At 35.1% G+C, this 70,634-nt stretch overlaps 7 protein-coding genes and 3 pseudogenes across 14 annotated transcripts; 6 read left to right on the top strand and 4 right to left on the bottom strand.

The window, feature by feature from the left end:
* Positions 1-3,178: 3,178 nt before the first annotated feature.
* Positions 3,179-6,495, bottom strand: LOC130748462 (putative disease resistance protein RGA4). Its single transcript, XM_057601681.1, has 2 exons — positions 6,319-6,495; positions 3,179-6,056 (listed from the first exon to the last, which is right to left on the bottom strand). The coding sequence occupies exon 2, from the start codon at positions 6,053-6,055 to the stop codon at positions 3,464-3,466; it is 2,592 nt and encodes an 863-aa protein (XP_057457664.1). The 5' UTR covers position 6,056; positions 6,319-6,495; the 3' UTR covers positions 3,179-3,463.
* A 3,177-nt stretch (positions 6,496-9,672) lies between these two features.
* LOC130749629 (two-component response regulator ARR9-like) lies at positions 9,673-11,632 on the bottom strand. Its single transcript, XM_057603002.1, has 5 exons — positions 11,169-11,632; positions 10,903-11,009; positions 10,706-10,783; positions 10,148-10,218; positions 9,673-10,009 (listed from the first exon to the last, which is right to left on the bottom strand). The coding sequence occupies exons 1-5, from the start codon at positions 11,269-11,271 to the stop codon at positions 9,844-9,846; spliced, it is 525 nt and encodes a 174-aa protein (XP_057458985.1). The 5' UTR covers positions 11,272-11,632; the 3' UTR covers positions 9,673-9,843.
* A 4,376-nt stretch (positions 11,633-16,008) lies between these two features.
* On the top strand, positions 16,009-20,949 carry LOC130748093 (uncharacterized). 4 transcript variants are annotated; one of them, XM_057601193.1, is made up of 9 exons: positions 16,009-16,228; positions 18,745-18,806; positions 18,922-19,005; positions 19,079-19,159; positions 19,674-19,813; positions 19,950-20,043; positions 20,133-20,199; positions 20,578-20,640; positions 20,722-20,949. In XM_057601193.1, the coding sequence occupies exons 2-9, from the start codon at positions 18,745-18,747 to the stop codon at positions 20,797-20,799; spliced, it is 669 nt and encodes a 222-aa protein (XP_057457176.1). In that variant the 5' UTR covers positions 16,009-16,228; the 3' UTR covers positions 20,800-20,949. The 4 variants fall into 4 exon arrangements, with proteins under 4 accessions (XP_057457176.1, XP_057457178.1, XP_057457177.1 ...); XM_057601195.1 differs by having other exon boundaries at positions 16,010-16,228; positions 16,765-18,806; XM_057601194.1 differs by having other exon boundaries at positions 16,010-16,228; positions 16,608-18,806.
* Positions 20,950-21,968: 1,019 nt separating this feature from the next.
* LOC130748376 (uncharacterized) lies at positions 21,969-26,128 on the bottom strand (annotated as a pseudogene).
* A 1,556-nt stretch (positions 26,129-27,684) lies between these two features.
* Positions 27,685-31,020, top strand: LOC130748685 (chromatin assembly factor 1 subunit FAS2-like). 4 transcript variants are annotated; one of them, XR_009022760.1, is made up of 6 exons: positions 27,688-28,925; positions 29,204-29,230; positions 29,607-29,710; positions 29,838-30,040; positions 30,127-30,223; positions 30,605-31,020. XR_009022760.1 is itself a non-coding variant. In XM_057601926.1 (5 exons), the coding sequence occupies exons 3-5, from the start codon at positions 29,626-29,628 to the stop codon at positions 30,674-30,676; spliced, it is 360 nt and encodes a 119-aa protein (XP_057457909.1). In that variant the 5' UTR covers positions 27,685-28,925; positions 29,204-29,379; positions 29,607-29,625; the 3' UTR covers positions 30,677-31,020. The 4 variants fall into 4 exon arrangements, 3 of the variants coding, with proteins under 3 accessions (XP_057457909.1, XP_057457908.1, XP_057457910.1); XM_057601926.1 differs by lacking the exon at positions 30,127-30,223 and having other exon boundaries at positions 27,685-28,925; positions 29,204-29,379; XM_057601925.1 differs by lacking the exon at positions 30,127-30,223 and having other exon boundaries at positions 27,689-28,925.
* Positions 31,021-39,720: 8,700 nt separating this feature from the next.
* LOC130746191 (uncharacterized) lies at positions 39,721-46,710 on the top strand. The gene is made up of 8 exons (XM_057598741.1): positions 39,721-39,985; positions 40,136-40,420; positions 42,182-42,238; positions 42,327-42,536; positions 43,227-43,345; positions 43,433-43,530; positions 45,931-46,055; positions 46,139-46,710. Exons 1-8 carry the CDS (start codon positions 39,782-39,784, stop codon positions 46,298-46,300), a joined length of 1,260 nt encoding a protein of 419 aa, XP_057454724.1. The 5' UTR covers positions 39,721-39,781; the 3' UTR covers positions 46,301-46,710.
* Positions 40,521-40,636, top strand: LOC130709711 (5S ribosomal RNA; annotated as a pseudogene).
* Positions 46,711-51,599: 4,889 nt separating the features above from the next.
* LOC130745367 (pentatricopeptide repeat-containing protein At1g12300, mitochondrial-like) lies at positions 51,600-57,528 on the top strand (annotated as a pseudogene).
* A 3,474-nt stretch (positions 57,529-61,002) lies between these two features.
* Positions 61,003-64,365, top strand: LOC130745368 (pentatricopeptide repeat-containing protein At1g62930, chloroplastic-like). Of its 2 annotated transcripts, none has more exons than XM_057597562.1 (2): positions 61,003-62,712; positions 64,177-64,365. In XM_057597562.1, the coding sequence occupies exon 1, from the start codon at positions 61,045-61,047 to the stop codon at positions 62,704-62,706; it is 1,662 nt and encodes a 553-aa protein (XP_057453545.1). In that variant the 5' UTR covers positions 61,003-61,044; the 3' UTR covers positions 62,707-62,712; positions 64,177-64,365. The 2 variants fall into 2 exon arrangements, with proteins under 2 accessions (XP_057453545.1, XP_057453546.1); XM_057597563.1 differs by lacking the exon at positions 64,177-64,365 and having other exon boundaries at positions 61,003-62,269; positions 62,358-62,625.
* Positions 64,366-67,715: 3,350 nt separating this feature from the next.
* LOC130743639 (uncharacterized) lies at positions 67,716-68,582 on the bottom strand. Its single transcript, XM_057595874.1, has one exon. It carries the CDS (start codon positions 68,580-68,582, stop codon positions 67,716-67,718), a length of 867 nt encoding a protein of 288 aa, XP_057451857.1.
* Positions 68,583-70,634: the final 2,052 nt, after the last annotated feature.

Genomic DNA, 70,634 nt, shown 5'->3' with positions numbered 1-70,634 from the left:
TTGACAGAAAAATGCATTATTATTAATGCAATATTATTTTTTTATTTTTTATATCTTATAATGAAAATGTTTTTTAGTGTATGTTTATTTTTTAAACTATAATAATTCTATGTAATGTAAAAAATATTGTATATAAACCCGTGCAATGCACGGGTATAATATCTAGTATATATGTAAAGGAGACGTGAACTTTTTTGCATTGATTACCACCTTTGTATTAAATACATTAGATAATAAAATATAAAACTAAAAAATAAGTACATTTACTTTATTATTCATTATATTAATTAATAACCGTTAAACCTTTCAATTTCCAAATTAAAAAAAAAATTCAATTTCCCATATTTTAAAATAATTTTATAATTTTTAATAGTGATTAAATTTTAACTATTAATTATAACTTGAAGACAAATTTTGAATAATAATAATTTAAATTGACTAACTTTACATTAATAAAAATATATAGTAAAATAAATTTTACATTTATAACTAATTGTAAAAAATTTCAAACTCTTATATATTAAAACTAAAATTAAAATTTTAATTTTAATTATAATCATAAGTTGATGAATTTTAAAAATTAACCAACAAAACTTATTACTACATTTTACGTATAAATAAAAAATTAAGTGCTAAAGTTAGATACAAAAATAACACGAATTAATATCTTTTAAATAAAAATAAACATGTTAAATATTGAAATTAGTTAATGGTTGAATGCTTTTTGTAAATATATATTTTGGAATTTACTTTTTTTTCGAAAGAGAAATATATATATATATATATATATATATATATATATATATATATAATATTAGAGTGTTGAGAAATATCTCCTCTCAATATGGGTACAATAACATAGGAATTTACTTTTAAAATCTGAAATGATTATGCATGTTGTTTAAATTGACTATAATGTAGTTGTGTTATTTTAAAAAATAATTTTAAATTAATTTGTGATTTTACTTAATATTGATAGTAATAAATTTTTTTTGAACGAAAATTATTGATGAATATTTTATGTTATTAACTATATTACTCCCTCCGTTCCTATATAACTGACATTTTAAGGTTGTTGCACAAGTATTAAGAAATAACAATTAATGTTCTTGTTTTATTAAAATTACAATCTAGCTTCCTATTATACCCTTTATCTCTCTTATTAATTCTAACTTTTTAAATTTCCTACCACCAATAAATGAAGGATACAATTGATAAAGTATAATTAATGCTCTCTTGAACTTTGTAAAGTGGCAGATAATTAGGAACAAAATTCAGCTAGAAATAGTGTCAGTTATTTAGGAACGGAGGGAGTATTAACTTTTTTTTTGAAGAATAAAAAATTATTGAATTAAGAGAGCCAAAGTACACAATCATAGTGCCAATTGGTTAAAGGATGAACCTGGGCACTATGTCTAAATAGAAACCATCCCTACATGTAAAGGGGTTCCTAAAACCAGCTACTGAGTGCAGAATACAAGTAAGGAACTAGGAGTACTAAACTTTACACCCTGAGCAATTTTTTAAAATTCCCTATTCTCTTCTAGCTGAACCCAAATAGGATCATGACCCTCACAGGTCACAGCCCAAGTTTGCCAACTATTTGCCAACTATTAATTATTAATTGTCAACTTTTCATTTTCTTATACAAAAGAAAAAATTATTACGTAGTACTTAAAAATAGTTAGAATATTAACTATCAATCATAAATTGAGAGAAAAAAAAATTAAGAAACATATTTATATGTAGACAATATTAATAATTTTAATTAAATAGTAGTAAATTTAAAATTCATTAATAAACAATCTAGAAAAATAGTTTCAAAATTAAATGAATGTCTCTGGAAGATATTTACTATATATATACTGCATGTGTGTATATTATTTGAAAAACATAGTAGTAAAAATATTTTCTCAAGTTTTCTTATGTTATTAATAATATTTTCTTTTTTAATTTTTTATATTTCAGTAATATCGTTTATTTACATAAAGAGAATTCGAATACTAAGGTATCCCCATAGCCGAAAGTCGTGAGATTAATCTCTCGCCCCAAAAAAAAAGAGAATTCGAATACAAGTAATTTAATGCATCAAAAAAACTGTAATACTATCTATTTCGATGTCTAAACACAATAATTTTTTCTGTTATATTTATATTTAAGAAATATTTTAATATTTATTATTTATATAATTACACTATAGTAATTTTCATATAATATTAAAAAATATCATAAATAAACTCGTGCTAACGCATGGGTATAATATCTAGTGTATATATATATATATAGAGAGAGTCAACCATAGTAATGAGTTTGTAGAGGTTGGAATAAGGTGAAGGGTTAGTATTGGAAAGGAGAAGTGAGAGTTGAATGGAATGATTGGGAATGCAGTAGAGACCCCCAAAGAGTCTATATTCTATACTTCTGTTTTCCATTTTCATCTCAGTTTTCTTCAATAATTCTGGGTGCTGCTGCTACCTAAACAGACAGGAGTGTGAGAGTACTTTCTGTTGTACAGATCTTTACTCAAGTGTGATATCCGCCCCCAGAAAAACATTAATACTGTCTATTCTAATTAGTCATTCTTAATGTATTAAATTTCCACAGCGTTACCAATTTTTTCTGGTTCTAACCCTGGTGCTACTTAAATAGAGAGGAGCATGAGAGTAGTTTCTGCTGTACAGATCTTAATTTGTTTCTGATACCTTCGCAAAATCAGTAAGACAGCCATATACTTGAGGGATTTGCATTAGTAGATCAAATTTCTGTATGTTGTAAATTGGAAAAGAATAGGCCTTAAAGTTAGAAGATGGAGCAACACATAGTAGATTGCACTGAAGTGATATCTCAAAGAAACATAGAAATGTTCTGCGTGAAGAAAAAAGATAAGACAGATTCTACATAACGAAGCAACAAATCTAAAGGGAAAAGACAGCTAGTTTTTGAAGCAACAAAACAATCAATTCAAGTCAGCAAATGATATGCATGATCCGAATAAATAAGGCCATGGAATCCATCTATCAAAACAGATGTATGTAATCCCAATATCAAAACCATAATGTGATTAAAATGGCGAAAAATTAATATGAAAAAGATTTAAATCGCGAAGAGAAGCTTACCTCAATCACAAGCAATATGAACCACTAACCCATAGTAACAAAATATTCATTGACACAATAAGAAATAAAGAGACTTTGCTGCCTTCTTTTCATTCATCCCAACATGAGTCATACACAGAATGGGAAAGCACAGACCAAGACTGAATGAGGCAAGAGAAGAAAGAAAACTGTATAAAGCTATCTAAGTGCAAAAGAAATCACATGAATACGGGTGGATTTTTAAGCCTTCAGGGAAGCTGAGTGAAGAGACTATGGAGGCCGGATGACACACAAGGGATCAAATACATGGAGATTAGATCAAGAAAGCAGATTCAGAAACTCCTCCACAACCAGGGAAAGATCTTGAATCAAGTAAAATACTTCATAGCGGACGGTGACATGGGAGAGATCACAACTTTTGGGATGCAAGCAATTTTAGGCCAGTCTTCACCATATGGTCTTGCACATCTTTTCTCTAACAGTGAGCAGTTATATATGCATAATTTCTTTAAAGACATGAGGTTATGCATTCCATCAGGTAGCAATTTCAAACCACCGCAATTACGGATTTCAAGACTCGCGAGCGATGAGAGATTCCCTATCCAGTCTGGTAACCTTTTCCCACAAAATCCATCTATTACTAGTTTTTTAAGCGAGTGATGTGGCTGCAATCCTTGTAAGATCATCTCATCTTCCAACCAGTTGTTGTTTACTTCTGGTTTTGATATTTCCGACCCACTGTCTAAATCAAGAACCTCCCGAAATAATGGACTTGGTCTAACCTCCACATCATACCACCACCGCAGCTCCAATTCTTGTAGATGTTTCTTCTCAAGAAGAACCTTGGCACACTCAACCTCCCCAGCATTATAGCGCAGGGAATCCAACCATTTGATTTCTAATCTCCCTCTAAGGTTGTTTAGTCCACTCAAGTCATTTACACTGCTGCATCTTGTGCTTCTGCGGTCCAACACAAAATGTGTTAGTGTTTGAAGATTGGTCAACTGTCCCAACCCGCGCGGCATACATTTCAATCCCTCACAACCATTCAACTCAAGATGCCTGAGACTTTTATTGATATCTTCTGGTAATTCTGTGAGATCAGGACATTCAGAAAGTTTTAGAGTTTGCAGGTGATGTAGACTAGTAATGACCCATGGAAGAATTTGAAGCGCTCTATTCCTTGAAAGATCGACATATCTCAAATGCTTCAACTCTTTAAAAATTTTTGGAATTGCGAAAACACCTGGTCCGCTAAGTGTTAACACTCGCAAGCACTTTAGGCCTAGAAGAGAATCAAAATACAACTGATCCAAACAATTTCTAGCATGAATTTGTTGACTTAGCACGAGATATGTCCTTAACTTGTAGGAAGAGGATGTTGTCTGTGAAAAATGCAACACGGTATGAGAAGACAAATAACGTATTCTGTTTCCTATGTTTGCTTCTTTTCCACCAACCACAGCATATTCTTTTCCAACCACTAATTGTGCTAGATCATGCATTAGGTCATGCATTTTGCAAGTACTTACATCACCCCAATCCTCCATAGTGACATCTTGGAAGAATGACATTGACAGCAGATTCATGAAGTACACATGACCAACCTCTTCTACACATCTAATGTCATTTCCTGGTTGAATGAATCCCTCAGCTACCCATAACTGAATGAGTGTTTTCTTCTCAAACTCGAAGCCTTTAGGAAACAATGAACAATAAGCAAAACAGTTTTTCATAAATGAGGGAAGATGGTCATAACTCAGTTTAAGGATTGCAAAGATTTTGTCCTTGTGCTGCTCTATCCTTGAAAACTCAACATCCCTGAAATATAGCCAATCACTGCTGCCTAAATTTCGAGAATACAAGAGGCTACCAATAGTTCTTATTGCAAGAGGAATGCCAGCACATTTTTTAACAATGTCCCTTCCTATGGCCAACAACTCCAAATCATTTGGTTCTTTTCCCTCACTGAATGCCACTCGAGAGAATAGCTTCCAAGATCTTTGTGAATCCAAACCTTTTAAGAAAAGGGGTGGATGTGTGCCCATTATTTTCGCTACTGTCTGACTCCGTGTCGTTACAATTATCATGCTTCCCTTTGCACCTTCCATGAGCAAGCTCTTCAATTTAAGCCACAGTTCACGATCCTCGTTCCACACATCGTCCAACACAAGAAAATATTTCTTCCTTTGAATTTTGTTTCTGAGGTCTTGCTGCACTTGCTCAATCTCACTATTCTCACCCTGCCCAATCATCTTCTGAGCTATTTTCCTAATGTCAAATTCATCTGAGACATACACCCACATCTTTTGCTCAAAATAGTCTTGGAAAGCATTGTCATTATAAACAAGTTGAGCAAGTGTTGTCTTACCTAATCCTCCAATCCCAACAATTGGAATCACAGAAACATCATCTGTCACACTGTTGTGTAGTAAATAGCTTGTAAGGAGTGTCTTTTCATCCTCTCTCCCAATGACTTCATCCTTACTCACAAAAGAGTAAGTTTGTCTTTGTTCCCTATATGCAGTTGGAGTCTCCACAGGGTGGTCACTCAATTGCAGTGCCTGTTTATTATTAGCAATATCATGAAGCCTCTTCTGAATTGCTTTCATGTTATGGCCTAATTTAAGACCATGGGCAATTTGGTTTGATTTTGAGAAGAAGATTTGTAGCTTTCTCACAAACTTATTTCCAATCATCACTTGCCTCTTCAAATCTTCTGTAGACAGATCATCAAGTAAGTCATCTGCATCATAGAGTACATCTTTCAGCTCCTCCAGCCAATTACTAGTTTGATGGTTAGTGGTGGCCTTGGCCTCGGCGTCACGGAGCACAGCTTTTATTGCAGAGACTGTGTTCTTCATTCTTTGTAGATCATCTTTGAGATTCCAAATGATTCCAAACTCTTTGATAGCTGAAGAGCTCAGTTTTTCCAAGATAAGACAAGCAATGGCTTCCATCCTTTGGCAAATGAAATTCAATACAAGCATAAGTAAAACCATACCTTTAATTCAGAAAAAGAAACAAACAAAAAAAAAAAAAACTAGAAGAAGATGATCCACCTCCAATAAAAAGCTAACTAGGCTACAATCATAGTCTATATCATAATTCATGAAGATATAAGGTCCCTTGCTATATCATAATTCATGAAGATCAGAAGTGCTTTCTTCAAAGGAAATACACCTTACTGATTCAATAACACAGAGAAAGAGAGAGAGCTAACCTGGTTTCGAAATAGGAGTCAAGATGCAGATTCAACAGTTGAACTCTGAGTTGGGAACGGAAATTATATGGTCATTGGTCAGGGAACACTTTAGGGAGACTCAACACAACTTGGTTTTTTTTAACGCAAAATCTTTATTGAATAAAGAGTCGAGATACAAATCCCCTCGACTTGTTAACTTATTTATGACATTTTGTAAAATCAAACATAAGTAAGGAAACATAGAAACTAAAAAAGATTTTTCTTACATAGAATGAGAAGGAACCGGACATTTACTTGAGATGAAATCTAATATGAGAAGATGTTTCTTGAGCCCAACATTTTAGTTCAAGAACAAAATGGAACATTTTTGAAAACTTTAACACACCCTAAAATAACATCTAATTTATAAAAGCTTAATTGCACTTTTGATCCATAATTTAATGATTTCTTAATTTTAGTCCCCTTGTTTTTTGATTAAGTAGTTAAATAGTTATGGTCCTATTGTTAACATTCCATCCAAACTTTAACGGATTTTCGCTCACCTGTCCTACATGTGCTAATGTGACAATTAAATGTGATGATTAAAATGACACGTATTATTATTTTTTTATTAAATTGAAAATCAAGTTAATCAAATTTTAATCTATGGAAATAATTTTAAACCTTGCTGTTATGTCCCCGAATGATAACTTAAGTGGTAAGAGCTATGAGACATATGGGTTGGGTGAGGGAGGTCTGAGAATCAATCTCTGGATGGTGTAATTTATATTTCCGATATACAAAAAATAAACCTTGTTGTTATGGCTGCCAACGACGGCTGCAGCATAGGTGCAAACGGTAAAAAGACAGGTTTAAAATTATCTCGACAGGGTTAATTAAATTATCTTGATTTTTAGTTTAATTACAATGCATGCCATATTAATCATCACAGTTAATTGTCATATCAGTACATGTAGTGCCTGTTTGTATTGGCGTCCTTGAGAAGTAGACACAGTGACACACATTTTTGTGAGAATCTTGTCTTTGATTAATTAGAATCTTACCTCAATTACATTTGTTATATTTACCCTTGTTATTATTTTTTTGAAAAAAAGCTTAAATATGTTGGAGGTCCCTCTAAAATAAGGGTTCTTTGGTTAATGCACCTACAAAATTTTTTGGGTGGAATAACCCTTTAATGTGAAAATAATAAATAGTGATAAGCCCCTGTAGTGAGGTTCCATTTAATTTTTTATTATTCTGCAAACGACGCTTACGTGGATTATATTTTGTGAAAATTATTAGGGTGGCACGTAAGTAAATTAGGGTTGAAAAAAATAAAAAAACCCAAAGTAAAAAACCAAGTAAAATCCCCAAACGTACTTGGGTTTTTTACTTTGAGTTTTTATTTTTATTTTTATTTTTCAACCCTCATTTACTTACGTGGCACCCTCTTTAATTGAATAATTTTCACAAAATATAATCTATGTCAGCGTTGTTTAAAGAATCATCAGCAATTAAATGAAACTTCATGATAGGGGCTTATCACTATATATTATTTTCACATTAGGGGCTTCTTTCACCCAAAAAATTTGTAGGGGCCTTAACCAAAGGACCCCTATTTTAGAGGACCTCCAAACCTTGAAAAAATCAGCATATTATCTGTTTGCCTGTTGGTGTAGTTTGTCTTTTATACTATGGATAAACATAACAGCCTCAAGCCATAAAGGGAATCGGTTCTCAAGTTTAACCTTACTTAAGGGACTGATGCTAGGTGGGCTGGTTGAATTCTCTAATTTATTGACAGGTATTAGAGGTGATGGAAGAAGGGGAGATGGATAAAGAGTGGTGGAAAATGCCAGGGGAAGAAGAGAGAGTTAGGTACAACTTTAGACTAATTGTCACTGTCACTATGATCGGATCCACAATTACTTTCTGTTTAATATATCTGAATTTTTTTTGTTTCCTGTCAAATATGAACCAAGTAAATTTTAAGATCATTTCATTCATCTTTTCAATTTGTAAATTGGCTTAGTGTAAATAATTAATGTACTTTTTATATTCATCTTTTGGTAAAAAAATGTTTCAAATTGAAGTAATGAAGTGAACCTTCCTATATTGATTGGTTGGACAAAATTTCTCTCCTCTTGTCTCCATACTAGTTTACATTTTCTTTTGTTTCTATGTGATATAATTTGATGAGGTTAATACTGGCCTTCATTTTTGTAGCCATACAAGTAGTTTCCGTTTAAGAGCGTCAATAAATAACATCGGTCTTATAGGCCGACTCTAAAACAAATAAATTAGCGTCGCCCTATACAACCGAGGATAAAGAAATATTTTAGTATCAACTTTCTTATCATAATAAAGTAAGTAGTATCGGCCTAGCGCTATTAATGATGCTAAATTTAGAGTCAGCATTTTGGCTAACTCTAAAAGTTAGCTTCGACCCTTTTAGAGTTGGCCAAGACACCAATGCTAAGCTAATGCTAAATTGGCTACAAGCAAGAATGCCAAAAATGGGTCCAAAAACTATCAAACCTCCTCTCCCAGCAAAATCAACCATGGTGGTCGTGGCCAAAATTGAAATCCAAAAGCATCCTTGAAAAGAAGTAGAAGAGAAGAGCTTACCAAGAAGTGAAGGTGAGAATGATACCGCTGAAGTGGGTATAAAAAGGGAGGAAGGCAAAAACCACTCCTTGAGAGCGAGAGCCAGAAGGATTGTGAAAGGAAAGAAGAGAAAGAAATAGAAGCTCACTCGTCGTGAAATTCAAAGGGATGTAAGGAAGGGTAAATTAGACTTTTGTACAACATGTTTCATCATTGTATAACTCCTCAATAAATGCGCACGTGAGGAAATTCCAACAAAAAATGACCACCTGTTTATCTTTTTCTAAATGATCACGTCATGAATAGACGTGACCCATCTATTCTCTTATAGAGTCTCGAAGAGTCATAAGGATTCAAGGTTATAATCTAAATTTGGATGAGCGGGTTAATAATCTCTATTGCGATCTAAACATTGTAGCTCAGCTTGAATGACCTAAAAAAAAGAAACGAATTTAGACTATATAGTCGAAGAACCTTCGTATCTTGGATACGCCATAATATTATCATGCCTAGTATAGCGAGATGTAGACGATGTAGACAATAATGAGGATCAGGATTAATATTTCTATGATACATGTTTAAATTTAATAAACCGAGATGTAGACGAAGAGGGAAACTTTGTTCTGTTAAATTTTCTTGTTTTCTGATGGGATTTCAATTGAAACCTTTGCTTAAGATTAAGACTAAATAGAAGAACCTTCATATCACAGGTTCTTGGCTTTCTTTTAAGAAAGAAAAAACTTTGATGCATATATGAATGTCAAGCATATGACACAAGAGAAAGAGAAAAAAATTAGCTAAAAATAATAACCAATTTATCAGACAAAAATTGTTCTGTTAAGTAATATCAGGGACCTATCCTGCAAATTCCTTTGGTAAGAATTAGCCTTCATCTAGGAAAATGTCATAGGTACTATCTATGTGTCATCACATCAATTTTAACGGGAATCACTTTTAGATGCTACATTTTTTGCCTTCTTCTGTAACCATTTTTTTGTTGTTAGTGAATTCATCAGCCTCATCTTTTACTTTTGATTTCAGCAAATGGGGCCTGAGTTTGTTCACATCTGCCTGTTGAACTGGCTTCAGAAAGAATTCTTCAGCTCCTTCTTCTAAGCATCTGATCCAAAAGAAAAATTAAGTCTCTTGTCAGATTTTAAGTTCTGTATGTGATAAAGACTTCACATATTTGTGAATTTGAAACTTAGAATTATTTTCTTGATAATATGTGTGGGTGATTAGAAGCAGTTTCTCTCACCTGTTGATCCTTGATGGGACATTCTCTGAGGACATAATCACAACTGGTATATCCTTAAGAGATTTAGATTCCTGCAAATCAAATCAACAAACTTGTTACTCTTCTAGCACCAAAACAAGAGAAAACACCAGCAATTGAATGTTATGATGCTAATAAAAAAATTGTTTGAAAATGTTATGATGCCCATCATAGTTTGAATTTGATACATTCAAATTTCATAATTAAGAAGATAATTTAGAAGAAAGAAAGACTCCAACTACAACGGCTAGCTAGCTTTTGTGATATGGTTCTCCCAAAGTTCTAATCAGAATTAGAAATGCTTAATCACATCACATTTATTACAGAGATCACATTTCAAATTTTTAAATGAACAGCAAAAATAATTCAAATTCAAATTCAAAATTTCGAATATAGTTAATTGGCTACCGCCTGTGATGAATTCAAATTTTGAAATGAGCTGAAAGTGGAATATTTTTTATGGAATACAAACTAGATCAATCACATAAATAAGTGACATAAGCCATTTTATTAGTCTTAAAAAATATCCTAGAGTTTTACCTTGATCTTTCTCAACAGATCATAGCCTGTCATTCCTGGCATACAGTAATCAGTTATGATCAGGTTCACTTCTGCATCCTGCAAGAACAGGTAAAGGGAACTATTAGATCATAGATCACTCCAAACTTTTCCACTAAAAAAGGTTTGTAGTTAAACCATAAGTATTTGAAATTAGTAATTTAGCAAGAGAATTGAACCTGTTGAGTTTCTGGAGCAATAGAAACTGGAGGCTCGTGTTTCTTCTGCTCATCTTCAAGCAAGCCAAGAAACTTCAAAGCCCTGCTACCAGAATCAACTGCAGTAACTGTAATTGCAAAATACACCAACAAAAATTAGATATCTAATTGAGTAAAAGGCCAAAAAAATTTCAATGAATCATCTGATTTTTGCAATCATATTGTAGTATAGCAATCTAAATCCAGATTTTGTAAGGGGAAATAATCACAAAATTAATAAAAATTACCATGAAAAGAAGAGGTTTTGAGGAGCCTCTCAATCAACATTCTGTCAATAAGACTATCATCAACAGCCAAAACATGAAACTGTGTCTCTGCAGCCATACCCATAACTTGGACAACAATTATGCAAGTGAAAGCCAAAGCAGAAGAAGAGTGACCAGAAGAGAAGGAAGAAAGTAAAAGAGAAATTAAGGGGTAAAAGAAGGATGAGGTGAGTGATGAATGAGGATGTCACATTTTAAAAGGCAGAACATCATGGTCAGGAAGATACAAAAAATCCTCTAAGAAAATCTGACAGTTTGGAAAGCAAGATCTCACAGATTTCATCCAGAATCTGCCAGATCTTCTAGGAGTTGATTTTTGAATTGAAAAACAAGCAAAGAAGGTGCTGTACCAAACTCAATTCTGACTTGTTCATCATTATTCTATTTGACCTTTTGCATTATGATTAAAGACATACTATTGGGGGTGTGCTACACTGTTTCCCTTCACTCTCCAATAGTCTTGTTTACTATAATATGGGATCTCCATTCCATTTTGAATGCGAATTAAAATTATTTGCGGTTTTTGCTGCCTTTACCGTCAATAAATCATGATAAACTCTTTAATGTAATAAATTATTTACTATAAGATTAATTCTAGCCGTTGATTATAAAAAAAGAAAAGTCTATAACTCAGCAAAATAAAGCAGAGGATCCAAATTATTTTCAAGCACGTGCATGACATGCTTAACACTTTGGCCCGCCTATTAGTACAACTCACAAGTCAGCACAAACTGTATAATGTAGTGTTTGTCTTTTGTCTAATTTTAAGAGCCAACATTTTACATTTGACCAAAACCATATAGAATTTTCAAAGGTCTCAAATCAATTCTGTTGCTCTTTCTTTGAACTTAAAAGCATTCCACCCTCTTAGTAATTGTTTGCTATTTGCTGAATATCATGATTTGATTTTGCTTCTCATATTTTAAACATTTTTTTGAATTGCTACGTGAGCATAGTTAGGATAATTGGAATATGAAACATTTAAACAAAAATGATACAGTATCAAGACTTTGATTTTACAAAAGAATCCTTTCAAATCAGGCAGTCTTGATCTTTGGACATGCATCAGCATGATATACTGTTCTGTCATTAATTAGTATATAATTGACTTTCCAACACCTCATCTTCTATTTCATTTTGTTGTGCTCAGGGGTCAGTACGTGTTTCAATTTTTAAAAGATAAATCTGGTACATGATTATATGAGTGATTAAACAATTGCAAATATTTCACATTCGGATTTCCATGCAAATTCCTGGTAGCATAGAATAGAAAATATATATCTTTTCCTTAGAACATAATGTTTCTTTAATTTTTTGCCAGGGTAAACATATCAGGTATATTGTACGACAAGTCCTCCCATGATGGGGGTCGGGTCAGGAACTCATTCATATTTCTGATAATGAGAAATTAAAAAGTCAATATATAGATTGTTTCTCATTTAAATTCTAATTAATTCAAAATAAATTTATTCTATTTTTCAAATTAAATTCTAACCTAATTTATTTTAATTATATTAGCATTTTTTAATTGTTTCACTTAATTGTTTTTACGGGATTGATTCACATAATTATATTCTAATTTAATTGTAACCAAAAAATTATTATTATTTAATTATTTCTAAATATATTTATTTTTAAAGTTAAATTATAAATTATTTATGATTTAAATTATAATTTTAAAACAAAATTATAATTAAATTTTATAAATTTATTTTAATTTCCAAATAATTTTCATTTTGTTGATTCTTTCTTATTATATTTACACTAAATTATAATTATAATTTAAATTAAATTGATTATTCTAAATTATATCTATGAATTATGTTAATTTCTAAATTTACAAATTAAATTATTTAATTTAGTTTCATTGATTTAATTTTGGAATAAGTTAATAGTTTTAATTTTCTTTCCGATGTTAAAAAATTTAATAGTGTTAATTTAATTTGAAAATACTTTTAGTCTATTTTTTTGTGTGTAAGACATGTGTCCTCCTTTAGAGACAATCATGTTCGAGCTAGGAACATCCACATCATATATGATGGGGTTAACTCTCCCAGCCGGGTTTTTCCATTCACAAGACTCGAACCCAAACTCTTGCTTAAGGGGAATCAAGTAATGACCACTTGAACCATCATTCTTACGCTTAATTGGGACGTTTGATACACCAAATTCTTAGAGAAGCTAATGGCCTTGCGGATTGCCTTGCCAATTTGGGTGCTCGTTTGTAGTGTGACATTACTAGTCTTGATGTTCCCCCAAATGTTGTTGTGCCTTTTTGTTTGGGGATATTTTAGCTATTGTTCTTTAATCGTTTGTTAGATTTCTCATTCACCAAAAAAAATCCAAATAAAAAAATTTCCCTCAAAAAAGTATCATATGTCTCACGCACATTAAAGGGAAATATTTTCCTTTCAACTAACAATAATAATCAATTCAAAAAATCAATTAAATAAGAATATTTAATCAAGATAAATCACACATAATAATATATAGATAATATTAGGATAACGTCAAATTACTTAAATGCCCTTAATCACATTTCTAGGGTCTTACAATTTATTAGCGAGGGTGGCATGGTTCACCCATCCCTTGGGCTTGATGCAGTACAAGGCAACTTCCTCACTTGGCTCGGGGATTGTTGTGAGAATAAGGATGCTAAGAGCTTGGCTTGTCTTTTTCAAGCGATGTGGGCCATTTGGAAGGCTTGGAACACCAATCTGTTTGAAATCAGTTACTTGAGCCTGAAATAATTATGATTTCTCCTATGCAATGGTTGAAGGAATCGGCATGGAAATCCCCCATGGAAGGTCAAATAAAGATTAATATATACGCTGGTTGGACAGGTCTGAGCTCTACTGGCTTTAGCTTCATTGCAAGGGCACATGTTGCTTCTATGGTGGTGGCTGCTACGCACCTTGAAAGCTCTCGAATGGATCCAACAGTGGCGGAAGCTATGGCGCTTAGATGGAGCCTTGCCATGATCAATGAGTAAGGGATGGACAATGCGGTGTTGGTCAGATTCGTTGGCCGTGGCAGGGCATTAGAATCAAAATCTTGTAATCCCGCTATTATGCCTATCATCCATGATTGTTGTCATCTAGCTGCTTCCTTTACCGAGCATACATTACTCATTTCTTATTTATGTTGGAAAGTTACAGTGGGGAAAGGTGAACAATTTGCTTCTCGTATCGACGAATGTGAAGAGATGTCAACCAGCAACCGCAAATATCGTCAACCGAATTAAGGGGAATGAGGGACCAAGGTTCTATAAAGTGGATTCTTCTGCCTTTTAATATAACACTCAGTATTTGAATTTCTCTATATTTTATATTCCAGGTTTTCCCTATAGTGATGCTTAACTTTGACATTCAAAGTTTGCATTTCTATTAGACCCACTTGGGCATCCAAGTTTGCCTCACAATGTTACATGTCTCTTATAACTTTTTGCTCTACATTGTCACAATAGAACCAATCTATGAGTTCTTCAAGTTTCCAAGAGCGTCCCACTCAGAGGGCATTTGAGACATTCCTATGTCCCACCAAGTTCTAAGGTGTTATAATGTAATTGAGCCCTAAGCCCTAATAGTTGGAGCAATCATTTGCCTTGACTCATCTCGAAGCAATCTTTGGGTCTAAATTATCTTATCTTATAATTTGATTACCTTTGAGTATTTTTTTGAGTCATTCTTTAGTTTTAGAGTTTACTCTTCCTTTTGGGTTACTTCGTAACAATCTTATTCCTTGAAATTCATTCATCTTTCCATATTTTGCATTGTTTTGTTTTAACTTATCGGATTTTAAAACTTGAAATGCAAATCTATATTAAAAATATCAGGTTCTAAAATCTAGAAGGCAAATTAGTGTTTACATTTCTAGGATCAATAAATAAGAACTGAAAATCTTTATGTCTACGTTTTCAGGTTTCCGAATGGATTGAAGCTTGTCTTCCAAAAATCGCAAAATCCAAAACACATATAACACGTTTTATAATCTCATGTTTTAAGATCTCGGAGCACGTCATTTTGTATTTTGAAAATTACACCTCTCGAGACGTAAAACAATGAAATACATTTTGAGTTTTAGATCTCGTAAACAAATGAAATAAGTTACGATGCGGGCTTTATGTCGCGGAACATTAAGTGAGGACATTTTAGTATTTTACTACAAATTGGGTGATGATGGAGAATTAGGTTTGGTACCCCATCTATTGAGTTTCGCACCCCACTTTATTTAATATGGTATTTAAAGTTCCGTATTTAATACGAATAATACAGAACTTAAAAAACCGTACTGTATTTAAGCATATGTGGTACATTTTCAACCATTCATTGCATAAAAAAAATACGGATAAATTCCGTATTGAATACGGAAATTTAATTCCCGTATTGAATAAAGTGGGGTGCCAAACCCAATAGGTGGGGTGGCAAACCCAATTCCCGTGATGATGGTGTTAAATTGAACCGGGTGGTTTAGGCCAATCTCTCCTCTCACTTGGCCTGTTCCGTGCCGCTGGTGTGTCATCACTCACCAGAATCGCCGGTGTCGCCTCTCCGTTCCGCCGCCAGTCTCTCAACTCTGACGGTGAGTCTCCTCCATCGTTTCGCTCCCTCGATATTTCCCTCTCAAAACTTCAAAGCTCTCATAATCATCACTGTTTCTATGAATTGTTATCAACAGGGGCGGACCCACATTAGACTGAGGGGGTTCAGTTGAACCCCCTGAAAGAAAAAAAATTCTACTGACCCCCTTGTACAATTATTTTTTTGAACCCCTGAAAATTTTAATTTGCACCCAGACCCTCTCTCTCACACTAACTACTCAGCTCTAACCCTCTAGGTCAAGCACGCACACACGCACCAGTGCACCACCGGCCACCATCACGGCACCAGTCAGCACCACGCTACTGCTCCACACAATATACCAGCCGCGCCTCTACCTAAATCTAACTCTCTCAATCAAAACTCTGTCTTTTTGTCTCTAACTTTTCATCGGGTTTCCCCATTCACCAGCTCGATCCATAGGTTCGTTCTCCTGGTCCTCTTTGTTACTCTATTTCTCAATTCTCTCTGTTTTTCAGCTTTTGATTTGAGTACATAGCTATGGAATTCTGCGATTCGCATTCCGCTTTCTGGGTAATCGATTTTTGCTGTTTTAGAATTGGGATTTTGGGGTGTGTGTTTGGATTGGGCTTGTTTGTTGGGGAATCTTGGAGAGGGATTTGCAGTGGGCGGTGGCTCCTGTGTTGATGAGGATTTTATGGTTTATTTTGTATTCGTGAGAAAGTTGAAATTTTTCATGGGATTGAATAATGAATATTATATGCGTATTGTATGCATTGAGGGAATAGTGAAGGTTCATGGGATTGAATAATGAATATTATAGAAATGCTTCTGTTTTTAGGGAAGAAGCTGTGAATCCAGTGGAAATTTTTGAACTGGTAAAGGTGAAGGCTTGGACCTGGTTACGTGCAAAAAATAGTAGCTTTATTCATTCTTTTGCTGAATGGCTTAATGAACCTATGGAATGCATTGATGATACTTAAAGTATTTGGTTGAAGGTATGGATGAAGGTCCTGAGTGTGGATTAAAGCTAAAAAGTAAAAAGGGTGCATGTGTATACTCTGTGTTCGAATGGCTGCAGAATTTGAAGGAGAGCATAACTCAGATTTGATGTGGGTTCACATACTGCAGTTATTTGGCAGGTTGTAGAGAGGATCAAAGTGTTGGCTGCAGGGTGTGTTTTATTGTCATGATGCCATTGAATTTTATATGGCTGGTTAGGTTGTGATATTAATTATAGTGCACGAAGTGGTGGTATGCACGGTAGGGACTTGCTATTGTGTCTGCATAAGTATTAAGGTGGTTTTCTTGCAAGGTGCTGTTTAGGCAATAAGTTTTGTTTGTGGTGGAATTAAATTCAGCTATGAATTGACACCAATTTATGACGATTACACTCAAATGGAGATGGCTACTGCTACTTATACTATAATGGAAGGAGCACCGAAGAGGGGAGCTGATTTAGTGCAGGTCTTTTACTGCACATTGTTTTAATTTGTGAGGCAGGTTCTTCCTTTGGATATATTCTGGCTGAAGGCATTTGGGCAGTGGAGTGTTGGAGGAGGCTAATTCTCTTATCTGCTTTTATTCCTTCTTGGTGGTTACCTTAGATTTTAGAAATTGGTACTTTTTCCTTTACTAGGTTTTCCCGGGGGTTTTTCCTAGTAAGGTTTTAATGAGGTTTTTTTCTAAAGTCTTTCCTTGAAGAAGATGGTGGGATATCATTAGTATATGGTTCATGTATTGCTGTATTTTTTGTCGCACTTATCTTATTTCCTTCATTTCCTTACTTGTATTTTGTTCTCTTGGCTTCTTCCGTTCTTGTTATTACCTGGTTCAATTTAAGGTAAGTCTATAAACTGTTTGGTATACCGATGTGTTCATTTGAAAAATTTGAACCCCCTGACCCTGGGGTCCTGGATCCGCCACTGGTTATCAATTGTCTCAGTAAATGTCTATGTCAATCTGTTATAGCTTTCCACATGATTTCGTTTTTGGAACATTTAGGATTTTGAAAGGAATTGACTAATTTGTTAGTATTAGTGTTAAGGATTAACTAAAACCTAGAATGGCTAAATTGCTTTAAACCAGAATGATTAGTTTAGTTTATATTAACCAAGTTGCATTAATCTCTGGTTTCACTAATCATTTGAAGTTCTTCACTCCTTACTGTTACCAATGTCTTTTATTTAGCTTTCTTGTTCTACCTTGCAATGTTATCAAATACGGTGCTATAGCGTAGTGCTCTGAGGGCTCATCGCTATTTGCTATTTGCTGCTCTGAGGGATTGACCTAGCGGATTTTTGCCTTTCTGCTATTTTCCGCTATTAATAATGCTGCTACCTTGTGCTTGAATTGAGTCATCGACGTTAATTTCCCGTATTGTTGTTAAATGGAATTTTGGTTATGGGGTTTTCATGGCCACACTAATTATCTGCTTAACGGGCATTTCCATGAAATGAGCTTAAACACTTTCCCAAGAAAATTTGGTTTGGTATAAAGTTTGATTTTCAATTAGATTGATAATTTGATTCACCAGGCTGTGGCTATGCTTTTAGTTGTAATTTCAGCTTTTGTTTCTTATAGTATTTTGTTACATTTTGATGGATATGTAGGTTGGAATTTTGTTCTCCTGAAAGAAAATTATGATTTGCTGCATAGAATTGTTTTGTCAATTGTAAATGCCTCAATTTCATTCTCATAACTAGATAGCTGCAAAAAAACACCTTATTGGAAGAGAAGACGTTCTATGAAATTTTGGTCTATGTTATGTGCCAATTTGTAATTTTCTACCTCTAGTTTTCTATCATTTGTGGCTGAAGTTATTTATAACATTTATCGCACATGCATGTTGGCCCTGTGTGTTTTATGTAGGCTGGGCTAACCTCTATAACCCATGATTTATCAATTTTGACCCTTATTGTCTCCAGTGCTACACATAAGCTGTTCATGCACCTTTTTCTTCCAATTCCTCTGTATAGATGCCTCGTTACAAAGATGAGTCCCCTGCGGTTTGCGTCTACACGGTCTGTGATGAATCCAGGTCAGCTCCTTCTATTACCCATCAAATTGATGATTTCATCAGTTTTATATATTGCTTGGTTTTCATATCAGTGTTTGGAACCTTATTGAATTGTGTTTTTTTTTGGAGTGTACAGATATTTGATTGTGCGGAATGTTCCAGCATTAGGTTGCGGAGATGATTTGAGGCAATTGTTTTCATCCTATGGAGAGATTGAGGAGTAAGTCTATTTAATGACTTTGCAGAGTGCGCCTTTATTCTCCTTGTTTTTCTCAAATAGCTTCATTCTTTAGGTGTCACCCAATGGATGCAGAGGATTGTGAGCCCTTCACCGATGTCTATTGGATTAAATTCCGCCTTTTCAACAATGCCAGGTCTTCCCTTGCTTCTACATGAAGTAGTTATATTATGAATTTGGGTGTAGGGTTTATTATGTTTGAACAGCCTAAGGATGCTTAACAAAATGATTTATTTCTTATAGATTTTATATGAAGTTATTCTTTATTTTGTTACAATTATAAAGCACCTGTAATTCTTTTTTATTCAAAAGTTACATAAAGTAGCTTCTAAAAATAATGAGAAATCTAGTTTTTCTTTAGATTCTGGTTTCCTTTTTAAGAAAGTCAAAACAAACACACTCAATTTTTAAGTGAATTTTTCATGAAGAAGCCTATAACAAAAGTTATCAGGATTGTGAAATCAGTTAGCAGTTAGTTATTATTATTAGAATTAGTATGGTTTTCTGTTAGTTTTAGTCGTGAACTATATATATGCATCACAAGTAATAGAATGAAAATATGTTTCTTCCTTTTCACTCTCCATCTTAACATGGTATCAGAAGTGAGTTGATATTCTTCTCTGCATGCTCTTTCCACCTATAATTTTCAGGTTTGCAAAAAGAAAACTGGATGATTTTGTTTTCCTTGGGAACCGACTGCAGGTTTCATATGCTCCCCATTTTGAGAGTCTCTCAGACACAAAGGATAAATTAGAGGGAAGAAGAAGGGAGGTTTTAGCACGTTTGAACCGTAAGTTAAAGCTTATTTTTAAACATTGGCAGTTAGGCATGCTATATAAGACTAACTATTAATGCTTGATAAGTGAATTATGGTAATGGCATTTTATCAACTTATTTAATGTATTCCCTAAACCCCATGCTATTAGCTAGAAGACCTCAAGTGACTGCAGCCTCAGGATCTAGGCCTTCGATTACCTCAAAGACCACTTCCCTATCAGAAAATTTAGATCATACTGAAAGGTAATTTTATTTTTCCAAATGCACAACAGTTCCTTGCTTCCACCTGAAGCTAAGGCATTGCGGATAAATGATTCTTTTCTTGACCATAGGGATCTAGCATTTGAAGGAAGGTCGCACAACGGTAATCTTCAAAAAAGAACAGTTTCTTCTAATGAGGTTAGTCACTTCCTCGAATTGGTGGAGATATTTTGGGTGGGAATGAACAAAATTCTTCCTTGCAATAAATGTTGCTAGAATATGTCTTAAGACGTCCTGAATTTAATTTAGACGAGAACCAATTGGAAGAAACATGTATTCACTAGTATTATCTAAATGTTCAACTATTTTCATATCTATGATGGTAATTCTTGTTTCACAGTTGTAATGTTTGTTGCAATCTGTTAGGACATGGATTGGTGGATTTGATATAGAAATTTCCCATGTTATTAGACATATTTATTTTTTTATTTATCTGGAATGTTATGTGGAAAGAAAAAGTGTTATTTGATTTTTCATCTATTACCTCAGTCTCATACTAACATGTCCTATAAACAGGATTATTTTGCTTCCCATTCCATGAATCAAACAGTAAAGGTTGTCCGCGATAAGCTCGATAAGGTGATTATTCTATTTCAGAATATCTTTTGAAATATTTTATGAGTGTGTTGAACTTTGAATCAATTTCTCCTTCCCATCTAGATTCAATCCAGTGGAGAGCATCTACAGGATGGACCTGTATCAAAGAAATCAAGAGTTGATAATAGGAGGAGGATTTAATATATGTGAAGTTAGAGTTGTATACAATTATGATCTTTTTTTCAGTCTCAATTTGTTGTAAATTGATAAGATGTGTTTTTATAGGACTCAAATCAAGTACGTGGAATAGCTGATTCACCATATCTTCAATGAAAATTCTGATTTTTATTATTTTCAGGGCTTAGGGAAATATCATAACTGATGATCATATTATGATGGTTGTGTTAAATATTTTAGTAGTTTACGTACCACACAAGTTATGCAAGTGCATATATACATAAATATGCAAGTGCATATATACATAAATATTTGTAAATACAAAATTTCAAGTGATTGATGCTTTTTCCTCTGTTTTAACTTATTGGCTGCTATTTTCGTTAATAAGTACAATGATAAGAGAAAGTCTCTTTTATATTTTTCTGCAAGTTTTATGGAAGATTTAACTTTATTCAGTTTTCCCTCGATTGAGGGGAGAAAATGATTGTTAGTGTTAGTGTAAGTTGTTCAACAATTTCAGAATATGAAATCACGTAGAGGACAACTATTACTTGTATAATTTCTTATGTATAAATATATTAAAGTGGTTTATAATTATATTAAAGTGGTTTATAATTATATTTTTATTGATGTGTTCATTTGAAAAATTTGAACCCCTAACCTCGGGTCCTGGATCCGCCACTGAAGTTGATTGCAATGTGTTAAAAATATGGCAAAACTATGGACGGTGGATTAGAGCATGTTTTGTGAATGTGACACATGTGTTTGCATATTGGAAAAGAGAATTTGGAATTCTTTAGATTAAGGAGATAGATATAAAAAGGGGTCTCAACACAACTTCAGATTTCAGAAAGTGAGTGAAGCTTCCTAGAGTCTTTGTTTGCTCTGTTCTTATACTCCTGTATTAGAGTGTTGTGAGGAGTAGTTCAAATAAATAACTTTGGGTGTACTGGGGTTGTGGGTGAATGAGAATATTTGTTTGTTGTAACAATTTTCACATAGTGTTATTCTCTGGTTGTCGGTTTAGATAACGTCTGTGGTTTTTCTGTAGATTTAGAGTTTCCACGTTATTTCCTTGTGTTGTGATTGTGTTCTTATTTTTCTTCAGTACCACTGTTTCCCAACAGTGGTATCAGAGCTTCAATTCGAGGAGATATCACAATTTTGTAATATTGTACAGATACTGAAGAAGGGTGACCTATCCAGATACTATGTCTTACTCAAGTGGAATGAAGTTTGACATAGAGAAGTTTGATGGAAAAATCAACTTTGGCCTGTGAAAAGTACAAGTAAAGGATGTGTTGATACAATCAGGATTACACAAGGCGCTGAAAGGAAACACTTCAAACATGGAGGCGTACGAGTGAGAGGAATTGGATTTGAGAGCTGCAAGTGCAATTCGTCTGTGTTTGGCAAAGAATTTTCTTGCAAATATGCTGAATCTGACATCAGCCAAGGGACTCTGGGAGAAGCTTGAAGGGTTGTATCAGATAAAGTGTATCTCAAATCGGTTGTTGCTGAAGGAGCAATTCCACAATCTGCGCATGGATGAAGGTACCAAAATCTCTTATCATCTCTGTACTTTGAATAATATTATCTCCGAGCTGGAATCTATTGAAGTAAAAGTTTATGATGAAGATAAAGCGTTAAGGCTCATATTGTCGCTTCCATCTTCTATGTACATCTGAAACCTGTTTTGATGTATGGGAATGCAACTTTGAGTTTTGAAGAAGTTTCAAGTAAAATTATTTTTGAAGAAAAGAGAATGAAAAACAATGAAACTTCCTCATCAAACTCGGTGTGGCGAACTATAAGTGGGGCTAATGTGAAGAAGATCCATGCAAAGAATCTAGCATACTGGAAGTGTGGAAAGTCTGGGCATGTGAAGAGAAATTGTCTAGGTGGAGCAGTATCTGAAAAGACTCTGGTAAGTACTAGCAATGTCTCCCTTGTTTTTGGAGAAGATGGTGATCTCATCTAGAAGATAAAGTTTATCCTTATGGTATTTCCGCTATACCATGAAAAATGACAAGTTATTGCTAGCGGATTCAGAACAGCACACGAGCATTGGTTGACATTGATGCAAGGTGTGTGGTGAGGTGTGTCGATGGCTGAAGAACCTGAAAGCCAACACGAGAGTTCTACACTATAGAAAGAATCAAGAAGTGGTGTACCCTCTCCACGTTTGTATTGAATGTTGATCCTTTATGTGAGTCTTTCACCTCTATATCAGTAGTTCTTAATCATGTATCAGTAGTTCTTAATCATGGACAATTGAAGTCAAAAAATTAGGAAAGGTGTCGTGACATGTAGATAAGTAGATTTCAGTCATCCTATAAAAGGAATGAAAATGTCATAAAATAAAATATGTATAACAAATGATGTTTTGTATATTGATTATTGACATTTGACAGTATTATAATAATAATAATAATAATAATAAAAAAAAAAAAAACTCTGAAGCGGAGGACATTGGGATCCAGATCTTCTTGGAGAATTCCCTGAGGAGGGAACGTGGGGAGGCTACTAGCAATACATTTGGTTGCATCAAAGTAAGATTGGTTCACTATATACCCTCTTCCTTCTTGCACATCATTGTTCACTTTCTCTAGAGTTGTTCCTAACAAATGATTACCCTCCTTGGTTAATGCCTCAAATTTCTCTGTCTTCATCCTCCAGCTACCATTTCTTAAATTGAAGCTGTAAAGAGGAAAGAACCGTTGGCCATATAAAGCCAAAAACTCTATGCAGCTCAAAATGTACTCAAAATCCTCTTCACTCATGTAATATGGAAAACTAACTCGGGTCCATCCAGGTTTTACTCCAATATAGCCCTGCACAAATGTAATAAACAACTTTAGTTGTCAAGGAAAATGCTCTGGCACTGAATTTCACTAACATAGAACTGTTTGGATGCAGACAAAAAAGCACTTAGTGTTTTTCTAGTAAATAATATTTGATAAGTGATATTTAGTCAGTATCCAACAAACAGGGTCATAATAACGTGTAAAAATGATGGTGGAGGAATTTTGACCTCTTGAACTGAAGATCTTATAGCAAGTGTTTGAGACTTGTTGATGTTCAGCAAATCATGGCCATAAGGTCCAGCACAAGCACAACCACCTCCAGCTTGGATGCCAAAGATGTCATTGAGTAGTGCTGCCACAAAAGGACCATGAAGTGGCTTGCCTCTTTGGTTCCCCATTTCTTGCCACAACTTAAGTTCATGGCTATCTCCATCACACTCATTGGTGGTAGAGTAGATGAGGAAAGATAATATAGCTTGTCTCTTGGCTTTTAAGTTTCCCAGAACCTTAATGTTGGGGTTGGTGGCAAGCCTCTGAAGTGCCTTGTTAATGTAAAGTTGTTCCCTCTTTTCAATCTCTTCATAGCCTATGTACCCTTTCACCCAGAATGCCAAAGCTGCTCTCACTGTTTGGATTATTGGAGGTGTGCCCCCATTTTCCCTATCCTCAATATTCTCCAAGTATAGTGTATCCTGTATAAATGACACAGAGTTAACTGATTAATATGTGCAAGCATGCACCTTCTAGATTTTTTAAAATGTACCTATATACTATATACTTCTCTGCATTTTCATAATTTCCAACAAGAGAATAGCAATTTAATACCTTTTCATTGAAGCTGTAGACATAAGTGACAGTTCCACCGCCACAAGTGGATGGAGTAGGTGAAGATCTTAACTGATATAAGGCTTTGTTCATGACTCATGAGGAGCACTCGAGGAGAGTCAGGACCACCAAGAAACTTATGTGGACTCAGGAGCGCAGTATCATAGCCATCTCTCTGCCCTGACCTCATGTCAATCTCCACATATATATGGACCACTACACAAACAAAGAAAAACCATCACCATGTTTTCAAATTTCATGCACCTTATGAAACTTCTTTACATTAACAGCCAATCATATAATGCCACATTTACTGATGTGGCGATCAATAATTAGATGTCTGTGTAAGGAAATTCTACCACGCTAAATTCATTTCACAACACATAAACTCATACACATGTCAACAATTCTAACCATGTACCTTGCTGCAAAATCAAAGCATGAAAACCCTTTGTACTGGTGAAGAAGCCTAGCAATAGCTCTTGTATCTGAGTATATTCCAGTGACATTGCTGCAAGCAGAGAAAGATCCCAAGAAAGGTCGATTCGAATGCTTAAAGGCTTCAAGTTGCAACTTCAGAGCTTCCAAATCCAGCAACCCCTGGTCATCTAGGCCAATCTCTATCACCGCGGCAAGGCTTTGCCGCCACGAAAGGAGGTTGGAATGGTGTTCATGGGGTCCAACAAAAACCACCCATCTCTCTTCTTTGTTGAGGCTCTTCAAAAGCCTCTCCCTCGTGATTGATGGCACAGCTATTCCCATCACTTCTTGCAGCCTCTTGATGGCTGCAGTTGTGCCTGAACCACAGAAGATGATTGCGTCATTTTCTCCACCACCTAAGCATTTCTTAATGTACTCAGTTGCTTCATGTAGCATTTTTGTTGTTCTGCTTCCCACATAACTGTCACAAGTGTGAGTGTTACCTACACAGGTAATAACAAGGGTCAAAGCTATGCTCTGACCTTTGAATTTTGTAGTGTCTTGTCTTCTATAATTTGCTTGACCAATCTAGAAGATTTTCAAGGAATCAAAAACTACCAAGTTGTGAAGTTGCAAATTGTCGATAAAATTTTGTTATGTCAATTAAAAAAACATAAGTGAGTCAGCTGAAAACTGATATAATAGCTTTTAATTGACGTGTCAAAATTTTACTTGTGAGATAAAAAATGAGACAACATTTGTGAAAAAGAAAATTCAATCTATCTTGGAAAATGCCAGGTAATAGTCATCAGAGCACATAATATAGATCATTATAAGGTGTGATGTCAAGTAAAGTACCATAGAAAGGAAGAAGATGGTCGATGATGAAATTTTCATTGTAGTGAAGGCTACGGCCAAAAGCAGTGTGATCAGCATAGAGAAGTTTTCTTCTTCCAAATGGAGAATCAAACTCTGCATGGTGACCTATGATCTGGGACCTCAACCATGAAAGCTTTTCCTCCACAGATTCATTACAGGGCAGACCCATTTCCACGAGCTTCTTGAAGGATTCAGGGAGGTAACAAAAGTCATTAGATGTCTCTGATATGCTTGTTTTTGTTTCAACTCCAACCTCATTGCTTGTCTTGTTCTGGTTCTGAGCTATGCATGGCTCAACTAATAACACTGTTTTCTCTGCGAATAAGGGATGTTCCACCTCCATCAACAAGAATTGAATATAGTGATGTATGATTTTGTTTATGTAACGGAATGAGAAAATAGATGACATTTTTAAGACAAGGGTGAAAATTTTGGTCATTTATAAATTGATGAAGAGTTGATATATATTTTTCCAGTGGGATGTATATTATGTGCCGGACAAAACCAGTTGGTACTATTTTATTGAGCATACATCCAATTCAGGTTGCTCTCTATGGTGGTGTGCCAAACGTTGTTTTTGAACTTCTATGCTTCCCTTTAAATCTCAACATGGTATATTCTATAATTCTACACTTAAATTTGTGCACTTTCCGTGTATTTGATTTTGGGTTCAAGTTTCTTATTAACAAAAACTTGTGTGCATATAAGAAACTACGCGCTCTTTCATCCTACCCAATTCACCCACAAGTTTGATGAGGTTGGCATCTGGGTGGACCCACAGAAACTTGAGGTAATGTCGGTTGATTAAAGGACTGAGGAAAAGTCTATCTTACTTTAGTCTCATTATATTAACCATGCTGGCAGCATCTTTTTCTATTTTTCTTTTTTCAATTTGGATTCATGTATATAGGAAGAATAGCCTGCATTCAGAGATACAGAAATAATATCATATCATTCATTTATCTCTCATTTTTACCTAATCTCACAAAATGGAGGTGGAATTGATATATCAACTAAACATTATTCATAATAGAAACAAACATTTTTTTGTCAAATATTTGTAAGATTAAGGCATAAGTCCAGTCAAACAACACATATTGATATAACAAAGTCATAGGACTCAAACTTGGAAAATAACACTTCCACACAACACACAAAGAAACACTACGGCTATGTTTGGTTGGGTGAAAAAAAAGGGAAGGAAAGAAAACACGGAAACCGATGCATGAATTTAGACTAATTCATGCATCGGTTTCCGTGTTTTCTTTCCTCCCATTTTCTTTCCACCCAACCAAACATAGCCTACAGTTCAAGCTAGCATACTATAAGCCAACAACATGATGTGGCAAGAACCTAGCAACATGGTAGAGAGAAAATAGATAAACCACCAAAAGCACACACCTATGAAATTAAAATACATCGGTAAGTTGAGTGCTTCAAAACCTCATATTGCAAGCATACGAGAAACAAAAACGTAACATAACTCGCATGCTTGCTACCTTGGGCCGCTCAGAAGAAAGCCCTAAGCCCAAACAAAACCACCAATAAAAACACAGAAGCGCGAAAATTTCCTTCCCCCACTCTTAACTCTTTGCATTCTTCTCTATGTACACTCTAGGGCTGAGCATGATTATTTGACCCGACTTAACCGAGTCCAAAACAGCATGAACGGGCGGGGCGGATCGGATGTATCAGATCGGGTTAAGCTGCTATGGTTCCAAATGGGTAAAAACGGTCAGATTCGGGTTGAATATTTAAAAATCGTCAAAACTCGAACCGACTTGAGGTATCAATTATTTTATTTACCCATGATGTGCCAGCTTTATTATGACTGTCACACTAGGCTGTGACTATGATCATTGATCAGTGTGATACTGTGATGAGGCTTGAGAGCCATCAACCTTTTTCTGCCACAAGCTAGCAAGCTACATATAGCTTCAACTTTTTGTCATACTAGCCTTTCATTCACGTGACTTTGCAAAGAAATAAAGAGGTATGATAAAATAAACAAACTCTTATCTTCTTCACACACCAGCCCAAGTAACCACAACCTCCTTCTCAATTCTCATCATCTGAAGCTACCACAACCATCACCTCTTCTCTCCCACAAACCAGCCCAAATACCCACTTGCTCATAAACCACCACCGTTCGCAGCAGAAACCTCCACGTCCGACCACCGTTCTTCTTGCACAGCCACCCATGTTCACAAAGCTTTATAAGAGCTTGTGTTTCATGTCGCGGCGGTCGTGCAGTGTTATCACCACTAGAGATCGTAAAGATCTCATCTTGCAAGGTTTTTTCGTTCTAAGATGCTTAACAATGGTGTTTCCTAGACGAGGCAAGTGTGGAAATAGAGTCGTGAAGGGAAGAGTAGATGTGGCCAGGGAGAGGAAGGGGGAAGAAGGAGAAGAATGGTGTACCCGTACTAACCGACCCGCATAACCCGCTCATCGATTCAACCCGCACCCAAGATATCTGAGGCTTCCACGGTCGGTAACAGTTTGATATATGTCTGGTTCAAACCCGTCCAAACCCGGTGTGTGCCACCCGAGTCCGCCCGATGCTCAGCCCTTAACACTCACTGTCTTTTCACTCCAAACCCTAATTAGTTGAAACCGACCGCACGCGAGAGAGAAATGAAGTTGGAACGGCTAAGATAAGGTGTGTCACGAGGACAAACCCATCTTCTCCATTGATTTCCACCCTCCCTCGCCACCGCCGGCGCCGATTTCAACAACAACCTTTCTTATCATAGCTCCGCCGTCAATGTCATTCTCTTCTTCCGCACCTTTCTGAAGGTAACTGCTTCTTCTGTGCTCCAGCTGGTTTAATCGTCCAAAACTGGAAACGGAGTGGTAGTACCTTGATGTTGAGATCGGCGCCGGCGGTGGCGGAGGGAGGGTGGAAATCAATGGAGAAGATGGGTTTGCCCTCGTGACACCTTATCTTAACCGTTTCAAACTTCATTTCTCTCTCGTGCGGTCTTTTCGGTTTGAACTAATTAGGGTTTGGAGTGGAAAGACAGCGAGTGTACATAGAGAAGAATGCGAAGAGTCAAGAGTGGGGGAAGGGAATTTTCGCGCTTCTGTGTTTTAATTGGCGGTATTGTTTGGGCTTAGGGCTTTTCTTATCATAGCTCCGCCGTCAATGTCATTCGCTTATCAACAACCTTTCTTATCATAGCTCCGCCGTCAATGTCATTCGCTTCTCTTCTTCCGGTAACTGCTTCTCTCATCTGCGCCTGTAAAATTGATCACGATTTCACATAATTCTCTGTTGGTTGAAGAATTGTTGTTTGTTTGCATTAGTGCACTATGAGTAACTGTTTAGATCTTTTCTGTACATATTTGATTTTAGTTATTTGTATTAACGGGAATGTTGCCATTGTTCTTCAACAAGAAAAGTAGTGATGATTTGTGTTGCCAAATTATAATTTAGCTGGTGATGCTTTGTGTTGTTTAGAGTAACTTAACAACTCTCATTTTGAATGTTGCAGGGTAACTGCTAGCTTCTGGTGCTGAGGGTATGATCTTGATTGTCACTGTTGAATGTGTTTAACAGTTTTTAGTTTTTAGCTTCAGCTAAAATAAGGGATCAACTAGCTTCTGCTAGTTTTTAGTTTTTACATTCGACAGATACTGGTCATAGATGGAAGGTTTTTAAGACGTTACGGTATTGCCTTTGCTCTGATTAACCAATTAGCCATTACTTGCATTTTTATAATTTTAAAGTAAATATAATGGAAAAAAATGGAAGTATGATTGTTAATTGAATCTGAATGACAAACTTTGGTTAATAACATTCATAAAGACCAAGCAGACTTTTAAATATTCGTTTTGACATTATGTTTTCACTGTATCAATTTCCTGGTGACATTAGATTTTTTTTTTGTGCATTAGATCTCATCTCAAGGGCATTATGGACCTCGAGTGGTCTCCGGATGGCGCATATCTCATATCTGGATCAGTTGATAATTGTTGCATTATATGGGATATAAACAAAGGTAAGAAAGACAACACATAACTATTTTGATATGCTACCAATGTGGTACATGGCAGTTGATATGCTGTGATTATGCCAATTGACATGCTTGGTTTATATTCTTATATCACTTGATCCATGTGTGTCAGGAACTAACCTTCAGACACTAGAGTCCCATGCACACTATGTTCAGGGGGTTGCTTGGGACCCTCTAGGGAAGTATGTTATATCTCTTAGTTCTGACCGGACATGCCGAGTTTACATTAATAAGCCTCATAAATCAAAGGGCATTGAGAAGGCCGATTATGTTTGCCAGCATCTTATATCCAAACCATTATTGAAGATTTCTAAGGTTAGCATGTAGGTGTCATTTTTATTTATTTTCATCGTAGATGGTTGTTACATACCTGAACATTAGGCATAATTTTTGTAATGCAGTAGACTAAATATCATATCTTCCATGATAAGACATTACCATCTTTCTTCAGAAGATTAGCCTGGTCTCCTGATGGTTCATTTCTAATTGTGCCTGCAGGTATGTACTTGTGCAGGAGTTTGATCTTTGATTCAATTAATCTTGCTTTTAGCACTTGTGAATGAACTTTTGTAACAGCACGTACTATGTAGAGATTCTTTTAGAATTAGGCCAGTGCTTGAAGCTTTCTTAGTCTATCATTTTTCACCCTCTTCTTATATTAACTTTTTCGAATCCTGTTCTCTTTAGTTGCTGAGTAACTCTTTCCTCACAAATGGCCTGACCCCATTTTTTCCCCAGCAGTGGTCTACCACCATGAAACAAAAACTTCAAATCAATGTATATATATTTCAGTTTCCTGGATTTCATATATACACTATGCATTACATAAGTACAAACAAGTTTAATACCTTATCTACATGAAACTTTCTTTCTGTTCAGTCAACAACTCAGAAGTTGAAAGGAAAGGAAGGAAAGACACTTGAAAGGAAGCTAAGGAAAATCAAATGTTGACTTGACGAGACCGACACCAAAATGCAGTGCCTCCGCTGTGGCCTCGAGCAACAGCTATTTCCTCATCAACATAAAACCAGATAAAAAAAGGACTCTTGGTATTTGGTTCTGCGTCTTCCTTTTTTCCTAGGCTGATCTGTAGAGGTTTCAGAGGTCCAATTTTTATTCGAAGGTTCTCAAAAATGAAAGCCAGTATTCTGTTTTTCCATGAAAGTCTCCCTTCAAATGTTAATTGTCCAATCGGTCCAAGATATACACCATTTTCGATCCTCTTTGCGTAAGAATTCATGAAGACAATTTAATACTCAAACTGATATAAGCAATCAGAAAACTGCTTGAGCTTATTTTAGACATTATTTGATGATACGGTATAACATTTACAAACAGTGAAACAAACTGCAGTAATACAACCATGCTTGCATGAGAAGGGGTAAAGAGGAAATCAAGAAACTATTTCAGAGGCCTTATCAACTCAAACTCAAAACAATGTTTCCTGATTGAGGTGGATATGCAGAAGGGTCCTCACAAGTCACTGAAAATAGATGAGGACTGATTTACCTGGCTTCATTTTAAGTGGCTAATAAAAAACAAAGCAACGGTTAATTTTCAGTTTTTCACCCGAACTTTTGCAACACTGTTAAGATGATAAAAGTAATTACATTACAATATTCAATGTAAAGTTAATAGTTCTCTCTCTTGTCCTCAATGACTGAAAATATGTTTTTGGTTTTGAAAAATAAAAACATTTAAATTGGCTCCCAAACTGAGAAAGGAATGGGAATCTGATAGTACCCAGCCAAATCTGTTAGTATTTCAATGATAGAACCCTAATTCCTAAATAGGAATTGAGGAAGATACAAGAGAGATACCAAACACTCTTCCTAACCCAGAAAGAGACCCAATGCTCTCCCTAAACCCTAATACCAAAATGAATCCAAAGATACCCATAGTCTCTCTAACACCCTTATTTATAGACTCACTCTCAAATTAACTCCCACCCCCAACTAACTATCTATTAGTCACTAACCGTGAGTACCTATCAGAATCCATTCCTCTTCAAAGGATATGATTTAATGATGTCTTTGCCCCAAGTAGCCCATGTGCTTTTATGTTTCAAGAGCTGAGCAAAACAAATGATGTGACTATTGACATCAGATATGCTTCGAAGCAAAAAGACAAATAATAGAACCATGCTTGACATCAGATCCAAACTAATAATTTCATAGTCAGTAACGAACGTTGAAGTTTAATTTGGAAATAAGTTTATAGAGGACAGAACAATACAATCATGTACAAAGAAGCAGCTGGTCCATCAATTTTACAAAATAAAAACAACAACAACAAAAGCCTTATCCCACTAAGTGAGGTCGGCTATAGGGATCACACTACGCCATTGAGCTCGATCAAAATCAAGTTAACAAAAAAAAAGTCCAAATCACATGACTTTGGATGAAGTTCCAGAAAGTGTTAGAAAATGGGAACAAGGGTAGTAACGCAACCTTTATTCTTTAGAAGCTTTTCTTTACATTAATCAAATGTTTCTATATCATCATCTCTCTTGCTTCTCCGGCTAGAAACAACTTAAGTTCAAAAACTCAACAAGACAACAACACAAGATTGAAAGCTTCTCAAATAGGAAAATGACTGATTCTCTTAATCTTTTCACTATAAATTGGACTCTGTATAAAGAATGTAATATGGATAGCATCACACGAAAGAGACTTACAGCAGCATTGAACCTATGAACAGCAGTGAGAGGGAAATATCCACCGCCTTTTAATTGTTTCTAGAATCCAGCACCATAATCATAGTAAGTATAAATATCTAATGCTAAGTAACTAATAATCATAACAATAACAGGAAATAAAATTATAGCTAAAAGAAGAAGAATGACAGCAAAAAATGATGGAAACATGTCAACCTTTGCAGTAAAAATTAGCATCCAGGTCCTCCCAGGGGATTCCTTTCCACCAAGGGTGTCAAGAAAACCAGAAGGATCAAGTTTGGCTTTCTCAATGACAGACAGTGCAGAAAGAACCTCCTCAGCTGCTACCTCTCTTGTCTTAGCTGCATTTTTTAACACTTCCACACTTTCTTCTAATATATAATTTTGAGGCTTATCAAACAGATAATGGCCATATACACAACTTGTGTTATCTCACCAACCATGTTCCCAGTCATTTGGATATTAGCTTTCATTTGATTGTACAATTACAAATAGGGTTGAAGGTTTTTATTTAGATAATATAAAAAATAAAACAATTGATAATTATATGCGTAGTTTTGCAATGGAAAATAAATCCGTCAGTATATTGCGACGGAAATCAAATCCATCACTATAATTTGTGGTCGATAGTCGATACAATAACTTCGAAAAAATACTACGAATAATTAACACATGCATTTTTTTGTCAAGAGTAATGTTTTATTGGACAACCCAATAACCCACGACATGCACTACTAGCGTGTTATCTGTTTATCTTTTTTTTTGGTCAATTGTTATCTGTTTATCTTAACTGCCTTTTATTTCACAAATTGTTTTATATTATAAACCAGAGTTTTTTATTGGTTATTGAAGGGTCGTGCAGTGTGTAGTGCTATAACTTGTCGTGCAAAATAGCATAGCCCTTTGTCAACACATGCATTTACACACTTAAACAAACTGGGCCAAGCCCAATGCACACATACTAACATTTTTTAACCTAATTCTAGACTTGACCAAAACAAGAACCTAATTGAACCCGAAGTGGTGGCTCTGTTCACTGAGGGTTCCGGTCGTGGGTCTATATGATGGATGAATGCGATGCCTGAAAGTGAAAGTGAGGAAGGTTGAAGGTGATAAAAGTGTGATGGGTTTAGATCATGTTTGATTACAGTTTTTGATAATTCTATCTGTTTTTAAAAATTAAAAAATTGTTTGTTTAAACTGTTTTTAAAAACAATTCTCAATATTAGCTTTTAAAACTAAAATATCAGAAAGCTTAAAGATGTTTTAAACATCGTTTTCAAAATTGTCCTTAGTCTCCTACGTGAAAAGGAAAAGATTGAGAAGAAGATGGTTTTCTTTATGCAGGTTCCACCCCATTTTCCTTCACGTCTCACCATTTTATCTTGCTGGACCACCCTCTCGCATCAACCAATACTTCGCTATAAATCCAGCCACTAAAGGGTCCAGCCGGAACTCCTTCAAGCACGAGCCAACAACCATAAACTCACCATCAGCTCCTCGCGCCACAAAGCCCAATCGCGTGGAGTTAGTACCCATCCACCCGACATCCAGATTTATCTTGATGTGAACTTTGGAGTAAAATAAGAAATGAAAAGGGAAACATGAGTAATATGATGAATAAAGTGATAAAAATAAAGATAAAAATAAAAGAATGAAATGAGATAGAAAGTAATGTGAAGTGTGAATAAACCGGGTGCACCGATGACCGAAGGAATAATTATATCTTCACACTTAAAAAATGAGGTGTGAAGAGGTGGAGGAAAAGAGAGATAGGAAGAAAGGAGAGAGAAACTAAAGATGTGATAGATGATTTGATTGATAGAGAAAAGAGAAATAATAGAAAATGAAGGTTTGGAAAAAGAATGAAGAGATGTGTATATATCATAACTTGGGCCATGACATCCTTGCTAAAGTTGACTTCAATTATCATGGACTTATCCACGTATCTATACAAAAAAGAAAGGAGGGTTTTAATTTAAATATTTATTTTTCTCATGCATTACACATACTAAAATACTAATTAACTAGTATGATGAACATTCCTCGACAATGGAATACATGTGAATTGTTACCATTAGATGTGCTGATAATTGGACGATAACTTAGTTTCAAAGTCATCAACATGAAATTCTTGGCTAATAGGAAAAAATATAGGCCTGAATGCAGTTTTCGTTCTTGATGTTTTACATTTATGTAAAACTTATCTCTACTCTTTTTTATTTACGTTTGTACCCTTAATGTTTTAAAAATGTGCACTAGTTGTTTGCCCCTCCTTCAGTCAGTCTAACGATAAAAATTAAACAAAACTACCCCTCAAAGGATAAGAAGATTTTTTATTTAAGGTTTAGGGTCAGGGGAGGGAGGATTTGGTGATTTTCCATCAGCATATTTTGAACTCTGGACTTAGAAGTGTCTTCCCAACACTTTTACTTTACCGCTGACAAGGGATTTGACAAAGAATATGAAGATGTGAGTCAACATTTTTACCTGTTTGGGTCTAGCTTTACGGCTTTAGAAAGATGAAAATAACTAACTAATTAATGAATATTTTTCAAGTTCAGCCCACAAAAATCTCGTCACTTCTTACTGCTCTCCTCAGATCAAAAGCCCATATTTTCTAATCTCTAGTTTGACGGCATTGTTCTGTTCTAAAATTATAATTTTAACGTGCATTGTGCGGGCGTATTTCTTTAAAAAAGAGTTAAGATGAAGTGTGAAAGAACCAGGTGTAGTTTATTATCATACAAAGATGAAATCAGAACATAGAAAGGGTACACACAGAAGTAAAATCACAGCCAAATTAGTAGTCAAAATTAATAAATAGAGAGAAAACCAAACCAGTGGCCGGCCACAAGTACAACCTCAACACAACATTCAGGGAGGACACAAGAGGCAATGAACATCAATAAATATAATAAGCCTTAAACTAAAATTCCCCTATTCATAAGATGATAAAGGTTAACATTCTACTCAGCATCAACCTCATTTCGCCTCTCATATAATTCAATCCACTTCTTCGGTAGGCGCTCCTCATCAAGCGCCTGATGTCCCTCATCTATTTCTAAAAGTGAGGCCACAAACCAACTCCAAATATCTTCACAATATTGTTTTATTTTAGTTCACATAAGACTCAAGCCATGTGTTCTAAGCCTAAACTTTCCAATTTTAGTCTTATGCTTTCCAGTCACAATGCCTCTACTTTAACATGACTTGCTCAATCTCCAATTAATCATATCCACCTAAACATGAAACCATTTAACCATACATCAATTGTGAGGGCTACTCTTTCTTTTGGAAGTTTAAACATCAAACTTACATTGTTTCTTTTCCATGTGTTAAAAAAGATGGTGCAAACAAGTTACCAACTGAAATTAGTCATCACACATGCACACCCAATTTCCCTAGTCTTCTGTTGAATATCAATTGCTTGCTACTCATATGAATGAGAGTTTGACAAAGTGCAGTATAAATTATAATAGATTTAAAGGCGTGCAAAAGCCACAAATTGACTAGTGAGTTAAAAATACACAAAATAAAGTAAAGTCTACCGAACAAAACCAAATCAAAGAAGGAAATAATTTATAAATAGAGAGAAACCAGCAGTCTCAACATTCAGAAGGCGGAGCGAAATAGGGAGAGGCATTAGGAGGCGGCTTGATCCATGAGTTGTACACAGGTCCGTAATCCTCCTGTGAGGGTGAGCGCAAGCGCACCTGCTTGAACATTTGATAACCCTCCAGGCAAATTAGCTCAGCGTTGGACCTGATGGCTAACTCCCAGCCACCTCGGGTCTCAATAGCACGCCAGCAAAGCAGAGCCTCATTTAATTGCTTCCACTTGTTATCACGGGGGGTCAGGAGGTCGTTGATGATCTCTTGGAGAGAAGTTAGCCTAGAGTTGGTGAACTTGGCTGACAATTGATCTTCCATGACCAGCATGTCCTTCAACTTGAGCAACATATCTAAGGTCTTGAGCCTCTCACATAAGATTCTGAGCGTCTTGACGTCCATGTCCGTCAACCTCAAGGTCATGAGTGTTTGATATAATTCATTCCAGGTCTGATATAATTCATTCCATGTGTCTCGCCATAACTCATCAAGGCGGGGCGGGTCCTCGGAGTGGGAGAAGTTGATGAAGATCTCATCAACATCGAGTGTGGAGTTGGTGGCCAGCATCTCCTTGAAGGTGTTGAGCTTCTCACACAAGACTTTCAAGGTCTGAGACAGGTAGGTGGGGTTGTAGTTGTAACTTAACTCCATCCTTTTCAACTCCCCCAGTTCCTTCTCTAATTTCATCAGATTCTTAGTTGATTCAAAACAAAAACACTTGTTTTCCAGCCACCCCTCATCAAGCTCGGAGAAGCCCATAGCCATGATGATCTCTTGTAGAGAAGTTAGCCTGATGGTTGTCAACGCCGTTGAGATCTCATCTTGCTTCACCAGTATATCCTTCAACTCCGTCAACCAAACCAACGTATCTGAGTTGGAGAAATCCTCAGTCTCCTCAGACAAGGTGGGGTTGGGGTTGGAGAGATTCTCAATATGATTGAATATCTGATCTAAAAAAGCATATCTGGAATTGATCTTCTCCGATAAGAGAAGATCATCACTGGTGTATCTATCCCTAAAACTCGATAAACTCACAGTTAACTGCTTCACCTTTTTCTCAAATTTCCTCATGCGACGACGGTTTCTCGGTGCCATAGACGAAGATCGTGTTTTCTAGCTAGGGTTTGGTCAAGTGCGAAACAAGGGGAAAACTAAGGAGTATAAATACTAAAATTAGGCGGTGGAAAATTGGGTTTAGGCCCGCGGGTTAAATAGACGAAGATCGTGTTCCATGATAGATTTGATCATTATCATCTGAATTGAGATTGAATAAAGTCAATATCAATATTAATATCAATCAATCAATATTAATATCAATATCAATCAATCATCAATATCAATCAATCAATTTTAGATTTGATTATGATTTATGTTGTTTATTTCTTGATTTTATCTTAATTTATTTTTGATTTATTTTTAGAGCATTAATTAATTTTTATTGAATTTTCGGATTTTTAATTAATTCAGGATTTTATGAATTTTTATTGTGATTTGCTAGATTTTGATAGTTTTTATCTATATTTATTTAGTACATTTTTTAAATTTTAGATTTAATTAGAATTTAGGTTGTTTATTTCATGATTTTATCTTAAGAAAATATAAATATCAATTAGGGAAATTGGTTAACAAGATATGGTGAACCCTGATCTTTTGCGTTAATTCAATTTGCTAACAAAAAAAAAATTGAAACTAAAAGTCTAAAACAATACGATTGGACAAGTTAGTGTAATTTCAAGTGTTAACTAATTTGTGTAATTTTATTTTATTTTAATGATTAATTACACACGTGGAATTGAAAAATTAGACGTGGCATGCCACATAGACGTTGACATGCCATTAGGCATGTTCGTCCGAGCTCCGCCTTCCGGCGATGACTAATACCAAAATGCATATAATTACAGAGAGTTATCGCTTAAAATTTTTCGGGGAGGGACAAAAATCAAAACTTGCTACAAAAACATGGACTAATTTGACAATTAACTTTATCATTTTCTTATATTTAACATGTATCTTTTAGTACATGTTTTATATTCGGTTGAAATACCCCTAAATCAGCTAACTAAGAACGTGACAAAGGTGTGAAGGATGCTATACAAATGTTTCAAAATATCTCTCTCTTTCATTGTACATAGCAGAAACTAAAAAATATCAAGTTTGTGGTGTAATTTTTTATGTTTGTGCATTTTAGTTGTAATTATAAAATAAATGGGGTTTTGGGTTTTCTATGACCAATTTTAGATTAAACTTGTAACTATAAGTAACACCATCTTCCACTTATTTTAAAAATTCACCCTTAAATAATAACCTACTATCATGTTTGGTCGTTCAAAAAAAAAAAACCTATCATGTTTGATAAAGATAATTTAAAAAGTATTTTTTATTTCCTAAATCATCTATTCAATATATTATGTATATAAAACTCACTTGAACTTTTGCATTAGAAACAAAAAATTCCTACCTTTATATTAAAATACATGAAGTAATAACAAATTTTATTTGCAATAAATATATTAAATAATAAAATTAAAACTGAAAAAATTGTATTGTCAAAAGCTTTTCAAGTACCTACATTAAATAATAACATTTATAAAGTTAAAATTTGACTTGAGTTTTGCATTATTGGAAAAATATTAAGAATTAATTTTTTTTGAAAGAATATTAAAATTAGTTTATAGTAAAACAATATTTATTAATAAATAATTTAGATACAATAGTTTTAAAATTGAAATATGTGACTTTCCGATGTATAAAAAAAATTGAAATATGTGGCAATAAGGTATTAACTTATGTCTTTATTATTTGGAAACAAAATTTAAATAATTTTTTTTATCTATTATATATTAGTAGTAAAAATGAGTTGAGTAAGCCTAAGAAAGGAAAATAATTATGACCTAAGTTCAATAAATTTAAATTTATTAAATACTATTTAAGCTATTAAATTTATAACTTACTCCCTCCGTTTCTATTTATAAGAACCAAACTAGCATTTTATGTCCCTTAAGAAAGTGGTTGGTAGTATTAAATTTGATCAAATTTATCTCAACTTTCCAAAACTACCCCAACTTATTTTTTTTTAATTTTTATTTATCATTAATGAGTTGTATAGTGGAAAGAAAGAGAAACCTCTATTAAATGAGGGCATTGTTGCCAAAAAATAATCGATGCATCTTGAAATTTGAATTGGTTCTTATAAAAAGGACCAAGCTACACCCTTCATTTGGTTCTTATAAATAAGAAGGAAGGGAGTATTATAATTGTCAAAGTTAAATTTACTTAATTATTCTTGGTCTTGACTTGTGTAAATCTCTTTGAAAATTATTTCCTCATGTAAAAAAAAAAAAATCTCTTTGAAAAATTGTGGTTGTCCCTCTAAAGTCTGAACAAATGACATTTATGATAAAAAAATATAAATAAAACTCTCTTACACCTTATTATTTGATGATATTAAAAACTTATTTATTGAGTTTAAAAGTTAAAAGATTTCAAATTAACTAGAGTGTGCCTCTAGTCTCCTTATTTTCTCATCCTGTGAGACAAGTCTGGTAGTGTTTTCTCTCTTTTACCATTTTTACTACAGCAACAAAAAATGGTTATGACAAAATTTTATTTAAATGAATTTGTAAAAATAATTCAAGTAGTGAGTTGAAGAAAAATATAATTCCACAACCATCATCATCATCATCATCATCATCATCATCATTGCTTATTTAATATCTCCTCCTGAGAGTGTATCAGAATCAGAGTCTCAACAGTCAACTCAATTCAATCATGTCAACTTCATCATCTTTCCTCACACTCTCCAAATTCCAATTTTACCCTCTTCACTTCCCTCCTCCTTCTTCTTCTTCTTCTTCTTCTTCCACCCGCGTGATGTGTTGTGGCGGTTCCAACTCGCAACCCGCTGCAACTGACTACAAGTTCGTCTTGCACGACGCTCTCGATTCTTCTGGAATCGACACCACCCATGCCAGAGTATCAACACTTTCTCTATGGCTTTCCTTGATGATTTTTTATATTTATAATTTTTGGGGTTTGAATTTCTGATAATTTTCTCATTTTCATTTGTTGCATCTATCTATGATGATGATGATGATGATGATGATGATGATGATGAATGAGCAGGAAGCTAGAGTGGAATTCTGCTCACAAATTCAGAAATTCACTGGTATTGAGAAACAAACCAGCATTTGCATTAACAGGTCTGTTGATTTGGGGAGAACTGCTCTTTATATAGCTGCAGAGGATGATTCCCTGGTGTCGCATTCTTCCGTTCCGCTTCCCGTCGACGCTTTCATTGTAAGATTAGATGATCTTTCCATGGACTACTGTCCTCATTACAGCCCCAAAAACGATTCGTCGCCCGAAAAGTTTTTAGAGAGCATAGAGAGATTTCTGTATGTTCACAAGGTAATAATGAATCAATGTACTTTGATTTCACCTTGTAAGATATATGCTTGTTTCATTCATTCTAGTGTTTGTGTATTAATTACTCAAAGGTTTCTGGAGCGGATGCGATCACACCAGCACTAGTGCACCAGATTCCATCAGAACTCCGCAGTTAAGTGTGCTTGGGCGAGAGTAGTACTAGCCTTGACCTCCTGGGAAGTCCTCGTGTTGCATCCCTTTAAAAAATGTACCAAAAAAAAAAGATTCTGGAGCATTATTTTAGGAAGCTAGATGCAAAGTGTCCTGCATTAGAAATGGAGCCCTGGCTGATTAGTAGATTCTCTAATTGTTTCCAGAAGCTCAAATACAAGTAGTTGGGTTCACTTTAGGTTTAGAAATGCAATAATTTACCAAACCTATCAAATTTAGCAGTAATTTTCCTCAATAATTGTTCTGAGTAGTTCTAATTGTTTTCTGCTGACTCTTAATTTTCTCTGTACTTCTTGATTGGTTCTTTTGTGTGTGTGTTTGTTAGAACTGGTACTAAACAGAATAGGGAAAACCCCACAATGTAGAAGAATGCCTTCAAGAATCAAGAGATTCTTGAGAGAATGTGTTAGTACTGAGATATACCTTCTGTGACTACACCTTTTCTATGTTTTCAGTTTGAATAGTAACCTATATGTTAGATTTTGCTTTACAAGACTTATAGTTTAGCCGTTCTTTCAATTCCTAATTTAATTAACTGAAATTACCATATCAAGCACTATGCATAAATCATATGATATATTTCGACTAATTTTTAATTGTGCTTCTAAATGTTACATTTTACTATTCATGATTCAAAAATGAGCTCCACAATTCATTATTTGAATCGCAATTTGATAACTATGTTTACACCCCCCCCCCCCCCCCACCCACAGTTTTATGAATTTCTCCAGATGTCAGTTGCACAATGGTGTTCATGCTGAACCTCATGAGGGAATTCTTCTCATCCAGCGCCAAATATTTTGGAGACTAGCTCTTAGAAGTAGACCTCAGTATGTATAGAACTCTTGGGAAAATGCAGGAAGAGAGAGAGAGAGAGGGAGAGAGAGATTATGATGTGGTCTTGCAAAATGTGATGCACTGGGAATCGCCAACCTGTCACTCATGTCTTCTATTCCACTCAATTCTAGCGTCCCTCTTTCTGATTCTCTATTATGGTGCTGATACCAAAAAATCATTCCATCTCCATTCAGATGATACCGGCTGTCCTGGTCCTGCCTGTTAACAGCCTCCTCTTTCTCCATTTCCTCCAATGCCTGTTTCATACACATGCAGCCTAATCTTCACATTCAGTCCATTTGGGCACAGCTCATGTTTCTTCCTCCTATCAAAAACATGGGCTAAGGGCATATCAACTATTTTCTGAGAAGTACACTTTAGGTTTCACGTTTTACAAGTTTGTTCACAATGTTCAGCAAAAAAATAGAACAAGTACACTTCAGAAGAAGGTATAAAATGTCTTATGAAGTACCAGTCTTCATATCAATCACTTAAACGTGTTATACTTCTTTGACCTAGAGTAATGGTCGGCCACATACTAGAAGAATAGAATATGTAATTCTAAAAGTGACTTGTCTTATGTTATTTCTTTTCTGGTTAAGGACTAAATATTGATAGTCTGTAATAAAGTTTCTACATTTTTCTCGAACTCCCTGTAAATTATATTCTGATTAACTAGTTTCTGCCTCTTACAATGGTTACCTTTCAATTCACTGATAACTTTCTTTTTTATAGGGTTTCAAGAGAACAGATGCAAATCTGTTGGAGCCACGGTCACTCTATCTTCATTCGGTAATATATCCCTCACATCTATAATTTGTTTCTGAAATAAAATCGTTAGTGGTTGACATTTGATGGAAAAATTTAATGCATTGAGCAGGTTTTGACTCACCGCTCGGGATCAGCTGCAATGCTCTCTCTTATATACTCAGAAATTCTGAAAATGCTTCGATTGTGGGGCCTTTTGTATTTTGATGCTGAAATTTTCTTCCCTCACGATTTTCTTACCCTTCCCAAAGGCTATAACAAGCAGAAAAGCAAGGAGTCAGACCAAGCACACATAATGACATCAGGAAACCTATTAGTTGAGGTAATTTCTGATGACTTGCTCTTCTTTCAATTAAATTTTGCTCTCTATCTCCTCTATCAACATAAAAAGTGTCTTGCTTTTCCTAGTTTATGGCAATAGCTGTGCATCTGACCACGTATGAAATAAACTAGGAATATGAGCCTTGGCACATAGGTATGATGCCTTGTGAGTTGTGACCCAGTGATCATGGATCATGGGTTCTATTTGCGGAGACAACCTCCGACTCAAGTATGACTTATTAGTTTTGACCCGCCTCATATCCCACATGGAGCAGAAGCTCATGTACTAGGCAACCCTTATGGCAGTAACTTTGCCATTTTCTTTTTAAAAAAACAAACAGAAGCTTCTGTTAAGTGTGTTTACAGCAAAATGAGTTTTGTGCTCCTTGGTTTCTGTGGACTTGTGAAGCGTCTTTTACACTGCCTGGCTTTTTTATCTGTAGTAAATTTCTAGCTGATGCATGCATATGTTCTGGATACTGGGTATCAGCTTCTTCTATTGTACAAGTAGGAGCATGCCCTTTTCTTTTTTTATCTTCTGTTATTTGAGAAGTTCTCCATCACATATATTCTATCCTTGTTTGAATATCTGTCAAGGTGAGTCACTCTTATCTTTGCCAATCTCTATCGTTATGGCGTTGTTTAGCTGCTATACTCTCCCTTTAGAACTTATGTTAGCCTGTATGTGCAGATCTTAAATAATCTGAAGCATGCATTCTGGCCCTTTCAACATGATTATACCAAAACTTTATTCTTAAGGGCAGCACATGCTGCTGACTGTGTTGACAGATCTGCTTTTGTTGGTGAAAGGTATTTCATATAATGACATTCCTATCTATTATTTATTATAATATAATTAGTGTATATGAGAACGAGTTTTGAGCTTGGAAACTGCAGTGCCTCTCAAATTGCCTCGGCTAAGGCTGCTCAACATAGATTGGACCGAGGTGTTTGGACCAACGCGTGCTTTGGGGATATGAGGCGATCATTGTCCGGTATGTAGTTGGTACATTTCCTCCTTGCTCTGTTTCAATATTGTAAAACGATTTGGTTATACACATTACACGGCCTCCCTCCCCCTTCCCCTCCTTACATGAAAAATTCTTCTTTTAATCATTAAGATGAGGTGATGGATTCAGAATGTGATACACTATGCATGTAAATTATATAATGAACACTACAGCAATGTTTGGTTTATGCTTTACTTTTTGGAAACAATTGGCTTAAATTTTTTATAACTTGTGTTTAATTTTCATGATTTGTTTGAGGAACATATTAGGCTTCAGAATTATGTTAGGTTCCCCGTTAATTAGTTTAGTAGTCTACTTTTGGATGTTGCTAAAGAGGAAAAACCAGAATTTTACTTTTAGGGACCTGTTTTGTGGGGATATAAAGTTGGATAATAAGAGCTTTCTATTTATAGGTATCTAGAAAAGCTGGATGTTATTTGATGCATTTATTTATAAGGGCTCGACTTTGCTCGTTATTGTTCATGTTAAAAGTCTATTAGGGATGCTTTCTGTTCTTTTCTAATGTGCATGTAACTGTGTAAGGCTTGTAACGAGCAAGTCAAATTTATGACATCTGTTTAGTGGTTCCTAATAGCCTCTCTCCTTACTGCCCGTGGTTTCCTCACTTTGGTTGTACACATAGATTTAGAGTACTGTTTTTTTCATATGCCAAAGACTAAAAACAAAGCCCAAAAGAACACTTAAATAATCTGGGTGAGCAGTCTATTGCTTAAACTCTAGCTTTTCAATTTTTTCAAATTATTATAACCGTTTATCATCTTCCTTGATTTTCCAATCAAGTGTGTCTCAACTTTTCTCTGAAAAATACTGTAGTGCACCTCGCACTTTAGATAAGTCAAATTCCTTTCTTGTATTTGACTCCTCTAAAATAATGGTGCACATTAGAGGGAAAAGTATGGACTGTAGATTAGAAAAGAAAGGTTAAGATTGTGATAAAACATACAGATATACATAACAAATATAGAGTTATTAAAATCTACTCTGATTTTCCAATTAAGGGTTATAGGCTTATAGCTTATAACTCCACACTTATCCTTATAAAATACACCACCTACTTTACAAGAGCCAAACCCTTCTTTCTTAAAGAGATTGGTTTCTATACTCTTGATGTACACACTCTGCTTTTCATCTTGAAACTGTTTTATTTGATCTTATCATAGTTGAGACCCATGGGTTATCAGAACTGGTATCTTTCTAGTTACAGATTAATACTCGTTTAATTAATATGAAATAGTTGTAGTATGCTGAGAGGGTAGGCCAATTCCCAGTCAAGTGAGTGGCCTTGGCATTAGTTGATGCTGAATGCTCTTTGGTACTTCTTATATTGCTATTTGGTTTGGATACTTGTGTTCCACTGTTTCTCTATATTGGGCTACAGGGCTAGTAATAGCACAGTGACCAGTGATCATCTCAACACGTAATAGCTGCATGGATCACGATCCTAAAAATCTGCTTTGCATTTTATCCTTGAAAAATATTTTGTTTAATGGAAAAATGTTAGAACTTATAAGTAAACTTGAAATAAAAAATTATTAACTATTTACGATTAAATCATTACGTGTAGGAGTTGCAGTTCTTTTTTTGAACTGGAAAAACTGCCCTGGATCCAGATGTTAGCTCCATGGGTGATCCCACTTGCACAAATTTTATCTTCGCAAGGTCCCATTAATTTTAAGAGATAATTTGATAGAATCAGCCAAGAATAAGATAGAGCTTATAAGCTTTCAGCTAGCTTATCAGCTAGGCGTGCCAAACATAGCCAGAAATAACTCTGGTATTATTGAAAGGAACCCCAGGTTGTTCAACAGAACCTGGACTCTCCTATTCCCAAAGATACTAATACTCTCTTTAACTCCCTCCCTTGTTTATAGGCAACATGCCTCACTACTAACCCTCTAATTAACTACCAACTATTAACTAACTAACTAACTATATGCGGGTACCTATCATAATGATGCTGAAAACCGTTTATATGGAGTGATGTAAAATACTTCCCCAATGGTTCCAATTATTATCTTATACTGGTAAGCAGGTCAAGGACCAGTGTAATTTTACTAGTTAAGCCCACAGCCACTAAAATTATTAATCCTAATTTAATAATAAAATAAATCAGGGAATATAATGAAATCTGGTCATGCGAGATAAACTAAGATACTTTGAATATCAAACGATTATATGTTTAAAGATTTTGAGATATTTTCTGGAAATTCTAAATTGCTAACCAGTGTGTTTGACCATACTTCGCATGTGTCTCCTTTCTGAAATGCTGATAGAGTAATGGTATTGGAATCTACCTACAATTAATCCACGGTTAAACTTTCTTAAAATCTGTTATGATCCCCAAGATTTTCCCTGTTCTTTCAGCATGTGAACGCCTTATCCTCCTGACAAATGATGCAAATGAGTTAAGAGATTACAGCATTCTTCTCTATCATTGTGGATTATATGAGCAGTCATTCCAATACCTGAAGAAGTACCGGGAACTGAAGGTAATAGATGGATCCTATGCAATGCACAAATGACTGATTTTCTAGGTTCATTGAATGAGGTGTGTGCCGCTCAATTTTTGCAGAACTCATCTACAGAAGTGACATCTTTAAACACTTTAAGCAGTCTCGAAGAAGATGCCGTGGACAAACTGATGACGCGCTTGAGTCTCATTCTGATGGAGCAAGGGTGGAGCCGACCATCTTATGCCAGAAATTTTCTCAGTAATAACTCTGAACCATGGTAGTTCTGCATTAATTTTTTATTGACACAACATTAAAGAAGATTTGCAGTAAAGTTCTAATTGGAAATGAAAGCTGATTGTCTCTGGACGCAAAGCATGGGATTTTGGGATGCATGCAGCTGTAGTTGCTCCAATAGCTTGCAAGCTCTGCAATCATACAAATAAAAACGTGGTTGCAACTACTCAAGTGGACGAGATTGTCCAATAAGTTGAAAGATAGCAGAGGTTCATAGAAAGTAATAACCATATACTCATGCAGGGAGCAAATACAATTCTCTATTACTTGTGTCTTGTGTTCCTGTAATTAAATGACTAATGTATCATTTACCTGTATCTTTATAAAAAAACTAGCGGAATTACCCGTGCAATGCACGGGTTACTTTACTATATAGTAATATCTAAAATTTGTATAATATTATATTTATGAAATTTTGTATAACTTTATATTATATATATATATATATATATATATATATAGATATAGAGTTGATTATTGAATAAATTTTATATATTAATGTTTTCTAAACAATTAAGAGATGTTAATGTCAATTGAGAAAAATCTTTTAGATGACAATTTTACATAAGATCATATTTCATATTCATTTTGCTTTCTATTCTAGAACTCTCAAGCATATTTTTCCTTCATATGTTTGCAATTGGCCTAATTCATCACTCCTTTATTAAAATAAGACATCTTATGTCTTCCCTTGAACTGGCCTCACTACCTGCCCATCCTCAATATATTTTGCAACATTTGACTGAGTGTCTCGTATACTCATTCCCTTGCTTCCCAAATGATTGAGAAAAATACCAAAGCAAAGTTAAATTAGAGAAGATAGAAGAAAAGAACTCCACATAAAGTAGAAGAAAATTAGCAAATCATGCACAATTTTAAGGAAATTATCGTTGACAAAGTCATGCATGGCCGGTTAAAAAAATAAGAAAATGGGAATTAGAAATCATGAAGAAGAAGATAACACACGATATATCATGGAAAAGTGAAGAGAAGAAGTGCATACATGGCTGCGCAAATGATGAATGTCTCTGGAGAAGTAGAATCCTCGGAGGAAAAAAAATCAGGGGAAGATTAGATGAAATCATGGAGAAAAGATAGCACAATTTTTTTTGGTACATCGGAAAGATAAATTGCACCCGCAAGGAATCGATCCCTGGACCTCTCCCAACCCAACCCATATGTCCCTCAGCTCCTACTACTTGAGCTATCTTACGGGGACAAAGATAACACAATTAATTATAGTAGGGAAAAGAGAAGAGGAGAATAACTTTAAATGATAGAATACATTATCTCATGGGTAAAGAGATTAAAAGTAGTGTACAATGCACCAAGTGAAATTGAAAAAAATATAAGGATTGAGTGTTATTTTTCCATAGAAAAGGAGAAGAGGAGGAGAAAAAAGTGTGTGTGGTAGAAAATGACGTGAAAGTCTCTATCTATATAGTGAATTTGTGTTGTAAACGTGTATAGAATTGAAGATTCATGATTGTTGAGATTTCTCTAGTTCCAAATTATATGTTTTGAATTGAAATTGAAATTTCGGAATTTTTGTGAAATTTGAGAGCCAACCACTATGATTCATTATGTTAAAACCTTAGAAAAGTTAGAAATCACTTTGTTTGATTGCTAATTATTAAGAAATAAATTAGTATAATTTGAATCATAATAGTTTGTCAAAACTACAATAGCCCAGTAACTCGAGATGTCAGCCATATATATAAAAGATTCTACACCTTTTGCGAAATTAATGTCCAAAAGTTATCCAGTACTAATGTAGTGACCTACTGCATAAATATGTGCCAATATTCTTGATTAATTAACCGGAGGTAACCATTATTTCATATTGCTTGACGTTGAATTAATTGCTAATTCTAACCCCTATAGAATGATATAATAATATACGTAAAAGAAGAAGAAAAAAAGATTAGGGAAAAAGAAAAAATTAAACCCAAAATAAGATCATTGGTAATGATATGGTTAAATCTAGTGATTCACACATGATAGAGTAGAATAAGAAAAAAATAAAGTAAAGTCGAAGAACATAACATAGCAACACACTTCGAGTAAATTTTGAGAGGCATGAACCGTGTCTTATCTGCACGTGGGAAAAAAAAAACAAATAACAACACAATAGTAAATTAGCAAAGTGAATATGGACATACAATAGAAATTTTCAAATAGGCATATTATACGATTGCAAAAGAAGAAAAACATTGACAATGAATATAACAAAACAACCCTAACTGTATCATTGCATGTGGTATATGATTAGAAATAACAAGCATTTGAACCAAAGATATTTTTAAAGAAGATTGATGAAACAAAATAAGATATTGAACTGCGCAGTATAAACAAAAAAGAAATTAAAATCTTAATTGTCAAGATGTAGGAATAAAAAGAACAAACCATTGATCACTGGATGTTGATGAGGCAAAAATGAGTGAGGAATATAATTTTCTTCTTCATGTTATGAGAGAAAAGAATGTTGAAAACGTGAATATGAGAAAATGAATATATTGCAAAACATAAAAAAGAGAAAACTGACAAAATAATCACATGAGAATAATCCTAATTGATTGCGAACATAATATTTATATGACAAATTTGTGGAATATTCCATTTCTTGGAGAAAAATTTCCAGAATATGCTCTAGATTTTTGGAGAGAAATAGAATAATAAGGATCGCTAATGGAAAAAACCTTGGGAATTTGTTTAGTAATGAAATGTTTAGTAATGATGTGTGTCTAAAATATAAATTATTTGTTTGATTTGTAGAAGTTTTAGCAAAAAAAAAAAAAGCAAAATTTTTAAAAAATTGATTTTTTCATTTTTGAATTTGGAAAGGTAATTAATTATATTCATTAACTTTAGGTATTAATTAGAGTCATTAATAACTATTATAAGGGATAAAATGTTTAATATAGATTAAAATTTCGGAAAAATAAATCAAACTTAATAAAAACATATGCTTATTTTATGATTTACCAAAAAAATCATGATGCTGGAAAAAAATATTTATTTGATTTGAAAACATTCATTTTCTCATCTTACTCATTCTACAACCAATTATTAATTAGATTTTCAATAATTATTATAATTAAGAAAGTTCAAATTTCAAATGTAAAATTAATATGATATTTCCTTCCAATATATTTTTAAAAACGTGTTAAAGACATAAATTATAGGTTAGAAAATAATGATATTTTAAATTAAAAGTTTCAATATTTATTATCAACACTGCTGTTGGAGTTGCACATACAAAGGATTCCAATTTTTGGTGTGTATCATATTTTTGAATTTGTAATAAAAAATTAATGTTTGATTTATTTTTAAAATAATTTCAAGTTATTTTTATATTTAAAATTAAAAAAAAAAGAAAAATATTCGTAATAATACTTGAATTGTTACAAACTTTCATAAATATAACATTTAAAAATATACATTCAAGTGTATCATATGGAATAAGGAATTATTAATAATAAATAAAATTAAATAGGGTGAGCGATGAAATATGTTGTAACAAAAAAAGTGGGATGTCTTTTTTTTTTCTTGGAGGGAAAATGAATTATTTAGGAAGAGACATGTGGCATAGGCTTCTAGAAGGAAACATTATTTTCATATATATATAGATGTATAGTCTAATATGTATATACACACACGTGTGTGTGTGTGTGAAATATAATGTGAGAAAATTTGTTAATCATAGATTGTTTAGTTAATCTTCACATGTTTCGTTTTATCATGATGAATTGGATTTTTAGCAATGTTGCTGGCAGCCTTGTTGCATAAGAGTATGATGGGCTTGTCGGTTAGCACTACTAGTTCTTTAAGCATACGGTTAGCACTCCTAGTTCTATCAGCTTAAACAGTGGTTCTTGCTACCATAGATTGTTTCTTACTTCTCCAAGTAACCAAATATCCCCATACATATGAGCAATATCCACTTGGTGACTTGTGATCACAAAGTGAACTGACCCAAGTATTGAAGGATTCGGCTTACGACCCTCATATGCTCTTTAATGGGATTGTTCATGAATCGACTTGCCATGGTCACTGAGTGTTCAATATCTCGCCTCGTGTGAGTTAGGTAGATCAACTTCCCTACCATACGTGCACATTCGTTGGTTTCGTTGAAATTGTATTTGAGCCATCTTCCGGAATCAATAGAAGGTTTGTTGTTCAATTTTCAAAACTTAGAAATAAACAAAAGCAATATACCGTAGAGACAAATATTTTTTTTGGTACAATTGTAGAGACAAATATAAGAAAACAGTATCGAGGTTAACTTAATCAATTCATGATTATGTCTTTAATAATCTCAATCTGTTTATGAACTCGTTCATGCATCAATTATGCTTTGCCTAAGTTTTTACTTGTTAAAGTCTGAACTAAGCAATGGTTAAGTAGTGATACTTAATTTCTAAGTACCTAATCCTATTCAAGGATAAAATTTCTAAATTCAGGCCAACAAGGTTAAGAATTTACCCTTATGTCCAAGGCACAATATCCTAACCATTGTCTTTCTCAAATCCTTATTCCTAACCAATCCATCCATTGTGCGAGATATAATAAAATACTTGTGTCGACTCAAGTTTAATTAAATTGGGAGAGGAAATTCATAGATAATAAAACTAAAACATTAAAACATAATTAAGAGGGTTAACTCAAGTGGTAAAAGTCAGGGGACATAAGAGTTGGGTGAGATGATAGGTGAAAGGTTCGAGATCTAAGGAGAGACTAATATACTAACATTACTAACAACTAATATTTGTCTATAAAAAGATATTGAATCTACCAACTACAAGTACGGTAAATGTTTATCCAAATATGGCTTCATGATGACAAATATACTCTAATATAGGTTTGATTTCACTATAAGTAATTCAAATAATTCATTTGCTCTCTTACTTCTTTTCTAAACTTTGAGATCAATATATTTGAATTTTTACCTTTAAATGCAACTCCTTAAAATGGTCAGTTTTACTTAAGTCATTTTTATGGAAAACTATATTTAAATAATAAAAGAGTTAATGGTAAAATTAGTCTCTAAGTCTGTAAGTGAATTTGATTTTAATCCATCTGAGGAAAAATGACGTTTACTGGCAGTTTTTTACCGCCACTAAACATCATTTTTGACTAAAATCAAATTTACTTACAAACTCATGGATTAATTTAATCATTAACCCTAATAAAATTGTAATTATGTTTTTTTATTATAATCTCAGCTTAAAAATAAGTAGATATGGTCAAAACCCTTAAATGTAAACAAGAAACATGTGTGTTTCTTCGGCTTGGACATAGAAGTGTGGTTATTGCCGCCGATAAACCAACCAAACACAACAGGGAACTGCACATACATGTTGAATAGCAAAAGAATGTTTTCGTCAAGGTTAAGAAGGTACGCAATCTCTGTCTCCATTCCTAAGATTCATCGAAACCCCACTTTCCTTTCTTGCTTCCCTTCATCCTTAAGGCTATACTCCAAGTCTCATGAAGCTGCTGAGCTCGTTTCCTTGTTCCATCGCATGCTGCATATGCATCCTGCCCCACCCATCTTTGAATTTAACAAGATTTTAACCTCCCTTGTCAAGATTAAGCATTATCCTTATGCACTTTCCTTCTATCAACAAATGGAAATTAAGGGAATTTATCCAAACGTGTTTACTTTGAATATCTTGATCAATTGTTTCTGCAACATGGGTCAAATCCCTTTCGCCTTCTCTGTATTGGGCAAGATTCTCAAGAGGGGTTATCAGCCAGATACTGTAACCTTGACTACACTCATGAAAGGTCTCTGTCTTAGTGGTCAGGTCAAGAAAGCTTTGCAATTTCATGACCATGTGGTAGCACATGGATTTCAGCTCAACCAAGTTAGTTATGGGACCTTGATCAATGGATTATGTAAAATTGGAGAAACAAGTGCTGCCTTGCAGTTGCTGAGGAAGATCGAGGGGCTAATGGTTAAGCCTGATGTGGTAATGTACAATTCTATCATTGACTGCTTGTGCAAAGATAAACTTGTAACCGATGCCTATGATCTACATTCTGAAATGGTTGTCAAGGGAATTTTGCCTGATGTGTTCACTTACAGTTCTCTAATCTATGGCTTTTGCATTCTTGGACAATTGAAAGAAGCAGTCGGTTTGTTAAATGAAATGTTTCAGAAAAGCATCAACCCAAATAATTATACTTTTAATATATTCATTGATGCTTTAGGTAAGGAAGGGAAGATTAGAGAAGCTAAAAATGTGTTAGCTATGATGATAAAAGAAGGCGTGGAACCGGATGTGGTTACTTATAACTCTTTAATGGATGGTTATTGCTTAGTTAATGAAATGAACAAAGCAAAGTATGTATTCAACTCTATGACCCAAATAGGATTGAGCCATGATGTCTGCAGCTATAGTATCATGATTAATGGTTTATGTAAGACTAAAAAGGTGGAAGAAGCTGTGAATCTCTTTGACGAAATGTATTCAAAAAATATTGTTCCTGATACAGTAACATACAACTCTCTTATTGATGGTTTTTGCAAGTTAGGAAGAATGTCTGATGTTTGGAAGCTTATTGATAGGATGCATGAAAGTGATATACAAGCTAATATAGTCACTTACACTTCCATAGTAGACGCTTTATGCAAAAACCATCATCTTGACAAGGCACTTGCATTATGTAGAAAAATTCAAGGCCAGGGTATTCAGCTAAACGAGTTCACATACACTATACTTATTGATGGACTATGCAAAGGTGGAAGAGTTAAGGATGCACAAGATATTTTTCAGGAACTTTTAATTAAGGGATACAATCTTGATGTCCAAATGTATAAATGTTATGATCCACGGGCTTTGTATAGAGGGCTTACTTGATGAAGCATTGGCTTTGCGGTCGAAAATGGAAGACAACAGTTGCATTCCGGATGTTGTAACTTATGACATAATTACCCGGGCTCTCTTTGAAAAAGGTGAGAATGATAAAGCAGAAAAACTTCTTCGTGAAATGGTTGCTAGAGGCCTGCTACTAAAATAAAACAAGGTATGGTGCTTTCTAGTTACATATTATATTTTGAATTTTGACGACAACCATCCATTCATGTTTATGGTTATGCATAAAAAAGATTGTATATGTCATGTGCTTACTCTCACTCTAGATTTGGTTAAAATTCTGTCATTGGGTTCATTTTTATGTTCTAATCATAACAATGGTTGATTATTGCATCTTGACATAACTTTCCTTTTTCTTTGAAGTACAATGACGCAAACCTCCTCTACTTTAAAATATTTATTCAATCTGTGGTCATTGTTGAAGCCTTCCCTTTCCCGAATACCACATAACTTTTGACTCCTGTTTCATCCACTGCTTTCTGATTTAATCCTATACCCTTCTGCTCAACTTTGCCGAATATCATATGCCCACAAATTCTAACTGTCAATGTTCATGGTTTTCGGCTATAGCCTATTTAGTAGGAAGATTAACTAACAAGATAACAGCAACATAACAGTTCTGTAACAGAATCAACTAAATCCTAACACACTAATGTAAAGACTTCATTAGTGTGAACCCGAGCTATATAATATCTCTATATAACAGTTCTAGATAGCCTCCTTTATGTTTTGTCTTTTTACTTAAGTCCGTAATCTAATATGATTTTTACTCTCATGCTAGCTATCGTGGCTGTTACATTCTCCTCTTTTTTCTTATGTGCTGTGAGGACAGTCACTCCAATGCTTCCAATTTGTAGTATTCTTCGTTTCATACACGTGAAGCTCAATTTACTCATTCAGTCCATTTGGGCTCAGCCTATGTTTCTTCCTCCTAGCATAAACTTAGGCTAAGGGCATATCAGCTGTCTTCTGGGAAATTCTCTTTAGATTTCATATTTTATAAGCATACACTCCATTGGGGAAAGCCTCATTTACCGGGCTGTCCTTATTACAATAACTGTCAGTTTCTTATTTTTAAAACTAGAAAAAAGTAGCTTTTTCTTAGTGTGTTTATGGCAATGAAATCCTTGCTCTTGAACTGCCAACTTCTGAAGCTTCTGTTCCACTCTGCCTTTCTCTGCAATTTCTTTAATCAACTGCAATGCAATGCCTAATTGTATGCTTGATATTAGGCATCAGCTTATACACATGGAGCATGCACCTTGTTTTAGTTTTAGTTTCTATTATTTGCGAGGTTTGTTCACCACATATTCTGCAATGCTTGTTTGAGTATGTGTCATGTTAGTGATTCTTATTATCTGTCATTTGCAATGGCTGATATGATACCTGGGATTGATTTCAATGGGGACCCAATTATAGGAACAGAGTTAAAAAGCGCAGGTGTAGAAAATGGGAGTTGGTTAGTGAGGGGGTGTGATTACCACCATAGGAAGGGATTCGGGTATAAGAGGAGAGAGGGGAGGAGTGAGTCAATCATGCTTTTGGATGAGTAGTTTGTTAGGAGTCTTAGACTCTGGGAATTTCGTTATTGTAGAGCTTTTAAGCTCACAGGTTACCTCTAATTCAATAATATATTGTTTCTGAAATTCTGGCTTCTACCAATGCCTCTCAAATTGCATCAGCTAAAGCCGCTCAAGATAAACAGGATTGAGGTGTTTGGACCAACATGTTGATAAGTAACCACCCTTTAGTTAGTTGGTTAGGGAATTGTGTGGTTAGTTAGTGAGATGCTTAGATATTAAGGGAGTGAATGAGAGTATTATAAATAAGAGAGATTGGTGAGAGTAAGGCATCTTTGGATCATTTAGGATTGGGACTTGGGAGAGAGGTGAGTCTCTCGAATACTCACCAGATTCATGTATCCTTCTCTAATTCCTATTTGGGATTAGGGTTTATCTTGCATAGTAGTACTCTTTCTCTCTACATTCTTGGCGGGTTCTATCAATTGGAACATGAGGCATTCAATGTCTGGTATGCATTTGGTTTTGTTTCTCTCTGTAATCTCAATACTGCAAAGTCAATGAAAAGGTTTTGGTTCTACATAGCCACCATCACCTTCCCTCTCCCCAAAAAATAATTTCTACTGTCTACCAATGAGATGAGTTGACGGATCCATAATGTGATGTACTAAACTATATATTATATTTCTTCTAACCCTAAGCCTCCAATATGCGAAGTTTATCCTAAAAAATTTAAACTTTTTTCCCATCACAATGTAAAGGGCACCAAGAGCGGCATTTTATTGCAATTATAGTGTAGCTGGGTAGCCTCTTTTATGTTTTGTCTTTTTTCTTAAGTCCATAATCTGATGTGATTTTTACTCTTTATGTGCTTATGCCAAAAGCCTTCAGTCTCCATTCAGATCATGCAAGCTGTCCTTGCTGTTACTTCTCTTTTTGTCTTATGTGCTGTGAAGACAGTCACTCCATCTCCATTCCTTTCATACATGAGAAACTCAATCTGCTCATTCAGTCCATTTGGGCTCAGCTAATGTTTTCTCCTCCTAGAACAAACTTAGCCTAACTCCATATCAACTGCCTTCTGAGAAGTTCATGTTTTACAGGCATACACTCCATTGGGGAAAACCTCATTTACCGGGCTGTCTTTATTGCAATAACTGCCAGTTTCTAACTTTTAAAACTAGAAAAAAAATAGCTTACTTTGTGTTTGTAGACGTATAAAAACGTGTGATATTATTTTATTGATTTGTTTATAAGCAGGGGCGGACCCACGTTCAGTTCAGGGGGTTCAGTTGAACCCCCTGAAAAAAAAAATTCCTACATACCCCCCTATAGTAATTTTTTTTTGAACCCCCTGAAATTGAAAAATTGCACCCAGGTCCCAGACAGCCTCACTCTCTCTCACGCACTCATTCTCACTCTCAGTCTCTCTCTCACCTCACCTCACTCACGATTCACGAACGCACCACCACCAATCCACCACAGCACCACCGGCCGCACAACGCACCACCACGGCACCACCGACACTGACACCTTCCATCTCTGCTGCTGTTGAAGGTTAGTTAGGTACTTAGGTTTAGGTATTGGAAAACCCCAAAATTTAAAACCCCAAAATTGAAAACCCAAAAATTGAAAACCCCTTGATCTGTAGTTTATTGCCTTGATCTGAAGTTGCTGATACTTAATCTTCAACCTTTGTTTCTGAATTCTGATGGCCCTGTTCGGCTGTTCCTTCCTCTGCTCTGTTTTCCCTTTTGCTGCTTTGTTCCCTTTTATCTTGCTGTTTTGTTTGAAATCAAAGTGGGAATGTGGAATCAGATTTTGAAATCAGTCAGATAAAGGCCTGGCAATGGCTGGTCCAACCATTATTATGCATTAGAGCATTGTGATAGCAGACCCCAATCATTACACTGGATGAGTAGGTGGTGTATCTGGCTCCTGTTTATTCGCTTATTGCTGCTGTGGGGTGTGTGGAAGGTTGATTACACCACTAATTTGGGGTTGTGTGGATTGTTGATTGGTGCCTTGGAATGCTTGTTAGTTGCAAGGGATACTGATCTATGATTTGTGCTGCTTATCACACGCTGGCTATCTCCTAGGAGCTCGTTGGTCTTTATTTATTTTTATCCCTTTTTCCTCCTTGTAATCTCTCTGGTTTGGGCTTTGTTTTTGCCCTGTTTCTCATTCCTGCTTTTCTGTTCTTCTTGGTTCTTTTCTATTCTATTTACTTGTAATTTACCATGGGTGGTACCCCTTGTGCCCTTCAATACAAGTATTTGGCTTACCCGAAAAAAACTAGTCTTACTGTTTTATTTTATATCGCTGTCCTACATGTGTTGAAGCATCTCTAATTTGTTCCTTGGTTTCCCCAAATAGGTAGGCAGTGCAGCAGCTTATTTGCTTTGTTCTCTTGGCTTCTTCAGTTCTTGTTATTACCTGGCTCAATTTAAGGTAAGTCTCCAAACTGTTTGAGGGATTGAGTGAGTGAATAGAAAATAGAACTATACAGGTCAATGATTGTTAATACTAAGAAATCTCACTATTTATAAGTGCAAAGCTTGTGTTCTACTTGATGGATTGAATCGAGGTTTGCCTAAGTTGGGAATTGGACAGAGTCAGGGTGGTATTGGTGGTGAGGATGGAAATGAAGGTGGAAAGAGCATTGAGAGCAAACAATGTGGGACTCTGGATTTCTAATTTGCCATATAGGCTTCATATGAACTCTGTATTTTGATTAATTGAACATATCCTTTGAATTGTAGTTGATAAATCCATTAGCTATTTGGTTTATCTCATCTTAATTTGGTTGATAGAGTTCCATGAGTTGACCAGTTGAGGATATTTGTCAAGTAGAGAAACAATATATATTGATTGGAAACTCTCCTATAGTTTGATGTAGAGAGCTCAGAGGACCGCAAAACTACTACAAGATTAGATACTTTACCTGCTGTTAATCAAATCATCTTCATCACTTAATGTATGTTTTTGTAACTTTGTTCTTAAACATTGGTCACTGTTGACTGCTTATACAGACTGGCATTTTTGTAAATGCATGTTAGTTGATCTTTAAAATTCTTTATTAGCCAAAGATTTAAATATTTTCCCCAAAAAAAAAATAAGGGATCAGAATTGTCAAGAGTTCAATAAGGGACTGCAAGATGTGGATTGAAACATTTTATTTATATATGAGATCATCTACAGTTTGTTTAAATCGGGGTAGATTATCTTAATCCTTTTCTAGAGTAATTATGCAAAGCTTTATTATTGTTCATTTGAAAATTTTGAACCCCCTTACCCCGGGGTCCTGGATCCGCCACTGTTTATAAGGACTTTACTTTGTGTTTCGAGGATAATATTAAATATTTTATGTGTCTCCACCCAGCTGCTTAAACTTTCGGGATAGTTGGTTCATGTTATTGTATGAGAGCCTCTATCACCACGTGGTCTGGAGTTCAATCCTTATCGCTCCCTTTATTCTAAGTTGAATTTCAAAACAAGGTAGGTAGGCTTATGTATTTTCCACACTTTAAGCCAATGGATTCTTGCATAAGGGAGTGTTAGAAATATAACAAAACACGATTCATGTCCTAACTGAATTCTGTTGGGCACCAGATCTGACTACTTCCTAACTACTAACTGCAATTATTCTAACTGCTGAAAAAAAGTAAAATAGTATATGAGTAATCTTTGTATTACTTTGTCTACTTACGTGCTTTTGATTTCAATGACTCATCTGAGGAACACACTAACATTAGACTGTAGAATTTTGTTTAATTCTTTTATTAGTATGTTGCTACAATGAATAAATTGGCACTATTTTGTGAAAATAACAGGCTGGATAATAAGCTCTCTCTTTTTACTTTTTAAGGGGGAGGTGAGATTGGGGGACTTGAAATCCAGAAATTGTATTTACCAATTTGGCTTGCTGTACTTGATATTTCTCTTCCTACACATCAAGAAAATGTGCAAACTGTGGATTAGAAGATCAATGGTTGACTAATAAAACACACAAACATATATAACAAATAATGAAGTTATTAAAATATGCACCATTGATAAATAGGGATGCTGAAAACCTGGCGTGTTAATAATGTGATGTAAAATACTTTAGCCAATTGCTCTTTTAGTCTTTTTGTTGTTTTATACTAGTTTAATAGTGTAGTGTTTTACTAATAAAGCCCAAAACTGCTGAGATGATAAAAATAACCTGTAAGTACTACACAAATACCTGTTTTTGATATTCACTGATACAAGTGGCTGCCATTCAACTTTTGCAGAACTCCTGTATACAAGTGGCATCATCGAACTCTCTAAGCAACTTGGAAGAAGTTTCTGTGTGGAAAAACTGATCGATGCTCTTTTTCTCATCTCACCCTGATGGAACATTAATGGTAGAATTGACCATCTTACTCTAGAAATATTCTCAATAATGACTCTGAACATCAAAGTAGATTTGTAGTATGTTCCAATGAGAAATGAAAGCTGATTGTCCATGGCAGCAACCTTTGTTGAATTTTCTTGACACAAAGCATTGTGCTTCTTGGATACCTATATACAGCTAAAGTAAACGAGATAGTTCAATAAAGAAAATTCTCTATCTAAAACCCTTGTTTCTGGATCTCACTTGAATTTTAACCAATGAGTGAAAGAGTATTGAATAGAATATAGAGTGTTCGAAAGAAAGTGTTGCTAGCATGGCATATGACCCAATTTCTTAAATAATTATGTACGGTGTACCTTTAACTTATATTCCCATTATTTATATTTTAAATTGGTTTTCCTCTGCAAATGTAATATACATATGATAAAATGGAAGAACTATCGAATCAACATCATGCCATTTTTTAAAAGTGTCCATGCTATATGTAAGATAAAATGACATTTTCATGGATAGAAGTGTAATGAGTATGCTAATAATAGTTCAATCCCCAATAATTTGTTCTTTTCTGAAGATTCTTCCAGATATGGTTCTAATTCTTCATCTTTCAGCAATTCAGATTGAACTCTCTGGAAGATTCTGATATCAAAGTTTTTATTTCTCCTAACATGAACTCTCTTGATGTTTTGACATGAAAGTCTTCAGCTTTCTGCAATTCAGATTGCAGAGGTAGTCTAAGGAAGTTTTCATGGCACTAGACTCTTCAGGATTTCAATAGAACCAAAAATTAATTGAAGATAAAGCCTTATATGCTGTTTGCAATGCTTCCTTTCATGAGAACATGAAATAACATGAGTGGCAGCATCAAGAGAATCATAAAGTGCTTCCATTTCTACATCATCTTGACGAGTTTAATTTGATTTCTGAAAGAATCATCAAAAATATGCTGTTTGCAAGACAGTGCAACAGATGCTTTTAGGTGCAGTTATTCTCCATTTACTTTGCTAAGGGATGTTGTGGGACTGAGGACATGAATATTTTTCATCTCATATGCTGCAGAAGATCTCAACTTGGAAACTTTGTACTCTAGAACCAAAAGGTCTTTTCCTTCTACTTGTAACCATCGCTTGCAACTCTTGTTTCTCATATTAGGGGAACCAATAATTATGGCAACTAACCATATCTTGCAGCTCTTGTTTCTCTTGAATCGACCATTACTTTCTTTCTCTTGAATGACGAACGATTAACAACATCAGCTGTCACGTAAAGTATTTTATATTTTATAAGTTTAGGGACAAACTTGACAAACACTCACATTTTCAGGCATCAATTGAAGCATCCATTCTAAAATTTGACATTTTAAGTTTACACATATTTATTTAATAAAAAAGCGTTGGGTCCCGTGATGGTCCGGGTGTGTTTAAATTTTAGTTGAGATAAATTTAAAAACACTTTGGACCAAAAAAAAACTTCAAAACACTTTCAACCAAACGGAACCTATGAGTTACTTTCACATTCGCACATTGAAATTTGTATTTTTCAGTTGAAATTGTTTTGGAACGTGTGTGAACTAAAAACCAAACACACGCGAACAAGTTAGACCTCAAATGAGTAGAGACATCCATTTCAAAGAAGAAAAAAAACATATTTATTTTGGGCTTATTAGCACTTTTGGTCCCGAGGTTTCTCGAGTGTGCAAACGTGGTCCTAAACTTTAAAAATAGCATTTCGCTACCCCGACATTAAAAATAGCATCTGTCTGGGGACCAAAAGTGTTGACGGAGCTTAACGTCGGGGTAGCGAAATGCTATTTTTAAAGTTTAGAGATCACGTGTGCACACTTGAGATATTACTTATTAGTGTTTTTTTAACAAAATTTGTTATCATATATAGCATTTACACAGAAAACTTACATGACACCCCTAGTTTAAGGTTGAGTTTGATTGGTAGACATGTTGAATGCAGCAATGTCACGGTCAAGATTAAGGTATGCTGTCTCTGTTTCCATTCTCAAGCTTCCTCCTTTTCTATACACTCGCTCTCACTCTCACTCTCAGTCTCTTCGCCCATCCATTCACGATGCTGATGATAACACCGTTTCCTTGTTCAATCGCATGCTGTATATGCATCCTACCCCACCCATCTTTGAATTTGGCAAGATTTTAACCTCCCTTGTCAAGATGAAGCGTTACACCACTGCCGTTTCCCTTTTTCACAAAATGGAAACCAGGGGAATTAATCCAGACTTTATTGCTATGAACATCTTGATCAATTGTTTCTGCAACATGGGTCATATCCATTTCGCCTTTTCTGTATTGGGCAAGCTTTTTAAGAGGGGTTACCAGCCAAATACCATAACCTTGAATGCACTCATGAAAGGTCTATGTCTTAGTGGTCAGGTCAATAAAGCTTTGCAATTTCATGACCATGTGGTAGCACATGGATTTCTGCTCAACCAAGTTAGTTATGGGACCTTGATCAATGGATTGTGTAAAATGGGAGAAACAGGTGCTGCCTTGCAGTTGCTGAGGAAGATCCAGGGGCTAATGGTTAAGCCTACTGTGGTAATGTATAATTCTATCATTGACTGCTTGTGCAAAGATAAACTTGTAACCGATGCCTATGATCTATATTCTGAAATGGTTGTCAAGGGAATTTTGCCTGATGTTCTCACTTACAATTCTCTATTGTATGGCTTTTGCATTCTGGGTCAGTTGAAAGAAGCAGTTGATTTGTTAAATGAAATGTTTCAGAAAAGCATCAACCCAAATAATTATACTTTTAATATATTAATTGATGCTTTAGGTAAGGAAGGGAAGATGAAAGAAGCTAAAAATGTGTTAGCTATGATGATAAAAGAAGGCGTGGAACCGAATGTGGTTACTTATAGCTCTTTAATGGATGGTTATTGCTTAGTTAATGAAATGAACAAAGCAAAGTATGTATTCAACACTATGACCCAAATAGGATTGAGTCATGATGTCCGCAGCTATAGTATCATGATTAATGGTTTATGTAAGACTAAAAAGGTGGATGAAGCTGTGGATCTCTTTGAAGAAATGTATTCCAAAAATATCATTCCTAATACGGTAACATACAATTGCCTTATTGATGGTTTGTGCAAGTCAGGAAGAATGTCTGATGTTTGGAAGCTTATTGATAGGATGCATGATAAAGGTATACAAGCTGATATAGTCACTTACAATTGCATAGTAGACGCTTTATGCAAAAGCAATCATCTTGACAAGGCACTTGCATTATGTAGAAAAATTCAAGGCCAGGGTATTCAGCCTAATGAGTTCACGTACACTATACTTATTGATGGACTATGCAAAGGTGGAAGAGTTAAGGACGCACAGGATATTTTTCAGGAACTTTTGATTAAAGGCTACAATCTAAATGTCCAAACATATACTGTTATGATCAATGGGCTTTGTAAAGAGGGCTTACTTGATGAAGCATTGGCCTTGCGATTCAAAATGGAAGACAATGGTTGCGTCCCTAATGCTGTCACTTTTGAAATAATTATCCGGGCTCTCTTTGAAAAAGGCGAGAATGATAGGGCAAAGAAACTTCTTCATGAAATGGTTGCTAGAGGCCTGCTACTAAAATAAAACAAGGTATGGTGCTTTCTAGTTACATATTATATTTTGAATTTTGACGACAACCATCCACTCATGTTTATGGTTATGCATAAAAAAGATAGTATATGTCATGTGCTTACTCTCACTCTAGATTTGGTTAAAATTCTGTCATTGGGTTCATTTTTATGTTCTAATCATAACAATGGTTGATTATTGCATCTTGACATAACTTTCCTTTTTCTTTGAAGTACAATGACGAACACCTCCTCTACTTTAAAATATTTATTCAATCTGTGGTCATTGTTGAATATGGCACAAATTATTTGCAATATAACTTTCATCATTGTCCTCTATTTTTTCATCGGATTTCCTCATTTGTCTGTCGTCTGAAGCCTTCCCTTTCCCGAATACCACATAACTTTTGACTCCTGTTTCATCCACTGCTTTCTGATTTAATCCTATACCCTTCTGCTCAACTTTGCCGAATATCATATGCCCACAAATTCTAACTGTCAATGTTCGTGGTTTTCGGCTATAGCCAATTTAGTTGGAAGATTAACTAACAAGATAACAGCAACATAACCGTTCTGTAACAGAATCAACTAACTCCTAACACACTAATGTAAAGACTTCATTAGTGTGAACCCGAGCTATATAATATCTCTATATAACAGTTCTGGATAGCCCTCCTCTATGTTTTGTCTTTTTCTTAAGTCCATAATCTAATATGATTTTTACCATCATGTGAGCTGTCCTGGCTGTTACATTCTCCTCTTTTGACTTATGTGTTGTGAGGAAGTCACTCATCTTTTGTCTTTGGGCTCAGTTGGTGTCTCTTCCTCGTACTGTAAACATAGGCTAACAGCATATCAACTGTTATGGGAGAAGTTCTCTTGAGATTTCATGTTTTACAAGTAGTACATTCTAACTACTTATGCAACTAATCTAACTGTTGAACAAGCAACACAATATATGAGTAATCTTGGTATTACTCTTATAGATGAATATGAGGCAAGGTACAAAAATATATCGTTTGAATTTTTTGAAAACCAAGAGGCTTGAATTTTTTGACAACTTTGCTTTTCATTTCCATGACCCCCGTCTGAGGAACACATTAGACAGTAGAATTTAATTTAACTTTGTTATTAGTTTTAAATGGTTTAGAATTTTATGTTGCTACAATGAAGAAACCAAAATTTCCCTTTTGTGGGGATAAAAGGATAGATAATAAGCTCTCATGTCCTCTTCTGTTTTTACTTTTTCAGGGGGAGGTGAGATTGAGGGACTTTAAATGTTATGAAAATTTATTGAGATATCCATTGCAGTTCTCCTCTTTCATGTTTTCATTTTGATAATAGTATTGTTAATAAGGTCATGGATTCAGCAAAATCTGCACAAAAGTTACAGCATATTGTGTTGTAAAATAAACCAAGATGTTGTTCAGGACTATGATGTTGATTCATGAAATAATTGGGTTTTATTATTATTTTTTTCATGTAGGTTGTAAGATCTGGAGATTTGATTTCTAACTGTGCTGAAGAAGGGGTAAGGCTATGAGATGGTTGTCCAGAAAATTATAAGTGTGTGGTAGTATGGAGAGATCAGGCTCTCGAATTCCTGCTGTATTGTACTATTTCCAGTAGAGATTCTTCATCTTTGCAGTATCAATAATAACTATCCATTTCTCTATCTCTTTATCTTATCATTACTCTACAGTCTACTAATGCATATCCATAAATTTTATCTTATTGTTGGGAATTTAAGTGTGAATTTTAAGTAAATAGTGAAGAGAATGTGCACTTGAAAAAAAACGGCAATTTTTATTTGTAAGTAGTCACACATCTTCATATGAAGGAAAAACTGAAGATCCTAAGTTCTTTAAAAAAAAAAGTAAATTGGCATTATCATTTTGTTGTCAACCATTTCTTTATTTTCCTAAAATTCATAATTTAACCAAAATTTTGTTACTGTACCATGTGCTATGATCTGTTATATAACTAAAACTGGTTGATGATGTGGTCTAAGAAAGTTCTAATTGATTTTCAGATTCCATTGGGAGTGGTTTTAGCCATTCCACCTTTTAACTATCCAGTCAATCTCGCTGTCTCAAAAATCACTACTGCGCTGATTGCTGGATATTCGAAGTGCTAGCTAGTATGTAGTAATTTGAAGAAACCACAACAATTAATTAATTTCAGAATCTCCAAGTTAGGCACCAAGGTAGCTTCATTATAGAATTTTGTAAGAAAGTTGTGTAGTGACTCATGGTTTCCTTGCTTAATCATTCTCAGAGCATGAGAAGTTTTAGGCAACCTCTTACTTGTAATAAAATATGAACAAACTAAGTGGAAAGCATCCAAGTGATCTATTTGATCAGTTCTCCCACATACAGTTCTAATATTGTGGGCTTCTTGAAGCCTTTAGGAATCCTCACCTACACATGATTTCATCGCGAATTGAATTATATATCTTGGCCGAAATTCCAGTTGTTTGATCAAATACCTCTTCATAACAAGTTGTTGTTATCCTACACTCAGCTTCTTCCCATTCTTTTATTCTTCTTGTTTCGATGAACAAATTTTTCAATTAATTTTCTAGCATGATGACTGATAATTCTCTTCTCTTTGTGTATGCGATGCATGAAGTGACAAATTTCTCAAAAAACTAAAGACATTTTTCGATGCGTTTGAAAAACTGATCAAGTATCGTTGTGGTGGTGAGAATGTCTCAAAGTCTTAGAGCATCTCCAATGCAAGGTTCTTACTTCTTATTTTTGAGTTACAAACTAGCAACTGAGTTTTTAATCACTGGAGGGGATGGCGTGGAGTTCTTAGCTCTTAAAAATAAGAACTAGGTTCTTATATAAAAAGTTTTACCTTTTGAGTTCTTAGCATAATAAATTAATTTTTTCTCTCTCATTCATTTAATTTAAGTATTGAATTAGCATTTAAATTTAAATCAAAATTATATGAAAATAAAAATATTAATAAAATGGTATTGTGGGGCCAGATGAATAGGGCTATGAATTAAGAACTAAGAACTCATGGTTGGAGCAAAATTCGCAAAGAGTTGCTTAAGCACATGTGGCAATACGGGCCCACATGAATAATGCTAAGAACTAAGAACTAGCATTGGAGATGCTCTTAGAGGAGCAATATTTTCCGTTCCAACATGTAGGTCATTTACGGTTATGCATATTGTTTAAAAACTCATTAATTGATAAATTTTTTATTAAAATACCCCTATTTAAAGTTGTGTTATATTAATGAGAGAGAAATGATATTATTGGTTAGTTGCATAGTGAGAGTTGTGATAGGTGAAAATTGGAGGTAGTAATTAAGAGATGTAATATTAAATGAGGGTGTATAAAAAAAATACTTTAATTTGCAAAACAACTTATATTTTGGAATATAACACAAATTCTAAAACAACCATTTGGCTAGAATAATTTTTTAAAAAATCAACATATTTGTCAAACTTTTAAAAAAATTTACTGACTTCTTAAAAATAAACAAATCACATGACATTTTTTTTTGTCAAAGAAAGCTTGTTCATTCATAAAGGGCTAATACATTCTAAATTTCTAACACATGACATGTATTAGAATGTATTATGTTTGTTTTTTTTTTTTAAGGTAAGGCTATGTTTGTTTGTGTAGAGACTTCTGAGAAAGAAATAATTACAAAGAGAGAGTTTGAGGTCATATTGGAGTCCAGCCCACTTTAATTAGATCGAGTAATGATATATACACACCTCCTTATTTATACACTTCATTTCCACCTATTTTTATTTCTATCTCTCTCATCTTATTATCATCTTATTATCTATCACATCGTATACTTTCTCTCTCTTACTTTTTCTTTTCTTCTTATCTCTCTCCTCCTCCACCTCTTTCCACCTCAATTTAGAGGGGTAGACAAATAATTATTGAATTAGATCTCCTCTACTGTAGCACAATATATATAGAAGTTTGTGGTGGACTCTCCCACCTCTCTACCGATCCACCTTTTATTAGGGTTATATATATTTTATTCAACTTTATCCCAACAACAATTTTGATTAATCTTACCAAAAAGAATTTAAATACTTAAAAAATTATGGGTAAAAATGTGTTTTAATATATAAAATAACGCTATCTGTGTAATCGTTTCACTTTTATCATACTAACTTATAAAGTTTATTACTATTTCTCACTTTTTTTTTTATTCATCTTCTCTTCACTTTTTCTCTCCTAACCAAACAATGTATAATACTCCTACCCAAATTTTAATTAATTTCATTCCACTTTTACTTATTTTATGTATTTTGAAATATATTCATTTCAAAATTTTATGTTTTTGAAATACACATTTCAAAAAAGTTTGTATGTATATTGTATGCGTTGGTCACGGATACCAAAGGGTTAAGAGAGATAATTGAAAAAGAAAGATAAACAATTAGGTAAAGGAAGCCTCATTATGCCACATCATTGTCAGTCTGGTTGGCCAAACAAGAAAAGAGGGCCAACTTTTACGCAGTGGGAATGACTAATGAGGAACCATGGCTAGGGTTTGATAGGTTTGTAGTGGGCTATGTTTGTTTCCAACAAGGCAAATCTATAGGCAATTAGGGTTAGGCTCTGAACTTGACCTACATAGACCCTCTATGATGCATTCTAGATTCTAGGCTGGTCCCATTCCTAAGTAACCCACCTCTCTTATTTTCTATTAATTAATTTTATTTAAGTAAATAATTCTGGTATTAACAAATGTATCTTCACACTCTTTTTTTTTTGTTTTGTTACAGAAGGAAAAGAGTATCTTCACACTCTGAAAATACTTACAGTAAATTGACTAAAATTGAAATGAGAGAAATCTCCTATGTGATAGATAATTTAATAGGAAAAAACAGTTACATGAAAAGAAAAAATTATAAAAGAGAAAGAAATGTACAAATGAATCATAACCTTTCCTTCATCTTCATGTATTAGAAACTTTTAGTGATGCCTACCTAGTTATGTTCCCCAGTTTTTTTTTTGAACGTGGCAAGCTTTAAATAAATCAACTCAAAACTGGCACAGAAGCCAAAAGATCCGCCTGCAAGAGGCAAAATAAACCCGGAGGGCCCTCCTCTATCCAAATCACATCGGAAAGGGTAGAGGCGTTCCGGGCCATGAAATCAGCGCAAGCATTTCCTTGTCTACGGACAAAGGATAAATCAACAAAGTCAAATAAACTCAAAAAACTAATACAGTCATGAATAACAGAAAAAAGAACAGATCTCCCCGTGCCTTTCTTCCAAGCGTAGTACAACTGCAAAGAGTCCGTCTCGAACTGAACTCGTCGGAACCCCAACTGGGAAGAAATCTCCATCACCCACCGGAGGCCAAGAGCTTCTGCTATAGTTGAGGACGATGCCACCGATGGGTACTTCGATCCTGCTGCAAGAATTTCTCCGTCACCATCACGAGCCACAAACCCGAAACCAGCTAGATTATCCCTCCCCATTGAGGCATCGACATTAACCTTAATAACTGAAGCTGCTGGTCTACTCCAAGTAGCCTTTCCATGTCGCGGCTCCTCACCTGCATTAGCTGTGACCGGAGCCACTATCCCCAACGTTTGGGTGCGAGCAATTACCATTGCAAAGTCAAACTTTCTCTCCTCAAACAGCCACCGGTTTCTTGCCTCCCACAAACAATATATCATGTTTTGCACCTCAGCCACAACCCAACTATCCCGCTGTTGGAGCACCTCGCGCATGAAATCAGTGAAGAGTGTACCTGGATCAATCCTTACCCCGAGCTTGACAAACCAACAGCTCCTGGAGACATGACAACGAAGGAAGAGATGCTCAATCGTCTCGTCCTCCTCCCCGCAAACTGGACAACATGGATCCACATCAACCTGTTTGTTCCGCAAGTGCATGCGAGTTGGCAACGCCCCAACACACACCCTCCAAGCAACCTCTTTTACCCGGGGTAAAGACTGTGCCTTCCAGAATTTCCGCCACAGCCCCGTCCCAAAACAAGCACCAGCAGACGTAGAAGAAGACGTGGAAGCCTAACAAGATAATTGTTGGAGGAAAATGTACCCGGAATTCGCCGTATAGAAGCCATCGGACGTTCCCATCCAGTATAGAAGATCATCAGCTGGATTAATGGGTAGAGGGACAGCCAATATGCGAGCTGCAGTAGCTGGACAGAAGGTCCATTCCACTAATTCCTTGTTCCAAGCTCTCCTGTCCGCTTGAATTAGCTTGAATTAGATCAGACACAAACTTAATTTGGAGCTCCTCCACCACATCATGTCTATAATTAATTGGAGCACCATGAGGGAGCCAATTATCATCCCAAATTCGAACACTGCTGCCATTTCCAATTCTCCATGCACTCCCCTTTTGGACCATATCAGCCGTCTTCAAAATACTAGACCAGGCAAAACTCGGGCGATAACCTTTTTTGGCACCAATCATTGATTGAGCTGGGAAGTATACCGCTTTAAAAACTCTACCAAGGAGAGAGTCTGGGCCATTAAAGATTCGCCACCAGTTCTTTGCCACCAAAGCTAGATTAAAAGATTTAAAATCCCTGAAACCGAGTCCGCCGTCCTGCTTAGGCTGGCACAAAGTTCCCCACTTGACCCAGTGAATACCACGACGCGTAACATCTCCTCCCCAATAAAATCGTGAAATCATACTCTCAATCTCATGGCAGAGGCCATCCGGTAAAAGAAAGCATGACATAACATATGAAGGTATTGCCTGTGCTACAGCTTTAATTAGCACCTCTCGCCCTGCCCTAGACAAAGTCTTCTCTTTCCATCCCTTGAGCTTCTTCCAGACCCTCTCTTTCACAAACTGGAAAATTTGGTTTTTCGACTTCCCAATGATGGTAGGGAGCCCCAAGTACTTATCATAACTTTCAACTGCCTTCACATTCAATAGTTGTTGTAGCTCATAATAACGGTTCTCTAGCACATTACGGCTAACAGAAAGCATGGACTTGTCCAAATTTATTACCTGCCCAGAAGCGCGTTCATAGGTTGCCAGAATGGTTTTCACACATTCTGCTTCCTGAACCGACGCTCGGGCAAAAAGAATACTGTCATCTGCAAACAAGAGATGTGAGATAACAGGCGCAGATCGGGCAATCTTCACGCCATGTAAAGTAGAATTAACTATAGCACGCTGAATTAAAGCTGAAAAAGCTTCTCCACATAAAATAAATAAGTAAGGAGAAAGAGGATCTCCTTGTCGCAAACCTCGATGAGGTGCGAAAGTCGGTTGCGGGTTCCCATTAACCATAATTGAAAAATTAACTGTGGTAACACAAGACATTATAAGCTCAACCCATTGTGTAGGAAAACCCATATGGGTGAGAATACCTCTCAAAAAAGGCCACTCCACTCGATCATAAGCCTTCGACATGTCAAGTTTTAGGGCCATCATCCCATTCCTTCCTGTGACTTTCTTCTTCATGTAATGGAAGCATTCGAAGGCGATTAAAGCATTGTCCGTGATTAAACGACCTGGAATAAAAGCGCTTTGAGCTTCACAAATTAGATCATTCAAAATAAGTTTTAGACGATTAGCAATTGTTTTGGTAATCAATTTAAAAATGACATTACAAAGGCTAATCGGCCTATACTGGTTAGCACACACCGCTTTCTTAACCTTTGGGATCAAGACAAGTAAAGTTTGGTTGACAATACCTGGGGATAGCTCACCATTGAGAACCTGCAAGCAGAAATTAGAGACATCATCACCAACAATATTCCAGAACTTCTGAAAGAACAGAGCCGGAAAGCCGTCCAATCCCGGTGCCTTCGTAGGATGCATTTGGAAGAGTGCTTCTTCAATTTCCTCTCGCGAGAAAGCCACAGTAAGTATCCTCCTGTGGGCATCAGTCACTCTGCCGTCAACTAAGGAAGTAACCTCCTCAATGCCTGAAGGGTTAGATGATGTGAAGATCCCCTCAA

The sequence above is a fragment of the Lotus japonicus genome, chromosome 3 (genome assembly GCF_012489685.1).
Source record: "Lotus japonicus ecotype B-129 chromosome 3, LjGifu_v1.2".
Classification (NCBI taxonomy): Eukaryota; Viridiplantae; Streptophyta; class Magnoliopsida; order Fabales; family Fabaceae; genus Lotus; species Lotus japonicus.
This window is presented reverse-complemented; position numbering and strand designations above follow the sequence as displayed.

Bases quoted from the DNA above. Each gene is read 5' to 3' on its own strand.
- LOC130749629 (XM_057603002.1), bottom strand. From the start codon at position 11,271: ATGGGTATGGCTGCAGAGACACAGTTTCATGTTTTGGCTGTTGATGAT. The intron at 10,784-10,902 runs GTTCAATTCTCT...CTGTTCTTGCAG, and splicing joins TTGCTCCAGAAACTCAACAG to GATGCAGAAGTGAACCTGAT. The intron at 10,219-10,705 runs GTAAAACTCTAG...TTTGATTTGCAG, and splicing joins ATCTGTTGAGAAAGATCAAG to GAATCTAAATCTCTTAAGGA.
- LOC130745368 (XM_057597562.1), top strand. From the start codon at position 61,045: ATGTTGAATGCAGCAATGTCACGGTCAAGATTAAGGTATGCTGTCTCT.
- LOC130743639 (XM_057595874.1), bottom strand. From the start codon at position 68,582: ATGCACTTGCGGAACAAACAGGTTGATGTGGATCCATGTTGTCCAGTT.
- LOC130748462 (XM_057601681.1), bottom strand. From the start codon at position 6,055: ATGGAAGCCATTGCTTGTCTTATCTTGGAAAAACTGAGCTCTTCAGCT.
- LOC130746191 (XM_057598741.1), top strand. From the start codon at position 39,782: ATGTCAACTTCATCATCTTTCCTCACACTCTCCAAATTCCAATTTTAC. The intron at 40,421-42,181 runs GTAATAATGAAT...TCTTTTTTATAG, and splicing joins GATTTCTGTATGTTCACAAG to GGTTTCAAGAGAACAGATGC. The intron at 42,239-42,326 runs GTAATATATCCC...TGCATTGAGCAG, and splicing joins GGTCACTCTATCTTCATTCG to GTTTTGACTCACCGCTCGGG.
- LOC130748685 (XM_057601926.1), top strand. From the start codon at position 29,626: ATGGACCTCGAGTGGTCTCCGGATGGCGCATATCTCATATCTGGATCA. The intron at 29,711-29,837 runs GTAAGAAAGACA...CATGTGTGTCAG, and splicing joins TATATGGGATATAAACAAAG to GAACTAACCTTCAGACACTA. The intron at 30,041-30,604 runs GTTAGCATGTAG...CTTTCTGTTCAG, and splicing joins CATTATTGAAGATTTCTAAG to TCAACAACTCAGAAGTTGAA.
- LOC130748093 (XM_057601193.1), top strand. From the start codon at position 18,745: ATGCCTCGTTACAAAGATGAGTCCCCTGCGGTTTGCGTCTACACGGTC. The intron at 19,006-19,078 runs GTAAGTCTATTT...TTCATTCTTTAG, and splicing joins TCCTATGGAGAGATTGAGGA to GTGTCACCCAATGGATGCAG. The intron at 20,200-20,577 runs GTTAGTCACTTC...TCCTATAAACAG, and splicing joins GAACAGTTTCTTCTAATGAG to GATTATTTTGCTTCCCATTC.